The sequence below is a fragment of the Ptychodera flava genome, chromosome 16 (genome assembly GCF_041260155.1).
Source record: "Ptychodera flava strain L36383 chromosome 16, AS_Pfla_20210202, whole genome shotgun sequence".
Taxonomy (NCBI): domain Eukaryota; kingdom Metazoa; phylum Hemichordata; class Enteropneusta; family Ptychoderidae; genus Ptychodera; species Ptychodera flava.
Window position 1 is genome coordinate 38,168,014 of NC_091943.1, and position 62,289 is coordinate 38,230,302.

Below are 62,289 nucleotides of genomic sequence, written 5' to 3' on the forward strand. Positions count from 1 at the left end.
TGTTTTTGACTTTGGTGATAGGGGGGGTCACCATGTTTTTGAAATGCCCAATAGGGGGGTCAGTGTGTTTTTGGATTTTGACACAGGCTCATCATTGCCTAAAATGCTAGTGTCAGCCACAAATTTCATCATTCAGTTGTATTTTTCGGCGCGCCCTTCGGGCGCGTGTAACTTTAATAATCAGTCGTATGTTTCAGCACGCCCAACTTTAACATATCAAGCATACATATATCAGAGATATCTGTATTCAATATTTTTCAGCGTTCCCTTCAAGCTCATTACTTTAATATATCAGACATTTTTCAGCACGCCCTTCAGGTGCATGACTTTAATATACAAGGCATATACATCAGAGATATCAGGATGTTTCATATTTTTCGGCGCGACCTTCGGGCGCCATACTTTAATAAATCAAAGATATATGTCAGAGATATCTTGATGTTTGCTATGTGAAAGTGTACCATTATGAAATCTGCAGTTCATATGTAAAGGATGACAAATTCCTGATACTTTTATGTTCTCTCAATGAGAATTCAGTATGAGAAAGCAACATGCACTAATATTTCACAATATATATTTGATACAGTGACTTATTTTAGAGATAGAAAAATGACAAGATATCTTTCCTTCTCATTGATGCAATATTTTCCTTTGTTTCTTGGGTTTTCTGTAGAAAGATGCTTTTTTAATAACAAAATAACAGTTAAAAAAGGCAGTTTTTGTCATTATTAGCTGTGCTTTTATGGTTTCAATGTTACAAGAAAAGGTCTTCTCAAACACTGTAAACATCAGATTTGGCTAAAAAAGCTCTCTATGGCTCAAACTTTAAGATTGACACTTTGAAATTCCTGTCTTAAAACTGATATGTCAACAATTTCATTAAAACATAGAATGACTATTTAAAATATATGTAAAATGTAAAATATAATATATATATACGTATATATATATATATATATATATATATATATATATATATATATATATATATATATAATTTATGTCCACCTTTTGTTTTACCTATGTTGCGCGGGGGGGGGGGGGGGGGGGAGGGGTCACCCTGTTTTCGAAATTTGGAATAGGGGGGGTCACCCTGTTTTCAAAATTTTGAATAGGGGGGTCAGCCACTTTTTGACGTCGGCAAAAAATAATCCACCGGCCCCCCCCAGGCCGAAGAAACTGACCAGTCCCTTAAGTTTAGAATATCCGTAGCTTTCTTCATTTTGAATATTTCAAGTGATTATCAGTTTTCAGAATTCTGGAACTGAACTCAGGAATGTTTCCTATAACGTCTTTAATTTCCTCTTGCGTATATCCATTTGTACTTCTAATTTTTTGCAATTTTCCATTGTCCAAGCCAGTCATTTTTTGTCATCATCCCATAATCTTTATGCCTTAAAATCTGACTCTTTGACCACTTTTCATTGAAGAGGACACTTCTACAAGTGGTTGTTTTTTTAAAGGAAAGTGAATTTATTCACAGATACTTTACTTTGACAGTAGATAGTCTACCAGGAGTTATTCATGGGATGGGGAGGGGGGTTTACAAATGGCGACCTCTAGCAACATGTTTCCTTCTAACTCAGTAAAAGCAAACATTTTGCACCAACACGTAAAGGTACATCACCAATATGGAATAAAGTTAAGCAAAACATGAACAGTCCGATATATATTTCAAATAAATGATGATATCATTTGTATTTTTGTGAGTTCAGTGAACACCGTGTGACAAAAAGAACATTGTATGGAAGCAAAATATGAACTAGAATACAGGTGTTTATAAAAGTTTGTTTCTACTAAACAGAAAATTGATCCTCCTTATTATGCTCAGGTTTAAGATGAACACAGGTGATTTATCAATGTTGTACCTGTCCAAATTACTTCAACTATGTAGTATGATATTTGGACAAATTGTAAAGTCATACATAAATATGCCATGACCTAAATATGACATGTCACACTTCTTAAACTTCCAGCAGGACTTAAAGTAGAAACCAATGTGCTGTAGAAGCCAGATCAAGTCAGTTCAAACCTTCAACATAGTCAAAACTAAATATGACATATGAACCTTAGAAGTCAGATCAAATTCAAGGTATTCAGTTTTGACACCTGGTCTACTTTAAAGCCTGCTGCACATGAGAGAAACTGGCTGAGCAAAATTTCATTTGAGGCTGTTTGCTCAGCTAGTTTATTCTTATGTGCAGATGATTTTTTGTGAGTTTTTTCCTCGAGCCGTTCAGCAAAATATTCAACATGTTTCAAATTGATATTTTTTGCCTCCTGAGGCGAATCCCTCACCGTGTGCGCTGGAGAAAGTGACCTTCACACGTCTTTTTGATTAAAGCACACATGTGGAGATCACATGGGAGTGCGAAATGACAGCCCATAGTCTGGCCTGTAGCATTGAAAACACAGTCAATTGAGGTTCAATACACAGCGAAGGCCGCATTAGAAAGATAGGCCAATATATCTTATCTGCCATGTATGACCAGAGTGACCGTGATTCATGCTACTGAGAAGTTTCTGCTTCTATAGATACCCATTCAAAAATACCGCCATAGGCAGCAGCTTCAAAGACAATATAATTCTCTTTTCAAAGATTCTTGTTCAAAAATGCCACTGTATCAATCAATCAATCTTTATTTTACTCGACACATACTAACAGAGAGTATGGTATGGTACATCAAGATGTGTTACAAATGTAAGTGAACAATACAGAGAAAGAAAAACAACCATTCAACTCTGTAATACGAAAACATGCAATAATTACATTCATTGGAGCTGCTTGAGCTCAGTATAAACATTTGCTCTTTAAGAAAACAGTAAAAGTCTGAACAACAAATGAACAAAAGTTACCAGGACATTTTCCAGCCCGGAGCTGCTGGAGGGTTCAGCATACATTTGTATTCTTTAGAAATACAGCTAGATCAAGAACATTTTGTTCCATTAACTTTTTAACAACTTCTTCTTTTTCTAAGAGACTATAACATTTACAAAAATCTGTACCACTACTTTGTCCCAATAAAATTCTTTCTGAAGTATGATTTTTACATGAAAGTAATACATGAAACTCATCGTCAATTTCGTTATAATCACATCTCTGACAGATTCTTTCACTCAAAGGTAGGCAGCAGCTCCTGAGACCACTGAATGCTGGTCTACCACCAAAGAGTGCATCATAGGAAATTTTTGCAGCCTTCATAGAAGCAAATTAGTTTGCCTTCCCTTCTGCAGAGACAATCTTTTCCAGAACTTGGCCGGCAACAGTTTTTTTCCCCCCGAAAATCCTCCAGCTCCCCCCCCCAAATCAAATGGGCCACCCCTTATGCATTGTAGACAGCTTGCAAGTGAACAGAATACCACAGTACACCATAGGGGATTCGAACTCCGATGATGACGATTAAATATTTAAAAATGAAGATAAATAAACATATATTTGGACCCAGTAAATTTGTTGTTATTGTTGTTGTTATTGTTGTTGTCGTTGTTGATACTATTTGCAGAAAAGAACAAAGTATGCGCTGCAAATTTCAACACAGCCTAACTATACATGTGCGTCGCAAATTCAACACCGCCTAACTATACATGTGCGTTGCAAATTCAATACAGCCTAACTATACACGTGCCTTGCTGCCTAACTATACAATAATAATAATAATAATAATAATAATAATAACTTTATTGACGTTATTCCCTCAAAGGTGAACATAGTCAAGAACTAATACTACAAAAATAAGAAAAGGATACTTATCAAAAAAATTATATATATATATATATATATATATATATATATATATATATATATATATATATATATATATAAATATAAGATATAACTTAATGCAGAATATGATATGTTGGGTAATCTTAAAAAATATCTGTTTCTTGGATAAATGTTGTGAGGTATATCATGCTATCTGTATTGCTCATTATGTAGCAAAATTTGGCTTGCAAATCCCAGTTGTTGAAGTTTTCATTGTTGACTGCTATCGAGTCTAACAATTTTTGTCGTGATTGTGTATGACATGGACAACACATGATATAATGAAATTCGTCCTCAACTGAGTTAGTATCACACCTATTACAAATTCTGTCCTCAGCCTAACTATACATGTGCGTTGCAAATTCAATACAGCCTGACATTACCCAATTTTACCGATTTCGATGCATGCTAGGTGCATTTTTGGCGATCGAAAAAAAGTGTGTGGCAATGAAGTGACACCCCTTGGGTAATGTTAGGCTGTATAGCCTTGTTCACGGTTACAGGTTTGTTACTAAATATAGCTGTACGCGCGCGACATCGGACACGCAGCTTGAAATGCGGACAAATTTTATCAATGTTGCATGCGTGGCTGTTTTTGCAGCTTGTACTCTGAGTCGTGAATATGTTTTTTAGTATTCACTGTTACACTAGCAGTCGCCCACTGAGATGTATTTTCGTCGTTCTTGCATGCGTAATTTTCAAAAGCGTAATCTAAAAATGCGGACAAATATTTATTTTTGCATATTAATGAGAGAACAGTGACGTAAACTGTGAACGGCCCTATTGAATTTGCAACGCACATGTATAGTTAGGCTGCAACGCACATGTATAGTTAGGCTGTATTGAATTTGCGACGCACATGTATAGTTAGGCTGTGTTGAAATTTGCAGCGCATACTTTGTCCTTTTCTGCAAATAGTATCAACAACGACAACAACAATAACAACAACAACAACAACAACAAATTTACTGAGTCCAAATATATTTTTACTTATCTTCATTTTTAAATATTTAATCATCATCATCATCGTCATCATCGGAGATCGAATCCCCTATGAGTACACATGCATGCATACTCACGTTTCTGCTCATTCATGCCACATATCCAATGCAGCAGCTTAATATATGTAAGTCTTCTGTCGAGGATGAATTTCACTATTTAATGAAGTGTCAAAAATATAATAGTGATAGAGAAGTTCTCTTTTCTGCAATGAAGTTGTATTATCCTATATTTGATAGTTTAAATGAAAGAGATAAGTTTTTGTACATTTTAACTTCAGATGATACGCTGTCTCTCATGAAATATATTACAAACACTATGTTTCCCCCAGCAGCTGCAGGTAAAGACATAGACAACAATGTTTTATGCAATGTTTAGTTTTGTTCTTGCTATACTGCACTTTCCGAAGTGTGTTGTTATGCAATAAAGTGATTAAAGTGATTAAAGTGATTAAATATATGCCAATCCATGAAAGCTTGGCCGTCCAAGGCGGCAGCTCAAGAGACTACTGAAAATGCATAGTCTACTGTCTCAGGGTAAGTCCATGGAACAATTGTTTTCTTGCAGCTTTGATGCAATTTTTTCCCTATAAATGGCGAGCAACATTTTTTTATCGAGAATCCTCCAGCCCCATCCCCCAGAAATCAAATGGTCCAACCCGTACTTAGCTTACCTTCTTTAGCTCTGCATTGGTACGGCTGTATGTTTATGCCGGCTGCGCCTGGTGGGAAGCGTAGCCGGCAACTGCAACGCCTTGCTGCAAAATTGTAGCTCTACGGTGAGGCGGTCGGTGACTTTTTGGTTTTGCGACCCGAGGTCGCAGGTTGCAAAGACCAAAAATCACCGACCGCCTCACCGTAGAGCTACAAATTTAATAGTACAATTTTGTTAGTAACTGCAGCAGGCCAGTGCCAGGTGAAAACAGATACAAATTCAACGGTCCAAATGGTGGATCGTTGCCAGGGGAAGGGGTGGCTTTTGCTCAGATGTTGAAACGTTCTCAAGTTACATAAGCAAGATACTTTGCGGCTGGAAAATCTTGAAAATTACATCTTTTGGGGCGTCTACCAGGCCCTAGGCCAGTCAAAATCAGATTCAGCTGAACTGAACTGGCTGTAAGCGGAAGGTGACGTCATAGACAGAGCTTTAGAGCTGTGAGTGGACAGACAACTCTTTCCATTGGCTCTTATGATTTTATCGTGGTATGCTGTTTCCCGGCAAACAGGTTTTTTAGAGTGTTTAATCACTAAATTTACTTGGGAGGAAAATTAAAATTAGATAGTTTTCAGATATTTTGATACCTCAAGGTTAAACAGGTAGTGCGAATGTGTCGCATAATATGCTGATAAAAATTAATAGGTATATCCTCATTAACCAATAGAAATCATTGTTGCATCTGATGTTGTAAATACTCAACGGGAATTTCCCCGTCAACGCACGCGTACTTGCCCAGTTGCAGTTTACCATTATTTTTCTAGCTCAAGGGACGTGAAATACGACCACAATTACGAAAATTCGGCGAGATGGTCGCTCTATAGGTACAGCAATAGTATATTTGCTGTGCCGAAAATGCAGAAAGATGTTATGACCTACCAATTTCTCCAGATTTGCTAATTTCTGGTGAGTATTCATTCAGTTTTAATATTGTCGGTGATCAACCACGCCACGGTTACTCCACAAACAAGCCCAGGGCGATCTTTACGATCATACCGCCAATTGCCATACCAAACCGTTCTTTTTTGTTGATCCACGACAAACATTGTTTTGTAACGCCCAATATTGCGTTGGCGTTGCCATGATTACATTCGTTTTCATAGGGGAAAATAAGGGAGATTTGCAACAGATCCGTGATTGACTGATCCGTGTGAAGTACGTACCATTATCAGGCCATTTCCTTGTTCCCATAAACCCGTGCGATAGGCACTCATAGACTGAAAATAGAAACAATTACACTATAATAGACAGAACATGTGAACGCTGATTTAGCAAAAAGTAAAAGATTAAATACATTTATTACCCCAGTGTTATAAATATACATGGCAGAGAAATTAGCGTATTGATATCATTCAACGTACAACCTAGATTGTTTTTACATGTAAACAACAGTGTGACATTCTGCACATACAGGGCTGATTCATGATATCTTTCGAGCTCTAGAATTAATGTCACTGTGCACAAATAAATATCTGATCAAAAATTTTGAATATCAGAAATTACTCTTGTGTGAAAGTTGTATTTCATACCACTAATGTTCTGAATGAAACTAGAAAAATTATATGCCAAAGGATATGACCTCAAGCTGCAGTAATAAAGATGAACACAAAGACAAAATTTGTCAGATTTTCTGACAGCAGGAGCAAATGTCACATTGGCCATGCAATGTTTAGTGGCAAACCTACATTGGCGATCAGCTCTACTAAAGCCTAGAAAAAGAAAGAAATTAGTATAGCCTCTCTCAACAATGAGAGGCTACTGTAGTAGACTTAATATTTACAAATAGTGCGTGTGTTTTCATCATAAAAAGTGAAAAAAGTAAATTTAATATTAAAGGCCTCTGTATGTCTACAGAGATTGCTGGATTTTTGATTGTAAAAATTTCTGAAAAGTGAATTTTGATAAAACTTAATAAATAGAACACAGGTATATCTAGAACTTATAAATATTAGGCTTATCACTCTTCAGTGTACTTTCACAAGGAAAACAGATAAAAAAATGCACCTTCATTTTGAATGAGTATATGCAAGTTGCAATACTCTAAATAAATGTGTTCTTGGTCCATTTTCAGGCATATATCAATCTTCAAAGAAGAATAATTATCGTATTGGCTCGTGCTGGGCTTTATTAAATAATCATGCCAATTCAGGCACCCCAGTGGACAGAATTCCTGTTATGTCCTATCTGTTACAACGATTTCGATGAAAGTGCTCGCCGGCCAATCAGTTTAGGCTGTGGTCATACAGTATGTCGCACATGTTTATCACAACTTCATCGCAAGCAGTGTCCCTTTGACCAGAGTACCATCAGCACAGACATTGATTCCTTGCCAGCAAACTATGCATTACTGCAACTGGTTGGTGCTGAAATTCCAAAAGCTGAATCAATCACAAATGGTGTTATCTCACAATACATGAGACATTATGAAGAAAGTAAGAAGTGTGTGGAGGAGTTGGCTCTTCTTCTAAAGCCACTTAGTAAAGGTAAGTTTACTTTGAAGATAATAGCAACAAACAACTTCTACTTCACATGATTCAATTGTTTGTTTCTTGCATTTATAACACTTTGTACATGATTGATATCTTTGAGTTTCTGCGGACAAAGTGCAGGAGAGACTAATAGATTGGGTTTCATATCCATAGGTCCATTACTCAGCCATGCAAATAAGTTTGGAAAAGATGAAAATGGTAAAAATCCTAGAACTTAGAAACTATCTGTTAGATTCCTATAAGTGTTGATTCACAGTTACCCGAGGTAGGGTTATGCAAGTTTTACAATTTTCATAGGAATATCTTCAATTTTATACTTTTAGTTAATATTTATTTTCCATAAAAACTTATTTTCTCAGAAGTTTTCACCCTATAGATTTGAAAGTTTGTTTGCAGGTCCCTAAAAATGGTCTCATATATATATTTCAAATCATCATGAAATGAACATTTTAAGAACTTTTAGAATTTTTTTTATCATTTTTTTGTAAAATATGTTTTTAAAAGAACCACTTCCCTTGCCACTTTGAAATTTTTCATGAAGGTTCGAGGAAGGTTCCTAGGAATGGTAATACTAATAATTTTCAGATGACTCACTCTTTCCTGATTCTCTGAATTTTTTTATGCTGGAGACAAGGAGCTTGTGGATTTGTGAGATGATTCAGGTTGTCATTTGCACTAAAGAGGTATAGATCTGCTATTTCACTAATCCTTAACCTTCTACCTGCCAGCCAGTATCAATTTCCCATCTGCCAAGTCAGTTAAAAGTGGTATTTAGCTAAAACCATATGTAGTTTCACCCACGTGGCTTGGTATGTTATAGCAACTTTAGTCTGTAAAAATCATGTTTACAGTATCTCGTCTTTAGGGAACATGTTTTTCTTCACTAGTTTTAACCAACTTGACCTGATAGTGAAATATGAACTTGGCAGGAACAGGGTAAATATTTCATCTTTGTTTCCTTTGATTTTCACCATCAATATTGTATTTAGTAATTCCCATATGTGTGATATGATTGGTTTTATGACAGGGAACAGCAATGCAAAGGAATGTATCTTGAGTCGTCCTATGCAGAGGAAACTGGTAACTTTGGTCAATTGTCAGCTTGTAGAGGAAGAGGGAAGAGCTCGTGCATCAAGAGCTGCCCGGTCTCTTGGAGAACGTACTGTAGCTGAATTGATTTTACAACACCAAAATCCGCAGCAACTATCTGCCAATTTATGGGCAGCTGTTAGAGCTAGGGGATGTCAGTTTCTTGGGCCTGGTAAGTCGGTCGTCATACAGTGTTGGAAAGTCAATCATATTGTTTTTGTACAGATATCCTTAATGTACAGTGATTTTTATGCTGTGACCCGTACAATTATCTAGTTAATTTTCTAGTAAATTAATCTTCAAAATTCTGCTGCAAAGAGTCAAAGATTGTACAATGTTAGCCAGGAGACTATGCAACAAAATGTGTATTAAAAAAGTGGTATAACAAAGTTTCTGGAAAGTATTTTTTAAAGGTGAGAAGGTAGCTCAGTCATTGTAGCCCTGGTGGACTGGGTCTTGCAGCTTGGGCCTCTGTCATGTGGTTTGCGTGATGCCCTATCAAGGCTACAAATTACATTCCCATCCTATACCTTGTCCACATAAAATAGCACTGCAGATCTGCAGTGCACACACAAGGCACACACAGGGCCACATTATCAGCCAATCTCGCCTTACCGTGTGCAAATTTCACTGTAATCCTGCTCGCAGACCATGTTAGAATCGTTTTAACCCCATATCAATGGTTAACTTTCTTCTTGCTGCTGAAAAATGACAGTTTAATGACTCAGGCACAAAGTCAACCACAATCTTTACTCGATAAATAAAGATGAAGTTGAGTCTGAATTGACTTTGTGCCCGAATCATTACAATAAACTGTCTTTGTTAAGCTGCATATGGTAAGGCAAGATTCACTGATAATATGGCCCCATACGTGCCCAGTGCATGCACTGCAGATCTGCAGTGCCGTTTTACCTGGGCAAGGTATAGGGTGGGATTGTAGCTTTGGTACGACATTGCGCAAGCTGCAGGAGAGAGGCCAAAGCCGCACGACCCAGCCCACCAAGGCTTCAGTTATTGCAGCTAGTGAGAAGGGTAATTGTGCAAAGACATTGACAATGCACAAGTGACATATTTGTACCCAATTTTTCCATTGATATTACAGCAATGCAAGAGGAATGTTTAAAGCTTGTATTGCTGGCACTTGAGGATGGCTCTGCTCTCTCAAGGAAAGTGTTGGTGCTATTTGTAGTGCAGAAACTGGAGGCCCAGTTTCCACAGGCATCTAAAACAAGTGTTGGACATGTTGTACAACTGCTTTACAGGGCCTCATGTTTTAAAGTCACCAAACGTGAAGAAGACTCTTCCTTAATGCAACTGAAAGAGGAGGTAAATTAGACTGTTACACTCAAATCATTATCATGGTTAGGAACATGTGATGCACTTTGGAATTTTGGATGGGTGCTTACCTGTATCTAACCCTGTACGTTCAAAAAAGACCTCCTTTGGCTGGATATTGTTATGTAAATGCCAATACACTATCAGGTTCCTTTTCATTACTCTCTTTCCTCTATAACCTTAACGGTAAAATACAGAAAATAAAGGTCATTAAATCAAATGATCAATGTGTGTAATACTATATGTGACACTTTCTACTGCAAATGCCAATGCATTTTGTAGCTGATGGTAAAAGCGAGGTAAACTTAGGCACTCAGCTCACACTACATACAGCCCTGGGTATTGGTGATGGAAATTCTTGCCTGTGTCTTTATTGACAGAATAGGTGAATTGCCAAAAACAGCTGTAAAGCATATACTATGTGACCTTTGCAAAAAATTGACAAAATTGGAATGAACATAAACTTGATTTTAAACTTTTACAGAAAGTTTGGGTTGGGGACTTGCATTTAAGTATATGGTGGTTATCCATACTTGTAACTTTGTGTTGTTTTGAAATAAAAAACTTTAAAGTAGAAGTTTTCTTAACTCCTTACTGAAGACATCAGAAGTTCATCCTGTGTAACCGACATTTTATTTTCATGTTTGAAGTTTTGTAGTTACGAAGCGTTGAGAAGAGAGCATGATTCACAGATAGTGCAGATTGCCATGGAAGCTGGATTGAGGATTTCACCAGAACAATGGTCTTCATTATTGTATGGTGATGCAGCACATAAATCTCATATGCAGTCCATTATTGACAAGGTAGGATCAATTTATTTTTACACTCTAGGCAGTGGCTGGCTTTCCTATTGGGATATCCATATCAATTTGGCTGGCACTGGGTTAGCCCAACCTACATGGAGTTGCCTGGTTCAATGGAGTTGCCTGATTCTAGAAATTCTATAGAATTCATCAAAGACCGGGAAAGCTATATTATGGTTGGTTAGGTGGTTCCAGTTTGTTTGTAAAACTTGAGTCCCATTTTAACTATTTACCGGGCTAAGGTCATCACTTGAGCCTGTGTTATCAAAAGTAACTGGGATACAGTACGATTATTGCACCATGGTCAAAACTTGCCATCACACTGATTCTGAAGAGCAGCCACTAATGGCCACTGGCTATAGTAATCAGAGATTTATGGTGTGCTTTGGTATTTAGTAGCTCAGTGGTCATTTCCTGCTCAAAAGGATACACCATGGATGTTGAGTTCAATGTTCTAGAACACATCAGTAAGAGCCATTTTTGCCCATGTAAACTCTTTTACTGTTCACTGATAACAATGTTGTTCTATCCCAATGATGGTTTTTGTACAAGCTCTTCATTACCAGGTTCATTGAGCTAGTCAAATGTGAATTGATTAAAAGACTGACTTGAGGGTTCCAGTGCCACGGACGGTGAATTTTGAAATTGAAAGAGTTTTCAACATGCTACAAATATTTAATTCTTAAGTTTTCAGCTTTAGTTTATCACTCATTGTTTAACGTACAAATCTTGTATTTCAGAATATAAACTCAAATTGCTGGATTCAGACCATATTATAGTTGTTCTTAAACAAAATTAAGACGTGTACAAATGATAAGCCATACCTTTGATTTGAAGTAGACTCATGATAATAGAAAAAGCATTCTTACTATCAGTGATATATATACTGTATGTGTAAGTTTTGGTGACAGGTGGACAACACAAAGAAACAAAGACAATAATGTTTCAACATTAATGTGTCGTACTTTAGGTAGTCATTGTAGTGGTCACATGCTGAATATAGCATAGTATTTTTACTGGTGACCAGCTTTTATCTGTATCTTAATCACTCTTAGTACAGGGAATTCATGTCGATGCGATGTCAATATGATAAGAAATCAATTTCACCTACACCCTGTCAGAAAAATATATGAGATTTATAGAATTCAGTTTTAGCTTTCTGTGTCATCTTAAAGAAGTGATAATATTTCCTTATTGTTATGCTTATTTATAGAGGAGATTAAGGTGAATCAGTTATCGTCAGTCAGTTTTCACAAAGCTAAATTTTGTACTTTTTTGTCCATTCTCAACATAAAATAGTGTGTTCATCCAAGAAAGAGTAACTGTGGTTCCATTGAAGATTTTTTAGTTTTAATAAATATATTGTCTATTGCTTTATATCTGGACCAACATCACTCTTATGGATATTTATTGTACAAACTGTGTACATATGTGTTCAGTTACAGACACCAGCTTCATTTGCAGCCAGTGTGCAGGAGTTGTCCATTGCTTTACAAAGATCTGGTGATCCTGCTAACCTAGCTAAACTGACATCTCATTTTGAACTATTAGCAGAAATTGATCCTGCACCAGGTAATAACTGTAAACAACATCAATATAAGCTGTGTTACTTTCTATTGGTCTACAGTGAATTGTAGTGTGAAAATGACATGTTTGATCATGAATTTCAATTCAACCATGGCTGCTCAATATTCAATTCTGTTTTCATCCTTTTTTGTGCTTTAACTTCAGAAAGAATAATTCTTTAATGCCATAAACACAAATGTTGATATAATAGCAATAACTGCCTTTGTAGGCAGATATACACTCATTTTGGCACAGTTTACTCCATACAGTACTTGCCTAGCAGGTCTGCTATATGTCATGCCTTATACCTGAATCCCAAGTATACCTGCCTGCTATGGGTTATTGCATTATTCAATGTACGTATTAACCAATTACTTTAAAGAACAGCACTTGTCACAAAGACAAATTTCTGTATGGCCTAATATGTTAACAGAAATATGCAGTAATTTTCATCCAGCTTATAATATAGTTAGACTTAGTTACAATTTGCTCAAATAAGTGCTTTTGAGTGTCAAGGTAAGCATCAACATTGATTCACTATGAATCTAATTTTGTCTGCAGATTCACATACACCGTCGTGGGAAGAAACAGAGAAAGCAATGCAAGCTGCTAGAATTGTACTTATGGGACTTGTTGATTTTGTACAACATCATAGTCACCAGAGAAAAATACTAGATCAGGTATGAAGCTGTCTTGAGATATCTATGCCAGCTATCATTACATGCCAAACGGCATGATTGACATGCCCCATAAGACACTTGTCATAGGACATGTGAGATCAGTAGACATCCAATCAGGTTACTCCATACTTGTAGCAAAACCGTATATCCCACTTGATTTTCCTAGCTGCATATTTTTACACATTACAGTAAGACAATGGTGTTGACTGTTTGATTTATTGCATTCATGATGTAATCAATGAATAAGGAACTGCAATGACAGGAAGTCTGTGTGTTTGAATCATTTGTAGTGAGAACTACATGTATATCTTATTTCAAAGGCATTGCAAGGATAATGAATGTTCAGAGGTTTTCAAGAGTGGTAATACAACCTGCAACAATGCCAATAAAAAATTATGTACTTTTTGCCATTTTGCCTACTTTGCAATTGATGATGTAAATTTCCAGAAACAAAGTCAGTGCATGCCTAGATGGTTTTATCTATGAGTTTTCCATCATAGTCAACCGTACGTCTAGCAAGTTGTATCATTTGATTTTGTGTGACAATTTTACAGTGTATGCAGATAGTATTACTTGTACATGTAGATAATCAAGGTAGTATACATAAAATATAAAAGATCTACACAAATGGTAAGATTAAACGAGACATACCATTAGGACTGTTCAAAGCATAGCCTCTGCTCTACACATGTAGATTTACTGCTGGCATTACATACAGGTATATAACATTAACACATCATACTGTTATTGTGCTATCCAAGTTCATGATGTCTAAGTTTTTAGAAATTATCAGCCTAATTATTTATTTTCCATTATGATGTTTCTCTTTGAATTTCAGTCTCAGAACAACAAATATAAGACAAGCATGTGCCGTGATATTACCCAGCGTGGTGGTTGCCCTAGAGGTGCAAATTGTACATTTGCCCATTCTCAAGATGAACTTGAAAAGTAAGTTACCAATTTATTGGTTTCATACTGTTTTCATTTTATTTGTAAATTTAATCTTTCAAGCAACATTGGGTTTCATTGGCAGATTGATAAAGTGTGATTTGTAAATAACTGCAGCAAAGTTTCACACACGTCAGATAAAAGGATTGTCTTAAAATTTTCTGAACATTTATAAATATTGCAACAAGACCTTTTGCCAATATTGTTGGTGACCTGAGATGACCTTTGACCTCAAACCAGGACGATTTGAATAGCTGTGGCAAAACTAATTTGTTTTTTGAAAACTTCAACATGATAAAGTTAGTCTCACATAACAAACAGCTGAATCATTTAACTATCTTCTCTCGCTCATTCTGGCATCCATTGCAACCACCAGGCCCCCGTCAATGCCAATTGCAGCTTGAATTCATATTATTTTTCTCTTTGAAGATTTCGGGCAAAAAGCAGAAGAGCACACTTGAAGAGTAAACCAAGTGACAAGAGAGGAGAACAGGAGGGTGGTAAATCACAGTTTGGTGACAGTGATAGCAGTCATCATGGCAGTAAACTTGTAGCCAGAGGATCTGATATACCAACAGCAGAAGCTGAGAGAGGTGGAAACACTGAGTTCTCTTCAAAAGTTGAGAGTAGTCATATCGGAATGCAAAAGTAAGTGGAAAATAGCCACTAACCTGTTGAAGAGATTGGATTACAGTGGGTTTCAATTCAGTGCCTCAACTCAGAGTATGGCACAGACACATTGCACATATAAAACAAATGATTAGCTTGATTGCAATCATTAGGCGATGCACTTCGTTGCAGTTACTAGCCTTTCTTTTAGCAAGGCCTGGCATGACTTTTAAGAAGTTACTATGTAAAAAATGTGGTCACCAAAATAAGTGCAACAGTAAAACGTAGTTACTTAACTGAGGTCAAACACTGCCCTCCCCTCAAAAATTTGAACTTATATGACAGTGAGATGCAACCACCTATCAATAACCACAGTGTGTCCTGCCACTTTGTCTTCTGTAAGAAACATACTTTGTTAATATTAAAAAGTGTGAAATATTCATGTAATTTAGATCCAAATATTTGACCTAATTTAATTCGTAAAAAATAATATCCTATGACAGCTGATGATATGTAATGCTGGAGTTTTTTCTGGAATAAAAATAAATATCAATCCTTAGTGTTCTTCCAACTTCTGTGCAAGTTGTTTTAGACTTTACGGTTTTCAATTGCAGATACTAGCATCGGTTTGTTTATCTACAATACATATTATGAAGCATTCTTTGAATTTTCCTCACAAAATGAAATAAGAATTGTATTTTAGTAGCTTTTGCATTCTGCAGAAAGGTAGACAAACAAAACCTACACATAAACTCATTGTTTCAGCCATACTGTTGCTACAATGGTGTGAACTTCAAGATCAAAGCTATTGACTGCCAGGTCTGTTTTATTTAAAGAGACTCTTCATACAATTGTTATTGGAATGAGGATTTCCATCTTTAAAAGTGGCATGGTTATGAGACCTCACAGGGGTGAGCAATCCAGTGGTCCGAGATCCAGGACCATCGAATTCTTACCGCGGACCATTAGTTTTTCACTTTGTCTGGTCCGACGGACGGACCAGTAGATATCCAAAAATAACAGAAACAAAAGATAACAAAGCATGCAATCAGATACCCGCAAGCTTGTACACAATGTTGCCAGTCCTCCACTACCCTCATTCTTTGGTCATATTTTGTATCAGGTGACTTCTACTGCCACTTATAGGGTCCTTAGGGGTACCCGGTATTACTCAATTGACTAGTAATTGCTGATCATGCTGTTTGTATAGACAGTGCAGTAATTGAATAGAGCTCACAAAGCAGTGGCCGATCGTTCGCTGCATTGAGCCAACTTTGTTCTGCATAAAGAGTGGGTTCTTTGAATGACTTTGGCTAATCATTTGAGAGATGAGTTTGTCAGAAAGTCCAGCCACGATGTGGAAAGTACAGGTGCTGATAAAACTCAATTACCTGTACGTGAGACAGTGAAGACAGTCAGTGTGCAAAAGTGTGGAGGTACCTCTGTGGCAAAGCAAGTGGCGATATATTGTAAGTACTGCCAATGGCCCACCTACAAAACGTAAAAAATCTGGTGATGCATTTTGCTCTAGGAATCTAACTAAAATCAGAAATATGACAGAATTTGAAGACAAAGGAAATTTCTAGAACACTAGAAAGTCACATGGCCATAAATAGAATACAATGCTGAAACAGAGAAGATGTTTTGCCAGCCCTGTTGTGATCACCCCAACATCAATATGTTCAATTTTTATTAAAATTAAAACACTGCAAGCGAATGTTGATTATGCTCAGATTTTATTTATTACAATTTACAAAAGAAATGGGGAAAAGCAGGACCACCTGACCAAGTTGCAGGACCACTGAATTGATTTTGCTACTGGTCCTGGGACCACTGGATTTAAAATGGATTTGCTCACCACTGCCTCAATCTAGCAACGATCAGTCTGTTCCATACCCCCTGTTTGTATTCTTGTAGAGAAGTATTTTTAAAGAGGTTTGAGTTTTAAATTAGATTTCTCAGGCTCACACATGATTGCTGTACTTTGCTTGATACTGATACTGCATTGCTATTGATTTTTAGGGAGGGTGTTACTAGAGAAGCAAGTCCAATATTACGGAGACAGACACTTGTAGCAGGTCAAAGTGCAATGTCTGAAGGAGTGTCAGGTTCATCAGTTTCTGATATGCAAGCTCAATACATGGAAGGTAAGACCTCATTGTACTTTACACAGACAACATAGATCATTTTAATGGAAACTAAGTTTTTAAAGTTAAATTTAGTTGTCATATATGTGATATAGAACTGCTTCTTTGTGATTTTTTCCTGTCATCATATGGCAAAATTTCACAGTTTTTAGCTTCCAGGTGCCACATATAAATATGACAAAAGAAGCTAACTGAAGTTGTTGTTTGGCATCGGTTATCTGCCTGTATGTATGTATGTATGTATGCTTGTATGTATGTATGTATGTATGTATGTATGTATGTATGTATGCTTGTATGTATGTATGTATGTATGTATGTGTGTGTGTGTGTGTGTGTGTAACTATATCAATTTGTCATCTACTGAGTTTTCTCAGATAGAATTTTATTCAAACCATAGTCAATAGAATGACTGTTATACAGATGAAAAATATAAATGTAAAAAACCGTCAAATATTACCAAGTTCTTTACTACTTGCTCTAGGGCTTTGAAATTTGGCAGGTATATTTGTATTTTGAACAAAGTTGAGTATATGCAATTCAAGTTGATAAGATGAAGATGATCTAACTGAGAATATAAATCTTAAAAATTTTTCAGAAATTTTAAACTTAAAAGTGGCACTTTGATGACCTTAACAATTGGTAGACATGTTCTAAGTGGTATTTAGATAGATGTTTGTTCAAATCAAAGTTGGTGGAATGACTGATGTGCAAATGAAGAAAATAGTGTGGAAAATGATCAAAAATTGCAAACTTATAAACTACTAGATGTAGGAATTTGAATTTTGGCAGAAATATTCCTGTTTTGATGCAAATTTAAGATTGTTCAAATCAAATTGATTAGATGAGTGATATCCAAGCGAGCAAAATAAATCATAAAGACTGTTGGAAATGGTCAAAATTCTACTCACAGATAGTACTTATTCTTTGACTTCAGTATTAGCAAATTATTTTTTCCCAAAATGTGTTGGAACAAAGTTTGTGGAATGACTGATGATATTGAAATGAACACTACGGATGGCCAAACATTGTAACCACATAAACTAATTATAAACTAAGTGCACAGCTTTCTAAATGAAGTATGAAGTTAAAATTTCTTTAATTTTTCCTCAATATTTGTGGTATTTTCACATGTTTTAACTGGAAGCAAACTGCCATTAATGATGGTATTTTTAGACATACCCAGTGGGCCCATAAGCTCTATCAAACTCAACATGTAAATTAGGTATTACTCAAAGCCACTGTATGTAAAACCTAGACCATTACCTTTCCGCTTGTATATCACATAAACATTTTTCAGCTAAATTTCAATGAACTAAGTCTTTGTGTAATACATGCAAATTTTTGCTGATAGTGCTAATTGAACTCTGTCTTATTTGATCAATGGTTAACAGTTGTTGAACACTTAAAATGCCTGCTAAATCTTTTCCATATGTTAAGAAGACTGCTACAGTCACATTACCAAGCTGCAATGTGAAACTTGAACTGTCCAATCTCTTAAAAACATTTTGCATGCATACATACAAGCATTGCAATATGAACTTTGTTGAGAAAAATACTGAAATCCCAAACTAATGATTTAGAGGTTTTACGCATACACTCAGGCATCTTTTCATGCAAGTAGGGAAAATATTGTATTGTTGAAAGTAATACTGAAAGTTCAGATTTTAGCATCTGTAGTTTTATTATAACTTAATGGCAATAAATTTATCAAATTTCTGTCATACAAAGAAGCAGGGAAAACTTCCTATGATGACTCAGTTTCAAATCAGCATCACAGAGATGTCAGCTCTTATACATTGTGAATTTTGTTTTCATTGACGACAGGTTACTATCGTGAAGCAGATATTCATGAATATCCCCAGTCTTTGCCACAACATCACAAAATGCAAGGTGAAGTTTATTTGCCTCAACATGAATCATTAGCAACGGCATTGTCATATGATCCATACTACAAACAGCCATACAGTCCGTATCCAAGGTACTTGCCACAAGATATTGGAGGAGTGCCCCCAATGAGATATATGAATGATGGATATTCAAGGACATATATGCAGAGTGGACCGCCAAGATATATGGATGATGACTACCGAGCTGGAATGGTACCAAGAGGTCAACGCTATAACATTGATGATAAAGGTCATCCAGAAAGCCTCAGGTACAGAAGTGGAGATCATTATTACTTTGAACCAGCAGACAACTCATCTGTGAGCTACCAGCCAAGTGTAGTTCAAAGACAGGTAAAGTGTGTTTTAGCTTCCTTGTTCTTGAAGTAGAAATGCTTTCTGCTAACTAATCAGGGCAAGCTCATCAACATCTACATTAGTTATCTACTCTCTGATTTCAGTATTAAACCTGTATATCAAGGGTGAGCAATCCTCGGTCCTAGGTCTGGTATCATTATTTCCTTGGCCAGACCACAGTCTTTTGTATTGTCTTGGCTTACTGACCACTAGACTAGATCTGCTGCTCAAGGCGTGTCACAACAATGTATATTGTTTTCTATTTAGGAACAGTCTATGGATTCTCTCCAAGAGAGAAGAAGACAACTGATTGCTCAGTTAGGAAGTCTACCAACATCTTCTTATTCCCAAAGATGTGAGTTATCTACACAAGTGTCAAATCCATCATTCTCTACAGTTTCATCCACAAGTCCATCCTCTTTTGGAAAGTCTTATTCACTGCTTAACACATCGGTAGCTGCTACATCTCGGAAGACACCAACACAGTTGTCTGTTTCTAAAGTGACTTTAGATAATACTGTTGATGAGTACAGTGGAGTGCCAGTGAAGCAATCCAAAGACAGACATGCAGAGAGAAGACAAGAAGAAGTTGAGAAGAAGAGCAAAGATACCATCAAAGATGTGTATGATCCATGGACAACTGGAAGTACAGTTGCAATATCGACTCCAGTAAGTCCTGTCAATAATACACCTCCTACATCAAGCATAATGACTCTGAGTAAAACAATGGTAAGACACATGTCTTTAGAAGATTCACACAGAGATTTACCGGGATTTGGTGACGGGGACAGAGCAACAGATCTACCTCCACGACAAGGCCATGATCATCAAGGACATGAAAATGCAGCACGTGGGCGTAAAATACGACGGCAGATGGAACTTGCAGCTTCTCAAAAAGTCTCAGCTGCAGATGACGACTTCATTCCATTTGATCCTCCAAGGATATCAAAATATGGACCAATAAGTCGAATGGCCAGATCCATCATCCATGATTCTGTCCCAGTTCAAGCCAAACCAACACCACACACTGAAACAACTCCTGTTATGTCATACTCTGATGCCCAGATGGCAACAGCTTTGCAGCAGGCATCTCCCGGTAAACAGCGTACCTATGAAGAGAAAGTACAGCCTCATAGCAGACCCAGTAATATTTATTCAGTAAAGGGTAAAGATGGTCAAGGAACAACTGATAACCAGGGCCAATTGCACTCTGAAGTTCTTGATAGGTAAGATAAGTTTGAAAAAACACAGATGTGAAATAGTCACTGAGAAGTGTGTTCTATGTGATGGGTGGAGTACAGTGTCTTTGTCCACATGTATGTTTGTCCTGTCTGTTTGTGTCTATGCATATCGGTATGTGTGTTTGTGTTTTTATGTTTATCTGTCTGTCTGTCTGTCTGTCTGTTGAATGATTGACACACTTTCAATTTCCTACTGGTTTGTGTTGGTATATCACTTGAAATAGACATTGCCATTCAACTTTGCTGAGATCAAAACACACCTCCCAGTAGAAGTCTTGGTTCTGTTAAAAATGCTGACTAGTGTAAGACTTAATATGTTTGATGTAGATACATGTCATATCTACATCAATTGATTGTCATCAATAAAAGAGCCCAGTGTCATTGACATTACTTGTTTAATGATGGTTTGTTCAACAGAATGCAAGGACCCATTGCAGTAACAGGGAGTGCTCCCCAGTCAACAGCTGAGAGAGAGCAGTTGAAAATTGAACTTCAACATGTAGACCAGCAGATAATGCAACAACGTCATGCTATTGATGTCAGGGTAAGGTCTTGTTCTTGGCTGGTTGAAATGACTTGTTTGAAGTGACTAATCATGGTACACCTATATTTTCTTCAAAAAATGACCATTTTACTCACTTTACTTTGAAGCCAATCAAAGCATTTCATGAATAGAAATTGTTTTACACTGCAACATCTTTCCAGATGCTGGTCTGATTTTCAACACATATCATTCACTTTACTTCGTAGTCTCCAATATGATAACTATCATTTTGCCTTTATTTTTATGTTTACCTCTTGGAAAATATGTTTCTGGTACTCTCTCTATTGAAGTGCGCTGTGTACAATACCTGATACATGAAGTCATTTATATTTAGGAAGGTGTTTATAACTCTTACTAATTGTTGGTTTTAAACAATTATGTAGCTCATCTTATTTTCTTTCAACAGATAGCACGAGATACACTAATGATACATCGTGAAGAAAAAGCAATATCAGCCCATAAAGATCCAGGCCATTTGACACCATCAATAGATGATGAACTGCTAGCGAGAAGATTACAAGAAGTGGAGTTAGGAATTCAGGCACAAACGCTTGTCTCACCAGTATGTCAACCTGCTTTTTGTGTAATCACTGCTTCAAAGAATATGCAAATTTTTGTCAAGATATATGTTTTTAAAAGATTGCTTTTCAACATCTCATGATTTTATTTCTCAAGAAAAATATGTTTCCATATTGATGATTGTTTAGAAAATGATTCCACCCAAAAATTGTCCTAGTTTAAATGTTCTTGTGCACGTAGGGAATACATTGTTGTCATTAGCATTGTGTGAGTCAGCTGCTTTGTCTGCTATATGGTAGATGCCAACAGTTGACGCTTGCATAGTTTTCTATCTATATGTATGGCACCAAATATCCAAAGTTAAACAATGCTCAGTGCTACTTTAGGTGAGCGGGTAGAGAGCCCCAAAGGACAGGAGCAGCTGAGGAGAATTAGTGGTGACTGCAGGAAGTCAGATTCCATCTGGGTGTGTGTAGAAGCATTTAACAAAGAGTATGTGATGGAGAACTGAGTGTAACTAAGTTCCAGAGATATTGTGGAGATGTTCCATTGAGGGTCTTGCAAGTGACGAGCAAAAGTTTGAATGCAATATGATGAGGTACAGGAAACCAATGAAGTTGCTTAAGAACAGGTGTAATGTGGTTTGATTTCTGAGTTTGAGAGACAATTCTTGTTGGTGTGTTGGGGGCACATTGTAAAAGTTGTAACTGGGCATCAGACAAGCCATACAATAGAGCATTGCAATAGTCCAGTTTTGAAGATATCTCTTACAGCATGGATGAGATGGGCACAGAAATCCTGAAACAAGTGGCATGGCAGGTGGTAATGATCTCTTGTTTGAATGTATGATTGTTTGTCAAAAAATAACATGTGTTCCTTGTGGCTGAAGCAGCCATGATAACTCTTGAACAGACGTTGATGTTATGATTGATGATATCAAAGGCTGCAGTTAGCCTGAGCAGATCAAGGAGAACAATGTGTTCAGAGTTGAGTGTTGTCAGAACATCATTGTTAACAAGGAGAAGTGCTATTTCAGTACTATGCTGTCGTCTGTTGACAGATTAAAGAGGCTCTAATAAGTTGTTTTTGTTCCAGGAGTCTGTCAGCTCAGTTGCAAATACCAACTAGGTATTTCTTGAATGTGTATTGACAGTTGCCATCACCTGGGATTGTGCATAGCTGCAGACGTAAATTTTCTCACAAGTGTCATATTATTTCTTTAATTCAAAATATCAAACAAATAGTACCTTACACCCCTTGATTACCGTGTGTTCTGGAAATTCTGGTGAGATCATGCAAGTGCTCACAATGTCTATAGCACGAAATTTGGTGTCTCTGGAAGTTTATGTGTTGTTTTGGCCACTTACGGCAAAAGTACAACTTTGATGGCTGTTGACCCAAACCTATGATAGACTAGCATGTGATGATTTGTGCGGTTATTTTTTGTGCTGTTCTTTAAATAGATCATTTTTAGGCAAACTGTGTTATATATAACTGACTGATTTCTGGTGGATTGAAGTTTTTAATATTTTGAAGACAATGGTTTGGTTAACAACAATGAAAGATGTTAACCTGGGGGTGGGGGGGGTACTTGCTCTGAGAAGTGGTAGGGGTGTGTGGCCACACGTAAACAAACCGGGGCCCATTTTAGGCCTACAATCTTGCTATTTTAGGACCACATTTTAGATCTTATAACCTTTGACCCAGGTCAAATATCATAGTGTCAAAATTTGCAAAAACATAATCGGGTAAAAAGCAAGCATTTGCATGACCGATTTACCGGCAAAGCCTAACACTATACTGCATTTACAGCTATGTTGTTGCTGGCCAAGCCATGATTTTTGAAAAAGGTCTGGAAATACTAAAAAATTTGGGTGAAAGAAACTATCTTTCACCCTCACCAAAGTTTTGTCCAGCTTCTGAAATTATCAGTTATGTGCAGTTACAGTCTGACTTGCGATTTTTAAAATTTGAAACTACAAGAAGCCTCACCATTCGTCCATGAGGCACTGCTAGTTTTCCCATGGTCGACCTGTTATGATAGTTGAGGTAGAGCCACTTTGTTTCGATATTTTCTATTGGGCAAAATTCTTCCATTTATGGAGTTCTGACCAATTAGTGACAGTGTTTTAAAACAAAGTCTATATTTACTTTGGCTAAAGCCTGGGGGTCTCTTTAATGGTTCCCCTGCCACACAAAAAGACATCGATGCTTATTGAGTGCAGCTCAAAACCATGTGCTAAGAAGACGGGAACTGACAGTTGGAATTTGTTCTTGTGTGGCACTCAAAAATCGACCCCATTTTAGACCCTGGTTTACTGTGAATTGATACCCCCATGGTAGACTAAGTTGATGAAATACCCACCTTATTGGGTGGCACATATACATATTGGCAAGTAATGGAAGTGACCCCCCTTTCATTGGAAATTTAATAGTCAATCTATTAATAGAACCAACAAACCTGGTAACTGTGCCGAGTCTTTCATTCAAACAGCAATGAGAACTACTAGTAGTCATCAAAGTTTGTACTAACAACCATATTTGTGTTGTAAAGCATATTATGTAGTTGCATATATTGTTGCTGCCTTTACCAACAGCAAGAATATGATTTGTTTCACGTGTACTTTACACAGAGAGATGCAGACACTTTGAGTGACAGAGCCATTGCTAGTCGTTTGCAAGAAGATGAGATGGAACTTGAGAGAACTGGAGGCCGAACTCACACACCACCAGTCAGTGAACCAATGGTAAGCCGTTATAAATACTGGATTTGTTGTTTTCCTCCTCTGGAAGATCATTACTTGGCCACAATATTGTGTTCAGGACACAAAATTATGTTAATCATGGAAGAGACAGAAAGCTTACTGCAAGTATAGTTATACTTTTTTGTCATACTTGGATTAGCTCTATGTGGGTAAGGTTGATAGGTTTATCCTATCTTTAATACACAAATCCCTTGTTCGATTCTTTGAAATTTCATTTGCAGGGTCTTGAAATACATGTACATATCTGTTGCTTGAGGCTCCTCTGTAGATTTAGATTTTTTGTTGGACATTTCCCCTTTTGGCTAATTACACTGCCATCCTTGTTAAATAACTTAGAGGCGGTTTGATGCGCACTATTGCCACGTAGGTGTGACTAGCATTGGCAGATTGTTCATCATGATTTAAAGAAACTATGAACAGCAAAAGACTTCCATATAGCTGGCATTTCATTCATTTTGACCTATAACAGCTGACAAGATGTGAGCACAGTGTTCTTAATGCTATTTTTCAGACATATCTGAGTTGATTTACTTACCTTGGTCCTGTTGCAGCTGTTTACAGGCCATATTGTCTGCAGTTTGCTACTGTGCAATGCATTGTTCATGTATCTGCAACCCAGTAATCGGCTATGGGGATCAACAGTTGATCCAGTGAGAATTTTATCATCCATGGTGATTTGTTCAAATTCCGGCAAACCTTGCATCGTTGTTTTATGGGAAAGTTTTGTCTAATTTGGTACAAGAACTGTGTTTGTAAAGCATGTGTCTCATTGTCTCGAACTTTGGTTTGTTTATACTTGATAATGATTTCATTTAGCGTTTTCCAAATTCTGCATGAATTAACCCATCGCAGACACAATAGTGTTCAGTTTTACCTAGTACTTCAACTGTAGTGGGATGTAAAATAACCAATTACAGGCTTCCACAGTGCAATGGTCCTAAAACTTTGACATTCTATTCTTGTCAAAACTTTATTGATACGGTTTGTATCTGAAGTTTACCCTAAAAAATACTGAGTAGCTTTGTCTGAGATTTCCATGGATGTGACTTCCTACAAATTACAATATGAACTCTGACTGGAATGAAATTGCATCATGAAAATTCTTTGCTAATTTACTCCGCATGAACTATCAAAGGTAACTGATCACCTGATTTGTTGTGTATGAACACTTTGAAAACAGTGACAATGTTTGTCTTTTTATTTAAGAGAAATTTCATGCTTAGCTATTTTGTGACTATTTATAACATTAGCTGTGTCCATTAGCCAATATGCAAATGTAAAACATCTGAAAAAAGTTTCCCTATTTTATCTTTTCCAAACAGCTGGAAATTTGGCGATGGTGGAACACATATCCGTCAGGTTTTAATTGGAAGTAGATGAGGCAGAATGAGATGTTATCATATGTAAATGTGATATTAATATTTGGTCTCCTCTCCCTATGAAAATGTTTCTCAATGATTTGAAAATCAAGAATAAATTTTGTGTAAAAAAAGTAAAGGTAACAGAATACCATAATCTTGCCATAAGATGTTTCAATTATGTTATGTGTTTTCAGTGAAAATTATGTTATCATACTTTGGAAGTAAGGAAATATTTTGTACCATGCACCATTCTTGTTACTGTAAAAACAGTGTTGTAGATTACATCTCTTGTTACTCTATTTGATGTACGTTACAAATTGGATCTTTTAAGGAAGAATTGCTGAAGTATAAACAGTGTTTATGTAATTCTTACCTAATGTGTATGTGTAGACAATGGCATATTTTGTGTGATTTTGGACAAACTCCTGGAAATGGTGTGTGGTCTATGCCTAATTTTAATCACCAAAACTTTAATTGAAACTATCATCAACATCTATGGCTTAGTCAAACTTTCAGTCTGAGAAATTTTGTTTTATTTCAAAGGGGACACATGACCAAATGTTTTTAATCACTGATATGTCAATCTGAACCCTTCCACTCCTATTCTAAAACATGCATTGTATGATTTCAAAGGGACAAGATTACATAATGTATGAAGCGAGCCAATTAACAATGTCTCATTGAATATATAGTTTGCAGTCAACTTTCATCATGGTCTGCTTGCAATGAATTTCTCTACAATTTAATCCATTTTTAATAATCAAATTTTCTCCATGTTTTTGGCCTCGCATCATGCATTAAGCTGAGCAAAACCATGTGAAATTTATGTACAGGGGTGGAACGGTAGAAAAGACCTCATATTTGATGAGATGTTATGATTGTTTATCGCAGAGGCAGATAGGGCAACTGTCATTCACTTCATGTTGTTCTTGAACACGCAGGCAGCCAATGACCATCAAAATGTTCTCTCTGTCAAAGAGATGGAACGCTCAACAGTGAGACATGGATATCAACAGGTGTACCCACAAGGTCAGCCACAGGAACTTGGTGATCCACATTATGCTGAACAAGTTGTCTACAATGAAACAGGGTTAGCAGGCATGCCTCTTGCCCACAATGAGGCCCAGCCAACAGCAAGTAACATTGGCTCATATAGGTACACAGAATATCACCCTTATCAAATGTTACATCCACCTTCTGGGATTCCAAATTCGTATCCAAACAATATGCGGCCAATAGCTCCTGCTGATCCAAGGGCATACTACTATGCTCCCAGAGCTGCTAATTATCCACCAGTTCAAGTTGTGGTAAGACCATCAAGTGCACTGCCGTCTAATGTGGTTGAAGACCCCAACATGGTTCATTCTCATGGTAGAGTTATGCATGGTGAAACATACACTGATGGTAGAGTGATGCATGGTGAAACGTACACCGATGGTATGATGTGAAACAACTTACAACTTTTGACCCATGTATCCATTCTATATATCCTGTATTCCTTGTTGAATTCAACAATAGCAACCCTGACGTAAACATCAACAGTAAAAAATGTTGATTTCAACATTGTATGATATTACCACAATGGCAGGAGCATTGTGGCAAAGAATATTAATTTTGTCATTGAAAATAAACACATACAGAGAAAGGTAATTTAGCATATCTCAGGTTTGAAAAATGTGTGTTGATTGTAGGTTTTAATCATGAAAGAGGATTTCTTGAATAGATATGATGTGTGTATTAGCCATGTTGCACTTTACCAAGATGTATATCATCTTCAGCCTTTCTTGAATTGTAAGCTAAAGAAGTCAAGTTATTGCTTCGCAACAGAGAATGACTTGATAATTCAGTGCTGTTTGTATTAACCCTTATCCTGCCAAGTTCATATGTCACCATCAAGTCAAGTTGGTTATAAAACCAGTGAGGCATATGATGTCATTATGATATGGAGCATTTTAACAAAAACATGAATATGCGTAGACCTCCCTGAAAACCGATACTTTAAACATGATTTTTCCTTCCTGAACCTGCTGTAACATACCATGTAACATGCCATGCCAAGCAGGTGAAAGGTGTTGAGTCAGTTATTTTTTTAATGACTTGGCAGATGGGTCAGTGATAGGCCTGGCAGGATATGGGTAAACTTCAGAAACTGTATAATTTATAAGCTTTTCAATAGGTGCTAGAGTGTATGTAGGGTAATATACCAATATTCCAAGAGAAGGCCATTTTCAAATGTACAATGTGAATAGGTATTGAGCTTAAAAATCAGAACATTTGCAATATTTTTTGGTTTTTAATTTCTGATACAGATCTGAATTTTCATTTAACACTTGCTTCTGTGGATTATACTGTGCACAAAGGATAGTCCATACTTCTGAGGATTATACTGTGCAGAAAGGATAGTCCATACTTCTACAAACATTTCAAGTATGTTTATGCTCATGGACAGGGACATTTATTGAGAATTACATTTTCCTTGCTGGAAATATTTCCTATTATTGCATTATTTCATCCAAGCTGTGACTGTAGAAGGGAACTACACCCATACTTAAATCATAGTGGCATTGCAGCCCATGCCACATCATAGTGGCATTGCAGCCCATGCCACATCATAGTGCCATTGCAGCCCATGTCATATCATAGTGGGCTGCATCACATCATAGTGGCATTGCAGCCCATGCCACATCATAGTGGCATTGCAGCCCATGTCACATCATAGTGGCATTGCAGCCCATGTCACATCATAGTGGCATTGCAGCCCATGTCACATCATAGTGGGCTGCATCACATCATAGTGGGATTGCAGCCCATGCCACATCATAGTAGGATTGCAGCCCATGTCACATCATAGTGGCATTGCAGCCCATGTCACATCATAGTGGCATTGCAGCCCATGTCACATCATAGTGGGCTGCATCACATCATAGTGGGATTGCAGCCCATGCCACATCATAGTAGGATTGCAGCCCATGTCACATCATAGCGGCATTGCAGCCCATGTCACATCATAGTGGGCTGCATCACATCATAGTGGGATTGCAGCCCATGTCACATCATAATGGCATTGCAGCCCATGTCACATCATAGTGGCATTGCTGCCCATGTCACATCATAGTGGCATTGCAGCCCATGTCACATCATAGTGGCATTGCTGCCCATGTCACATCATAGTGGCATTGCAGCCCATGTCACATCATAGTGGCATTGCTGCCCATGTCACATCATAATGGCATTGCAGCCCATGTCACATCATAGTGGCATTGCAGCCCATGTCACATCATAGGGGGCTGCATCACATCATAGTGGGATTGCAACCATGCCACATCATAGTAGGATTGCAGCCCATGTCACACCATAGTGGCATTGCAGCCCATGTCATATCATAGTGGGCTGCATCACATCATAGTGGGATTGCAGCCCATGTCACATCATAATGGCATTGCAGCCCATGTCACATCATAGTGGCATTGCTGCCCATGTCACATCATAGTGGGCTGCATCACATCATAGTGGGATTGCAGCCCATGTCACATCATAGTGGCATTGCAGCCCATGTCACATCATAGTGCATTGCTGCCCATGTCACATCATAGTGGGCTGCATCACATCATAGTGGGATTGCAGCCCATGTCACATCATAGTGGCATTGCAGCCCATGCTATATCATAGTAGCCTAGATTCCTTTTCCGTTCGCTTGCCTCCGTACCTCCGTCCCCACTACCGTCTAGCCTCTTGAGCAGTATTTCGAGCTATAGTTGTAAAAACTGCTCATTTGAATGTCAATGGTCACCAACTGAGACCATGATGTCACTAGCGTCCCTTTCAAAGTCAATCACTGAAAATGACCCTCTCATGATTGGCCTATGACTTGGTTGGGCAGAGCTAATTAATATGACGTCAAATATGTTAATTGTGTTGACACTGCAGCTCTGCCCAACCAAGTCATAGGCCAATCATGAGAGGGTCATTTTCAGTGATTGACTTTGAAAGGGACGCTAGTGACATCATGGTCTCAGTTGGTGACTATTGACATTCAAATGAGCAGTTTTTACAACTCTAGCTCGAAATACTGCTCACGAGGCTAGACGGTAGTGGGGACGGAGGTACGGAGGCAAGCGAACGGAAAAGGAATCTAGGCTAATATCATAGTGGCATTGCAGCCCATGCCGCAATCGTAATGTGGTTGGAATTTATAGCGATAATGATAATTTGAAGTCTGTGACTTTGTAAATTGAATACACTTACAAGCCTTCTTGTTGATATGTTATACTTTATCTCATTAATGCTTGAAAGTGGTTGTGAAAACTGATACTATATCTTTGTATCACATATGCCCATGCGCATTCTCATCCTTCTTATGTTAAACTAGTTATATATCAGTGCTAAATTTGCTGATAAACAAACATGAAAGAGTAACTCTTTGAATGCCAAGGTCAATTTTTGTCACCTTTATAAAATAAACTCTGGTAAATTTTTTCAGATTTTTGTCAAAATTTTGATAAAAAACTAGCAAATAAAATATGATGTCTATTTGGTCCAAAATTATCTAAAAAATTACAGAAAAATTTGCAAAAACTGGTAAAGCGTACTAAAATTTTGATGGGAAAAAATTGTGGCACTCAAAGGGTTAATGCTAAAAACAAAGGCTTTTGTACATGGAAAATGTGGCTAGAAAAATTTAAATGATTAAAAAGGTGGATATTCTGAAAAAAGAGTAAAATTTTGAAATTATGTTTTCAGAACAAGTCTGTTTGGATATTTGGCATATTCCATACCAAAGTTGTCACTTTTTGTTGTCTGTTGGACTTGTGTGTTATTGCTGAGTGTGTATGCAATGTATCCCTGTTGTTTATTTGGTAATAACAACGTATCTTATAGAGTTTGGCAGCAAACACCACATTGTCTCCAATACAGTTATACTAATAACATACTAAGAACTGACAACCCATTATGTTTAAAGCTTCTCAAACACTAATTCATATGTGTGTAACATTCATTATATTATTTCATGACTGTTTTCACAGTAAGTGCTTGAAGATATTCTAGAACATCTCAAAAGTGTTTATTTTAGCTATACCATTGACATTGCAGATCATTTTAAAGCGATGATTGTAAAATTCGTCGGCTTTTATCACCATGAAGCAGTTTTGTCATGTTTTCTGGTTTAGTTATGTTGCTCTATGATGGTACATCTTCTCAATGACCTTAGATTTGTCAAATCATTACAAATGTATAATTTGGTAATTTTGAAGGATATTACTCATGATTTAAGGTCAAACGAAGCTATGAAGTCTTGATCAGACTTGTGTAGATACTAGTATTTCCTACACAGATCTGGTCCGTTAGGGATGTTATTTTTTGAGATTTTTCAGACTGCAGGCTTTCATCAGATATGACATGATATGATATAAGATCTATTACAGAATATAATCATGCTTGATGAATAATCTGCTGTCTTGATATTTGGATTGTAGCTCTCTAGGTTTTTGTGTTGTTTCTGTTCACTGAGATTGTTGTGAAACAGTACCAGAGATGTGTTTTCAGGATATTATTTTGTTATGATATGGTGTGATGTGATGAAATCATCACTTGAACAGCTTTTCCAACTGTTTTGACATTTACTTTGTTAGAAGATGTCTGTGTGACATCATTCAGATTTGGTCTACTGGTGATGGAATTCACAATGTTGTGTTTTTGAGATATTTTTCTCCAGAAGAGCTGATATAATGATCAATATTACATATATTTTCTGTTAGAATGAATGAGCTTATTTGAAGAGAGACAATTTCAATATGAATATCAGTTCCTATACTTGCATGTTGTCAATATTTCAGTATTTTTAATGACTCTTTCAGTTTTAAAGTAATTTGTTATTTTCATTCTTGTTTAGTGGGAACAATTGAGCTGGATTTGCCGCTGTGTATCTTGCTATTATATCTAATAGCTAGGAAGGCATGTTGCAATTATTGACCACGAGTCTGTTGCTTGTCAGAGATGCAATATCCTTACAACTTTGCTACATGACACAACAGCTTGGTCTGGTTAGTCATTATTCTGCAGATATGACATTTCTGTAAGAGAATTTTTTCTTGGATCTGTTAAGAGATCTTCTGATATATAACAATATGTAACTGTTACAACATCCATCAAAGGGAATTACATCTGGTCTCCTTACCTGGTTTTCCAATGACATGAATATGTTGCAGTTTTCTGCCAGCTAGATGTTCTTATAACTACAACCGAATTGTAGGACCAATTTTATACAGTTTCTGTTTGATTGGAATCTGTTTGAAGCATAGCTTTGTTGTCCCATTTATACTCAGCTTATCGGCATATCTGCTTAAAATAAATCACTACCAATTCACATTATGTCAACTTGCAGCCTGCTTTCCACAGTGTTTAACATCTTGCTTATGATATATAACCATCTCTCGCATGAATACTATTCATATAAGAACTAGAAACATCTGCAGCGAAAACCTTCCCATGCCATCGAAGGTTATACATATAAAAGTTAAATACATGGATTTAATTACTTGGATACTAAGAATTGATAACTGTTACAGTATTGTGAAGGTATGTTTCCATCAACTATTATTGATCCATGTGATTGGGACTCTGCCTGGCTTGTCTTCTGTATTGTAGACAGTGTAGCTCAATGAAACCAGCTGATCTACGCAGTGTACAGGCTCTACATATTTATGTTAAACTATTCAAGGAATTGCAGGTATGCTGCAAGGGAGACAAAACCCACAGTGAAACCATGTAAGCTGTTGCTATCATCCAGGAATTATTGTTCATTGTTTGTTCAATCTCCTAATGATAGCAGAGTCCAGGGTAGATCTCTTTGAGATGAATGTTGTAATAACACAGTGATAATTGCTTTTGATAAAAGGTTATATATGTCATGATTGTACAACAACTTTTCTTCTGAAAGAAAGATCTGTTTTTCTTGATAAGAAGTTTGTGGAGAGAGCGAGTGCTGTATTATTGCTAATCTACTTGCTATGTAGATGTTTATTCCTGTAACCCCCAAGTCAACGCACAAAACAATACTGTTTTCCTGTGCTGAGATACATCATAACACAAAGTACTAAAATTGTTTATGTTCATGGAAGTTGTAAAAATGAATTCACCAATCTACAGAAAAGTCATTTGGTCAATCATTCATAGCGGAAGGAAAAACACCATAAACTCAAGCAGGACTCATTTGATTTCATTATTTTTCAGTTACATACAACAGTGTCCTAAGGATTCTCAGTTGTATCATCATGAGTCACATTTCAATATGCTGAAGTGGTTTTTTCATCAACTACTGTTAACACAATGAACGATTGACCTTGTGACCTTCCATGTCAACCTATTGTATGAGCAGAATTGTAGATTTTTGTGTGTTCATATGCAACATTAAGTCTGACTTGAACAGTATGGTGTATTGGTTGGATAAAATTACTCAAAAGGCATGGTAAACTAGAAAACCTTGCTCTTGGCTGTACACTAAACAACATTTATCCAAAGGGCAGTCCTCCCTTCTGTTTTATTTGCATCAAAGACTGAAGAGATAGTAAACCTTGTAAATTAATGAAAGTTACGTAGTAATAAAGTTACCATAAAGCAAAATTAATTACATGTGTAACGATAAATAAAGACATGAATGAAACTGTAGTTTCTGTTAAAATCCAAAGTAAAATGGCCATTGATAATGATAGGGAGGTGCAGTTAAAAGTAACTTGTCATAAAATCTCCATATGGATACTGTGTCTACCAAAGAGTTGTGTCTACTGTGAAGTCAGCTTTTCTATAATGGCCAATATTTGCCCTGTTTTTCATGATATTTTCTGTTATTACTAGGTAGGTTACACTGACTTTATTATGTTCTATATTCAGCCCTGCACAAAGTTTGTATAACAGTTTAAACATTGGGCTATGTTGCCGAATGTCATTTTACCGTTGCATTGTTTGAGTGATTTTATCCAATCCAATGGGGGGTTGACAGGTCCAAATTTTCATGTGTTATTATTATAACCAGAAAAGTGAGGTCAATATCTCTGATAGGTTTGTAATACCAAACTAAAACATTAAGTCATTTGGCATTTGTAGAAATTTCTCCAAATTTGTCAAATTTTGCATGGATTGATGAATATTTTGCAGGAATTAAAAGTTCATTACTAGTGTTGGTAATGTTGTAATGATCACAGTAGTTTTGAATAAAGCACTCTTGGTAGGTAATTTTGATATATAAAAAGTGTATATAGAAAATACGTAGCATTCAGGAATTTTCCCCTCAGTTTAGGTCTGTTAATTATGACATCATAGAATAAATCATAATCACAATTAGTAGTGGTATGTGAAGTGCATACAATACATATAGAACTGGTGTAATGCATAACAAATTGTATGTAGCCCCTGTCTAAGGGAAACAGTTTTCCAGCACATGAAACTATTTCACCCCTGTAACACACACAGTATAGGTGTGTGTCTTGCTGTTAGCAAAGATAGCACAGGCTGGTAACAGAGTTATGTGTCCAGACAAGTGATGGGGTTGGAGTTTAGTTTATTTGTAGTCGGAGGTGAGCTACGCAAAGGCACGCTAGTTCCAGGTTGCTGTTATTTTAATTCTCGTTGCACAAAACTTTTGAAATTACCCACAGGATTCATTATGATTGATTACAGGTACAGTAAACTTTTGTCACAACAGGAAAACAGACTTGATCTCACACTCTGTTTAATCAGTAGTTTTAAAAAGTTTTACAATGTGACTTTTTTATTATGTCCAAGCTGTCTTATTTGCACAACAATAAATATCCATATTGTTTGCTTAATACCTTGATCACTGTTTGTTTGGTAATAGATAACACTGAGTATGAAATTTTTGATTACTTTCAGTATGATATGTCAATAAAGTGCCACTTTACTGTGCATCTTGACAATGTCAATATCTTGTTATCTACAATATGTACTAGTCCAATAAAATTTTGTTTGCATAATCATTTAAGGTCTCTTTGTGTTAATTGAAATGTGCAGGTTACAAAGAAAGCTCGTCTTAGTAAACTGATCAAGAATGTTGAAGGATATCTGAAGAGGTGTACTTACAATCCAGTTGTCACATCCCATATTAATGGTGTTTTTTGGTCATTGAAGCAGTGTTGCAACCAGGACATGCCCTTGCGACAATGTCCCCAAAACGGAACCTGTTGTCCCACATTCTCATTCACAGCGGGTCACCTCGTTGCACACTCATGAGTTGATTGTGTTCAATGGACATAGTGTGCAAGTGATATCTGTTACTGACGATGATCTGTTTTGCATGTTTGTTTTGAGGCTTATATTACTTTCAAAGTCGTAACAAAAATGCAGCAGTTAATAAAACTTGCTTGTAGTCAGACTGAGCTCTGATTGGAGACAGATAAGGTATACTATACAATTGCCTGATATTCATGCATAGTGACTCGGTCCTGGTAGCTTGAATTTTGTTTGTGAAACTAATTTCTAATAATACATTTTATTGACAACTGACGCATGTTGTCCCCAAAATGTGAAAAATTGCCCCAAAATAAACGGTAGTGAGACACCGTGTCCCCTGGTTTAATTTCCTGGCTGTAACACACATTGAAGTTAGGAGAGATATCACAATAGTAGAAGAAGATAGTTGTAAACCTTCATGTCATAGCCATGCATTTAGACTACCACAATAGATACACATGGATGTAGTAAAAGATTGCGTTCATGTAATCCTTTCATGCTATGATAGGATGTATTAAGAGAAATTTAAAAACGTGACTGAACTTTTGAACCACAACTCCTGTTTCTGTACATAAAAACATGAAAACAAATAAGTTTTGAAACTAGACTGCAAAAATGCCACTCAACTTTTCTCACACTTTAATGTAAAATGTGATTGTTAAAAACATTTTGTTGCAGTCTTCTGTTTTCATACATTCTTTAGTCACTCATCTTGTTTTTGAAATTAAACCAATGAATCAAATACTTTCAAATTTTGTAGTTTCTTTTGGACCAGCTTATGAAGAATTGCCAAACTTATGAAGACAGTTGTGTAGTTTGGGTAATTTGGCGATTTTGCTCAAAAAAAATTTACTTCTCAGAAATTATGCCTTTCAGGAGATGGCTTGCAATTTTAGTGTTTTAGTTTGATAGGATAACCATTGAGATTCTTTTAAATAACCATGAATCTTTGTAGATTTTTGTGCCGTGTTTTACTCTATCATTTAGATATCAAAGCCATGTTTTGGAATTAGGTCACCTTATGATTGGGACATAGTAAATAATTCTTTGTGTTCTATCAAAATTCAGAAAAGTAGGTGGGCAAGCAGTAAAAAACCACAGTAAAATTAAACACTAGATCAATATGCCTGTATTTGAGTTTTCTCATACAATATGCCCATTCCTGTATTTGAACACTTCAAGAGGATAGTACATTAATATGGCACCTCTTGGTTGAATGATTGTAAAATGACTGCCTGAAGAGAATGTTTTAACCACAATATAAATAAAAGTCTTGGCTTGGTTTCTGGACAGAAGCATTAATGATGGAAAATTCTGCAAGAAAAGTTTTTTTTAGCATTGGTAGGAACATTTTCAAAATTATGAGATGCAGACTGTAGTGGGTCATTTCAGGGTTACTTAATTAAACTTCCAAGTTCCTGTTTCCTTTTCATCATGTATTTGCATCAAAGCATTGAGTTGAATGGTGAGTGAGAATGGTTTTATTGGTGATTTATCTGACATTCTGGTGTCATGGACATACCATTGTGCATACTGTAATTGTCTTATATGAATTGATCAACTTGCAAAAAACCACTGCAATATGGTCTTGATAAACTGGATCCACTTGATGGTTTTACATGAATGTAACAAGTGCAAGACAAAACAAGCAATACAGTGAGAAAAAAGGTAAGCTGATGTTTTTTATTAGCTCACATTTGGTTTTACCAATGTGAGTTTATCGTATAGGCTGAAGTCGATGGCGTCTGTATGTATGTGTGTATGTATGATGTACAGTATGTCCGTCAACATCAAAAACATGCAAACCGCTGCACGTTTCAGCTTGGTATTTGGTGTGTGGATGCATCCTGGGCTATAGATGGGATTTTGTTCAAATGAAGTCTGCATTGCCAAAATTATGCAAATGAGCTTACAAAATGTGAAAATGGTTAAGAATTAATAACTCAAGAACCGCTTTTTGATTGCTTTGAAAATTTGTGTGCAAGTACCTTAGGTTAACCTTATACAGTTTTATGAATATTGTGAAGATATCCTTAATTTTGTATTTTTGCTAAATTTTTTTGTGATTTTTCTCATTTTCAGTAAAAATTCTTCTTCTCTGAAACCGCCGGCCCAATCGCTCTCCAATTTGGGTTGTCTCTTTGCAAGGGTGTTACTCTTCTAATTTGTTGAAATTATGACAAAATTGGGAAAATTACTATTTTGCGCAATTTTGTCATTTTTGGTCAAAAAATCTTAGACAGTGTTTCCTTTTTAAAACCCCTGGACAGACAGCTTTCATATTTTGTACACAGACGTACAGAGATGACAGTAGTTAGATATGTGGAAATTGTCCTGAAATATAAAAAATTGTATTTTTAAGACAATATTGTCATTTTTGGTCAAGAAAACTTTATCTCAACATTACTTGTTTGATAGCTTTGTAATTTGGTATGAAGTCCCTTGTTTGATAGCTTTGTAATTTGGTATAAAGTCCCAAAAGATGTTATTAGATAAATTTTCTGCTCAAAGTGTTGGGAAACCCCAAAATTTGTATATTTTAGGTACTTTTCTCAGTTTGTGACCTTAAATGACCTATACTAACCCAGGATATGTTGTGAGACAATTTTGAAGGCTGTGAACATAATTTGTCATATTTGATACCAATTTGTAGGAAAATTTGATCCAGAAAACAAAGCTGAGGTGATTTTTTTCATTTTGGACCAATTTTTGCAACTTTCCTATGTAAGACATACAAAAACTGATGAGAAATTTGGATCCAGGATAATTCCAGATGTTGTAATCACCACCCACACTATCTGTAACTAACTTAAGTGTTGTTTACATTAGAATGATAACACTCATGGCATTAATTAAAAATCTCCAAGGTTGTAAATGTACTTCCTGTCATTTGGTCTTATGTAATACCAAGGGGTGGAACATTTGATATGCAGGAGGGGGTAGGGTTTAGAAGATCAATGATGTAGCATTACTTTTTTACCAGATCCCTTGTGCATTTTTTGCCCACTCCCACGTTTTCTTTTTATCAAGCCTTCTCTGTTTTTTGTTGTTGACATTTGCTTATGTATTTAGGATCTGCTTCTCCCATTGCTATAGAAGTTGATATGCATGTTCCTAAAGATGACCTCCAGTACCTAAGTTGGAGACCTTATTTGCTTTTGTCATTCTTGTTTTTCCTGGTTTAAATATTTCTCGAATGGACCAATTCAAACCGAATAGGAGCACATAGTGTCCTTGACGGTATTTTTATTTTTATTTTATTGACTGCCATGTTTAGTACGTTCTAATGCCTTCTTGTACACTTCTCTGTGTAACATTCAAAGATGTGACACCAAATTCAAAAGTCACTGTTGGTTTCATGAAGAAACAAGTTTAATTAACCATCAATATCATTCCAATCATTATGTCTTCTTTCAGGACTGATTTTTAGATCAAGAACTACAAAGGTAGAAGTCTCAATAAAAGTACAGATTGGTAGGTTTTACTGCCCAACACCAGGTAACCACATACACTCCTCGTGTCATCTCAGAAGCATTATCCTGGCTTTCAATGCCTGGAATCTGTCTTCATTCAAGGAATCTCGTATTTCTTGAAAGAACAGAAAATAATGATGAAAATTGTGCCTGCAACAGAACAGAAGAGAATGCAGAGGTGATGCAATTACAGTGGCTCAATGTCTGTACAATGAACCTTGGAATAAATGTTTCATTTGTCTTGAAGGTCCATACATATCGCTGACATGCCAACACCACATTTCCTTCAAAAGTGCTGCATGGGCAACACTTACCTACGATAGTATTTACACACAGTCCAACATGGCTGTAAGCTGGCCATTTTGTATGGATTTTCTAAATGTCAAGAAGTGAGCTTATCAGTCTAGTGAGTTTTATTTGACATAGGACACATTTCAACTGATGTGATATGAGATTATCTAGGGTTTGGATAAGTCACATCTACCATGGGGTTTGAAATTGTCACACTTACCAACCATTGGGGTTTGGCTTTGTCACAGCCATCTTTAGGTTTTGATATGTCACAGCTACTTAGGCTTTGAATTTGTCACACCCACAGTGGGTTTTTAATTTGTTGCACCTACCATCAAAGAGGGTTGGCATAATCACACCTATCACGGGGTCGGAATCTGCCTCAGCTACAGTGAGGTTTGGATATGACACATCTACAGTGGGTTTGAATTTGTCAGACCAACCAATTATGGGGGTTTGGCTTTGTTACACACATATCATAAGGTCTGAATCTATCACACATCATGGGGTATGAACATTTCACTCATGAGGTTTGAATCTGTCACACATCCAGAGTTTGAGTTTGTCACAGCATAGAGTTCAGATCCCTTTTACCAGATTTGTAGTCCTCATACCGTGTCAGGATTTTGATCAGTTAAAGCTACAATTACATACCACGGGGTGATTGACAATACATGTATTATCTTTGTAATTTGCCGAGTGGAGCCCCATTGCTGCTGTATTAACAGTTTTTCAAACTAACTTACTGTCTTTAGAGTACAATTATGAACTTATTTTTTCTGAAACTCAAAGCTGTTTTTCCATTGTAGCTTCTCCAGCATGGCTGTCAGCCAGTCTTTCAAAATATTATTGAGAGCAAAATTTCTCAAGATATGACACTGGATCATGACCACTGAGCTGCTCCATGAGAGCAGGAATAGAGTGACATTGTGATCCGGAGTACAGTTTTCAGATTTTGGCCATTTTTCTCATAATGAAAGGATAATTCCATATCATAATGCAAACTGTTTGCAACAGGTTTTTTAATTATTAAATTTTCAGATAAAACAAGTCATTGACAATGACATAGTCCCCACTTGTAATAGGAGAATTAGTCTTGATGGGGCAGGAAAATGTGGTCATTAAGAAGTATCACTGGAGTGTATATGTTCAAATCTATGGACACATAGGTCTATGTCATTGTTCCCAATTTGCAACAAGAGGCATGTCTAAGTTATGGTTCTAAATCGGAAAAAAAGATCAGACCTCTAGCTGTATTGGCAAGCCAAGAAAAACATATGGGCATAATAAATGAGGTAAAAGATGTGACATCTTAAGGTCTATTATTCTATCTAAATTAAAGCGTATAGAACTTGTAGTTACTGAGCTATGCATATATACGCTTAATCAAGGTCAAAGGTCATCAAGGTCACATGACATTTCGAAAAAAAAATTGTAATGCTAATTAATTCATATATGCCAAAATTCAGACCTGTAGCTCTATTGGCTTGCCCACAATTATATATGTGCATAATTAATAGAGGTAAAGCATGTGCTGTCATAAGGTCTCCCATCCTACTAAATATAAAGGACATAGCACTTGTGGTTACTTATTTATTGACATTTTAGGTAAAAGGTTATCAAGGTCACATGACATTTTGTCAAAAAATTTCTATCCTATAGTCTATCCCTATATACCAATCATACATCTAGCTCTATTGGCTCACTCAACATTAGATATGCACATAATTAATGCGGTACAATATGTGGCATGATAAGGTGTCCCATCATACCAAATATGAAGGGTGCGGCACTTGTGGTTCCTGAGTTATGGACAGATATGTATATTTGAGGTCAAAGGTCACCGAGGTCGCATGACATTTTGTCAAAAATATTGTCTTGATAAGTTATCCCTATATACCAAAAATCAGACCTCTAGCTCTATTGGCTCGCTCAAAATTAGATATGTGCATAATTAATGAGGTATAATATGTGTCGTCATAAGGTGTCCCATCATACCATATATGAAGGGTGTAGCACTTGTGGTTACTGAGCTATGCACAAATATGTATATTTATGGTCAAAGGTCATAGAGGTCACGTGACATTTTGTCAAAAAAACTGTATTGCTAAGTTATCCATATATACCAAAAATCAGACCTCTAGCCCTACTGGCTCGCTCAAAATTAGATATGCACATAATTAATGAGGTACAATATGTGGTGTCATAGGGTGTCCCATCATACCATATACGAAAGGTTTAGGACTTGTGGTTACTGAGTTATGGACAAATATGTATATTTAAGGTCAAAGGTCACCGAGGTCACGTGACATTTTGTCAAAAAATTGTATTGCTAAGTTATCCATATATACCAAAAGTCAGACCTCTAGCTCTATTGGCTCGCTCAAAATTAGATATGCACATAATTATGTGGTGTCATAGGGTGTCCATCATACCATATATGAAAGGTTTAGGACTTGTGGTTACTGAGTTACGGACAAATATGTATATTTGAGGTCAAAGGTCACCAAGGTCATGTGACATTTTGTCAAAGTGTCTGAGATATCTGCGTGAACGGATGGACTCATGGATGGACTCACGGACAGACATGACCCAATCTACAAGCCCCCTGGACTTTATCTGTGGGGACTAAAAACTGTGTCACTGCATCCTTTTTGCAATATGAATACGATGAGAAACTAAATTTTTATTTTTCTTGGCCTTATACATGGGAGTCTATGGACTGCCTTATACATGGGAGTCTATGGACTTCTTTAGGGACCGTCTCAGATTGTCGCAAAAGTTCAAAAAACGAAATTTCTTCGTTTAGATCAAACCCCCTCCCCCCTTCCCCTAAACGAAACTTCAAAAGTGCGAAAATGTTCATGTCTGCCTGAGAGTACAATGTTGCATTTTGCGCACGGACGCACGGACATGACCAAACCTATAAGTCCCCCCCCGGTGTCCGTGGGGACTAATTACCTTGCTTATTATAAAAGTAAATTTGTAGCTTCTTGTATTATGACACAGTGACTTATGGAACATGGCTTGTGGGACATATGGTCTGTTACTATTAGCAAGTGATGGGTAGACTTAACTGTGACTTTGTTGTTTTTATGATTTAAAAATAGCGTCAATGACACTGTAGCTCCCATCCTGGACTATTTAGTGTTTGTTCTCTGGTCAGATATTTGAACATGTGTGAAAGGGATAAAGTGCATGAAGTGAAAATACTTAAATGTAGTGTACTGGAGACAGTGAAATATGTTTAATGTAATTATTCAGAATATAAAATGGAAAACATAGGGCCAAAGTCCCTGAAGCTACAATAGACATGGATACAAAATTAAGTATTTCCTGACTGTATGAAATTATCTCACTTTAATAGGTCATCCTAGGGACTTGTAAACCAAATGTTAAAGCTGTCTGACTAGCGGTTTTGAAAAAACAAGCAACTCAACAGTTGACAGAGCTCTGCTGTGTAATATGTAGAGAATAACCTTTTGTGACACATGTATTGATGAAGAAGGTGGATATCTTTCATTAACATTGTAAGTGAGTTCTGTTGAATAAGTTGAGACTGTACATACGCAGAGAAAGCACACTGAAGAGACAAATGTTTGACTATTTTGAGCAATTTCTTTTAGATAACATACAGGGCACAATAAATGACGGTTCAGAATATGTCAAAGTTGGGATTCAGGAAAGTTGCGTTTACATGTTTTAATCCTCCAAGATGGTAAGCATTTCACTACGAACTGTCAAAAAAGGTTGAACTTTCTGATAATTCCACATAAAAATTATTTTGGCTTTGATGATTTCCTAATTAATTCAATTATTTAAAATCATATTATTTTTTTCTGGGTGAATTGATAGGGTTTATACAATACAAGATTTACATACAATGCAAGTCAAATTTTGACCAAAAATGACAAAAAAATTCCTTAAAAATACACATTTGCATATTTCATCACAATTTGAACAAATCTAAGTTGGGTTACCCCTAGGGACCTGTATACCAAATAACAAAGCTGTCTGACCAGCGGTTATGAAGAAGAAGATTTTTTATCAAAAACACCTTTTTTGGCATTAATTTGCCTATTTTCAACAATATCAAAAAATTAAAAAAAATAGTTTCTCAAAATCATATTTTTAATCTACACAACAAATATCGAATCAGTAAGTACTGCGGTTCTCAAGATATTTGAGTGGACGGACGCCTCACAAACGGACATACATACATACATACATACATACATACATACAGACTGACGACGGACGCTGGACGGATACCCATCCCAATAGCTTCTATAGACTATAGTCTATAGTAGCTAAAAATACAGAATGATATATATCGAATACTGTGATACAACCATTAACTCAACAAGTCATTTACAATGACATAGTCCCCACTTGTAATAGGAGTATTAGTCTTGATGGGGCAGGAAAATGTGGTCATTAAGAAGTATCACTGGAGTGTATATGTTGAGATCTATGGGCACATAGGTCTATGTTGTTGTTCCCAATTTGAAACACATGAGGCATGTCTAAGTTACGGTTCTAAATCGGGAAAAAAGATCAGACCTCTAGCAGTATTGGCCAGCCAAGAAATACATATGCGCATTATAAATGAGGTACAAGATGTGACATCTTAAGGTCTAATATCCTATCAAAATTGGAGGGTATAGAACTTGTGGTTACTGAAATATGCATATATATGTATAATCAAGGTCAAAGGTCATCGAGGTCACATGACATTTTGAAAAAAAAAATTATATTGCTAATAATCCCTATATGCAAAAAATCAGATCTCTAGCTCTATTCGCTTGCTCAGAATTAGATGCGTACATAATTAATGAGGTAAAGCGTGTGTTGTCATAAGGTCTCCCATCCTACTAAATACAAAGGACATAGCACTTGTGGTTAATTATTTATTGACATAAACATATATTTTAGGTAAAAGGTCATTGAGGTCACATGACATTTGGTCAAAAAATTTCTCTCCTATAGTTATCCCTATATACCAAAAATCAGACATCCAGCTCTATTGGCTCGCTCAGAATGAGATATGCGCATAATTATTGAGGTACAGTATGTGGCGTCATAAGGTGTCCAATCATACCAAACATGAAGGGTGTAGCACTTGTGGTTACCGAGTTATGGAAAATATGTATATTTGAGGTCAAAGGTCACCGAGGTCACGTGACATTTTGTCAAAAAAATTGTTTTGCTAAGTTATCCCTATATACCAAAAATCAGACCTCTAGCTCTATTGGCTCGCTCAAAATTAGATATGCACATAATTAATGAGGTACAATATGTGGCGTCATAAGGTGTCCCATCATACCATACATGAAGGCTGTAGCACTTGTGGTTACTGAGTTAGGGACAAATATGTATATTTGAGGTCAAAGGTCACGAGGTCACGTGACATTTTGTCAAAAAAATTGTATTGCTAAGTTATCCCTATATACCAAAAATCAGACCTCTAGCTCTATTGGATCGCTCAAAATTAGATATGCGCATAATTAATGAGGTACAATATGTGGCGTCATAAGGTGTCCCATCATACCATACATGAAGGCTGTAGCACTTGTTGTTACTGAGTTATGGAAAAATATGTATATTTGAGGTCAAAGGTCACCGAGGTCACGTTACATTTTGTCAAAAAAATTGTATTGCTAAGTTATCCCTATATACCAAAAATCAGACCTCTAGCTCTATTGGCTCGCTCAAAATTAGATATGTGCATAATTAATGAGGTACAATATGTGGCGTCATAAGGTGTCCCATCATACCATACATGAAGGCTGTAGCACTTGTTGTTACTGAGTTATGGACAAATATGTATATTTGAGGTCAAAGGTCACCGAGGTCACGTGACATTTTGTCAAAAAAATTGTATTGCTAAGTTATCCCTGTATACCAAAATCAGACATCCAGCTCTATTGGCTCGCTCAAAATTAGATATGTGCATAATTAATGAGGTACAATATGTGGCGTCATAAGGTGTCCCATCATACCATACATGAAGGCTGTAGCACTTGTGTTACTGAGTTATGGACAAATATGTATATTTGAGGTCAAAGGTCACCGAGGTCACGTGACATTTTGTCAAAAAAATTGTATTGCTAAGTTATCCCTATATACCAAAAATCAGACCTCTAGCTCTATTGGCTCGCTCAAAATTAGATATGCGCATAATTAATGAGGTACAATATGTGGCGTCATAAGGTGTCCCATCATACCATACATGAAGGCTGTAGCACTTGTGGTTACTGAGTTATGGACAAATATGTATATTCGAGGTCAAAGGTCACCGAGGTCACGTGACATTTTGTCAAAAAAATTGTTTTGCTAAGTTATCCCTATATACCAAAAATCAGACCTCTAGCTCTATTGGCTCGCTCAAAATTAGATATGTGCATAATTAATGAGGTACAATATGTGGCGTCATAAGGTGTCCCATCATACCATACATGAAGGCTGTAGCACTTGTGGTTACTGATTTATCGACAAATATGTATATTTGAGGTCAAAGGTCACCAAGGTCACGTGACATTTTGTCAAAAAAATTGTTTTGCTAAGTTATCCCTATATACCAAAAATCAGACCTCTAGCTCTATTGGCTCGCTCAAAATTAGATATGTGCATAATTAATGAGGTACAATATGTGGCGTCACAAGCTGTCCCATCATACCATATATGAAGGGTGGTAGCACTTGTGGTTACTGAGTTATGGACAAATATGTATATTTGAGATCAAAGGTCATCAAGGTCACATGACATTTTGTCAAAATATCCGAGATATCTGCGTGAACGGATGGACTCACGGATGGACGAACAGACGGACATGACCCAATCTATAAGCTCACTGGACTTCATCTGTGGGGACTAAAAATTGTGTCACTGCATCCTTTTTGCAATATGAATACGATGAGAAACTAAATTTTTATTTTTCGTGGCCTTATACATGGGAGTCTATGGAGATCTGCCTTATACATGGGAGTCTATGGACGTGTAAACTAAACATATGCAAATTTCACCACGATTTGCCCAAATTTGGGAAAGGTCACTCCTATGCACTTCCATACCAAGTTTCAAATCAATCGGACTTGTGGTTTCAGAGCAGGAGATTTTTTGACCAAAAATGGGAGAAAATTACAAAAAATTCATGAAAAATAGCAAGTCCAAGATACTGACCCAAGATGTGCACAATCATTTCATGTCAGCCCAAAGTACTTACATGCTAATTTTTCATGTAATCTGCTCAGTGGTTATTGAGTTTTTTCAATTTTGACTGTTTTTACATTTTTTCACTTAATTGCATATTTTTGGCAATGACAACTTCATTTGAACAAAATCTCATCTACAGCCCATCATCCATGTACACACCAAATATCAAGATGAAATGTACAGCGGTTTTGGAGTTTTTGATGTTGACGGACAGACATACAGACATACAGACATACAGACATACAGACACACAGACATACAGACATACAGACATACAGACATACATACATACAGACATTTCCCTAGCCTATAAGAATAGCTTCCATTGCCATATATACATATGGCTATGGGAGCTAAAAATGGTTTCACAGTTAGGTTGTATACTTACAACATTAGTAGAACTCTTGCAAGTAATTCTTTAGTCATTAAGAGATGATGTATGTAAGCTTTAGTGTGGTTCTTACAGCAGTAACACTGACATCCAGACACCAATGAAGTCATATCTTCTTTGTATCTGTATTTATGATACAATTGAAAAAAGTCATCATATGATCCATACATTGTGATATGTTTGCATTCAATAAATGAATTGGTAGACCAGCAAATGAAAGGATCTGTGATATTTTTTCCTTTAAAGTATTTCACTTTTTACACTATTTTGTGATTGTGTAAATTAGATGTGTGCTTTCTGGTGTGCCAGCAAACAATGTTCACGTAATATTGACAATTTATCTGCTAAATTTTCATTTGGATGTGGACAATTTTGTTACAATTCGAACAAATTTGCAATTGAGGTTATTGTAGTCACCTATACAACTAAAATCAAATTGATGAGACAATCTTGCCAGGGTGGTACAATGCTGTAATTTTGTATGACATATTAATGAACGTATGCAAGTACACATATACGAATGTAGCACATATGCACGTCATACACACACACATGTGCATATGTATTCATGCAAGCATGTATGAATATATATCTGTATGCATGCGTGCATATATATGTATTGCTTACATTAAAATTTATGAGGTAACATAGAATTTTCCTTAAATCAAAAATTCAATGTTACGTAGACATGTATGTATGTGCATGCATATGTGTACATGTTTGCATGAATACACATGTATGTGCATGCATATTTATGTAGACATCAAAATTGAGGGGGTAACATGGAATTTTTGATTTATGAAAGACATTGCCCAATACTGTCATAAAAGACTGGTTTAATACTTGAATGATTATAGAATGCTACATGTGCTAAGTCCTTATAACTGTAAGTGCATGCTACTCAAAGTGGCTACACCAGACAGCACATACAGGGAACAACCATGCTGCATGGCAGTCAATCTCCGTACAGAGATTGCAGTGTGGCATGGATAATTATAACCTAGCTAGGGAGTCTCAGCAGTAGCCACACTAATCTCTGCTACAGCCAACATTTTACACCCACTTTTTGAGTATTGCATGTTTTTTCAAAAATATATTTTCTGTCTTTTTTTATATATAATACTTCGAACCAAAAAAAGTTACATCAGTGAGGAATGCACCAGTTTCAATATCAATCCTTGATTCTGTGAACACTCGCAAAACAGACCATGCTCTGGGTTACATGGCATTGCATGGCAGTGTGACATATATATATATATATATATATATATATATATATATATATATATTATATATATATATATATATATATATATATATATATATATATATATATATATATATATATTATATATATACACCCGGTATAATATATATATCGGGTGTGTGTGTGTGTGTGTGTGTGTGTGTGTGTGTGTGTGTGTGTGTATATATTTATATATATATATATATATATATATATATATATATATATATATATTAGTATATATGTATATATATATATATATATATATATATATATATATATATATATATATATATATATATTATATATATATATATATATATATATATATTATATATATATATATATATATATATATACGTGTGTGTGTATCTCACAGGGTAAAAAGACTGGATTTTATACACAAAACTATTGCACCACTTCCACAAGACCCTTCTCCTCCCCACTTCTAATTGTTTTCATGGAGAGACATACAGTACAAGGTGAGAGAGGTTAGGCATAGCCCAATGGTTTACATTATATTATTCTATTTGGTAAATCAATAGGAGAAATGTTACCTTTGGTCATTGAGGTCTATTTCATAATCAGTTTTACACAAAGAGTTTACTCCATTTTGACGGTTATTAGTCACTGTAGGAGATTGTTGACTGAACTCTTCATGACATGTTGTCTGCTGTGAATTGTCTAAATCTTCTGGGTCACTGTGATTGAAATTGAACGTCAGGGCACATCCTCTTTCTGTTACCACATATGGAAATCTGCAATTGGTAATTAAGGTTAGAAAACCAAGAGAACAGCAAAAACTCTATTCCCTTTTCTTGAGTTTTTTTAACTGAAGTATTTTATGCAATGTCATTGTTTATTTTCTACAAAGAAAACAAATGTGAACAATATTATTTACTACAAACTAATTCAATAACCTGATCCTACAGTGTATCTACATGAAAATTCAAAGCAGCCTTGTTGTCAGTTTTGATAAAGGATACGCAGAATCGAAGATATCGATTCCAGCTTCAATGTCCTGCATAACTTGATCTGGTCTTCCAGAACCATGAATAATTCTTGGTTTATCTTCTGGTAGTTCTGCCTATCATTAAATAAAATTAAAACCAGTTAACTTGACCAAATAATACCTTTGGTTGAGTGTTGGGTTGACCTGTAGATTTTCAGATTTTGTCTTGTAGAAGGTCAATTTAGAATGCAAGGTGAGATATGATTTATTACTGAACAAATATGATACATTATTGGCTGAGATCTGGTGACACTAGCCTGACATCCCAAGGTATGAAGTACAGTTCCCATGTTTGGTGCAAACTTACAAAACTATTAAGGGGTTTTTAAAATTATTTAGAACAATATTCCTGTCACTGCCAAGGAGAAATTAGCCAACCTTGTGTACATAAACTTTGACTTTTTGTGGCGAATGCTGATGTATTATGATTCACTGGCCTTATAGATATATTTGAACCCTGGCCCCTGCATAATCCTTGGCATCATGTGGAGATTTACTGTCAAACAGATAGTAGCAGTGGTATAAATTTCAGAGAAGTCTCTTTCACTACGAATAAGAAGAAATGGGATAGTGTCTGTCATGCTTACACAATATCACACCTTTGAAGTGAGTTGATTTGAAGTTGAAAAATGGTTGAAAAACATGAGGTTCTGAGATTACACTTGGGAAACAACTCATTTAATAGATTTCTTGTAATGTTTACATACATAGACATAATATCTAATGTAAGCCATCGACATTGTACAAACATTTAAATTTCAATACAAAAAGGGAATTTCTCTATAGATTTTAGGGCTAAAGGAGCCTGCAACTTATCACAACTCACCAAAGTGACTAACAGCAAATCCTTATCAACTTCTGATGTCACGGAATCTCCATGGAAACCATCTAATACAAAACCAGACACTGGTCGTTTGGCAGTCTCTCTTACAGATCTTAATCTTTCATCACTTATATCCCCTCCCTCTATTACTCCAAATACTTGGGTATCTTTGAGTTCCTGAAATATACAATTCGATTATGATAAGAAATTCATATAGTGTTTGGTATCCATCAAAATGTTCACTGGCACATTACACAGTGTCACATGGGTAAGCTCTCTCAAAAAAGTAGGTCTTGAGTCTGGATTTGAAAACTTCAGTACTTGATGCAGAACGAATATAATCAGGCAGGCCATTCCACGATGTGGCAGCAGCATGTAAAAATGAACAATCGCCATAAGACTTGAGTCATGTCCGTGAAATTTTGAGAGATAATCCATCTCCTGAATGGAGAGATCTGGAAGGGTTACTGCGATAAGTGTAATCAGGTATACAGGCGCAGAATCATTCAGACCCTTGTAGGTAAGGAGTAAAATCTTGAATTGAATTCTATATTATTATATATATATGACTGGTAGCCAGCAGAATTTTATCAGAATAGGAGATATGTGTTCTTGTTTCTTCACAAGTGCAATTAAATGTGCAGCAGAGTTTTGTACTCTCTGTAATAATGTGATGTTGGATGTCAGTAATCAAAATAAAAGAATGCAATTTCAGATTTTCAGATTAACATTTGAGAACTTGTGCTTGTAATGTGCCAGTGCTCTGAATGGTTATTATCCATATTGGTATTGTTAGCATAAAGTACGCGTAATTGCCTGGAAATACTATCGTGTGTACAATGTTAAAAGTGTTTTCTGACAAAAAATTGAGACTTTGATTAATAAAGGATGTATCATAATTAATAAGCTGATCAACATGATGATTTTACTATACACAAAGATTTCAATCATGTTTGAAAGTCACCCTGAAGTTCTTGTAGCTTGATATCAAGTATTGTAAGTCTCTCTCTAAAAATTTGTAGATTTCAATGCTGATATTGCATGTTAAACTGGATATTAAAGCAACAAAAGAATAAATGTGAATATCTTTATAAGTTTTGTGCATCATTGATCAACAAAATTACATATTCCTAATGACCCTAGCATTCAGTAAACATGTACACTGCTATGTCAAAAAAGGACTTCTCTTTATGAGATGTTCATCGTTTAACCGTGATAATTCTTTTAGGTTTTCATTACTGTATATGACAGATAAATCAAATACAACTTTAATTTATACTCTGCAGTTTTGCCATTGGTAGATCAGACATTGTACATCCATGATAACTCAACATACCTGTGAATTTTGTTTAGCATTCAGAACTGCATCCAAGAAATTCAGGGTTCTGTCAACGGATTTCACTGTTCTTTTCCTGGATGATCTTATGGCAGTTTGATCACCATCGTACAAAGACTCAAACCAGTCTGGCTGAATACACTTAACCATAGTAATCAGATTATCAGGAGATAACTGGTACAAACAAAGAAAATAAACTGTTCATTAACATAGCAACATACAGCTGTGAATGAAGGTTTACAATCTTTGCCTTCTTACTGTCTATGTCACAATACACACACATCTCGTGGTACCAATCGAACAAAATGATAAATAATATTGATTACTGTTATATCCAATATTCTAGATGCTCAATGACTATCTTTATCATGGACTGAAACCATTCAGTGTTGGTTTAATTTTAAGATGTTGATTTCATCAGGCTGATCGATATCTCAGCCACTGCTAGACTGATTCAGTGTTACATGCATCCTCTCTAAAAGTTATACCCTGGTCCCTCATACCAAAAATAACAACACAGAACTTGTCCTTTGCCAAGGGAAATATACATGTACTAGCATTACACCTTTAACTCATTCTTGATAAATAAATGCAGGATAACAAAACCTTTTTGCTCTGTGTTTGTCAGTTTGCAACACAGGAGTTACATGAGCCTGACCTCAAGATGAGAATTATCATTCCATCCGTTGCACTATTTACCATTTCACATCACAAAATATCTCAATGAGTTTTCAGTACAGTGGCAAAAGGTAACTTACAAAGTGAATACAAACAGCTACTTTATGACAGCAATGACTAAAGCGATTCCAGAGTCTTAATCAAACTGACAATGTTACAGAGTGAGTTGATGAACAGTCTAACTTACCCTCATTCTGCCGCCAGGACACCAAATTGATGCACACTGTCTTTCATTATACCCTGATGGAGTTGAAGTGCCTGGATCCTGAACAGACAGAAATAACATGGATTCTGGAAGATTTGAAAATTTGCTGATACCATCCTTGAAGTCTTCTAATATTTCCTGGTTCTCAGCTCTGAAAATCAAATTAAATAATTATTATTGTATTGACTTGAGTCTCTCTCAGTGCTGTGTTAACAAGGTTTATCATTCTTGAAAAATACAAAATTCTACATTTAGAAATGTCACTCCAATATTATCACAAATGTTTTAGAGTTGTCAGATGTTAAAAGTATGTATACAGGGATGTGTAAATCTATTAAAGTTAATGATATTTCATTTGAAATGATCTCTGCAAATAACAACATTTAGTGAGTGACTTTATGAAGCAGGGAACATTGCTTACATTGCATTGGATTGATTTCAGCGCAAAAAAAATGAAAAGTGGTTGTACCAAACTGAAAAAGAGAAAGCAAGGTTACATCCTGTGGTAACGCTTGAAAACTCGGTGACTTCCAATCCCACTTCCCCACTCCTCTTTCCCTACCCATCCCTACCCACCCATTTCAGTTTCTATACCATTTCCAGTTTCTATACCAACTAATAGAATGCAATGTGCAGGCTGCAATGATGATATTATACCTTAACAAGTGACACAGCCCATGTCATGGTGAAATAGACATTGAACATGTGAAACCATGATCACAGCCATGCCTAAATACATAAACTGATATGTAATGAAAGCGTAATACAGTGACAGCCATAAACTGTACAAAACATTCTGCAATCACAATGTCACAATCATCAGTAATTTTTCCAGATTATTCAAATCCCAAATATTTCTTGTTTTGCTAAGGGCTAGAAGTTTGCACAATTCTTGATGATTTTTTCAGTACTTTTATTTTAATATCAACTATTTTCTTGTTCTACTTCCCAAGGCATGTTGAGATACACTGCATTCAGCTTGTCAACTCAGCCTCTACATGTATAATCTAAATACATTGTGATTGTTGACAAGTAAATGCTAGTCTAGACTTGCATTCAAATGTAAACAATAACAGCTTCATTTACACATATACATGCTGTGTTGACAAGCTAAAGAGTGTGGGTGTTTCAATGAGCTTTGAGGTTAGAATAAGAACTTACAATCAACATACAAAACAAATAATAGAGAAAAAATCATCAAAAGTTACAGCTACTGGCACTCTACTGAAAGTCTCTCTTCTAAACATATTAACATGTGAATCTCGCAGTATCAAAAATATCCATGAAATCGCAACAAACTGGCCGCTCAGTGGCCATATTGAACATATAGTGAAATAAATTGACGTACATATATATGCCCTGTACTATATCATTGTACCAGCACTGAACAAAAAAGGTTCAGGGATAGTTGAGTAACGGTTCAAAAACATGAAACATTTGTAACAAAATGGCCGCCCGGCAGCCACATTGGATCATATCGGAAAATAAATTGAAGTGCATATATATGCCATAGTACTTTATCTGTGTACCGAAATTGAACAAAATCGGTTCAGGGATAGTTGAGTTATGGTTCGAAAACATGAAAAATTCGCAACAAAATGGCCGTCCAGTGGCCATATCAGATCATATCATAAATGACGTGCATATGTATTGCACAGTACTTTATCCTTGCACACAGTTTGAAGAAAATTGGCTCAGGGGTGACAGAGAAACAGCTGCTGACGGATGGATGGATGGGCGGACGGACAGACAGACGGACGGATGGGACCCAATCCATAAGTCCCCATCAGACTGCATCCGCGGGGACTAAAAAGTGCTTTACCAAAACAGTAACCAGTGGCAGTTAATTGTAACCTAATGTCAGATGTAAGGTGAGCTTAAAATTTGAAAAAACCAATAGATTTAAAACCCTTAATACTATGCGTCTTTATATGTGTGTGTATATGTATATATGTATGTATGTGTGTATTTATGTACAGTGCATAATTTTCAAGACGGCAAAGCAGCTGCAAAGGCGATACTGTGAATTTGCAATCTCATACACTGAGTCACAAGGCAGGTGTAATGTAGTACACATTCCGGGAGAAACTCCCCTGTATAGCATTCACCCCACTCACGCATTTCAAATTAAAACAGAACACAAATCATTAGTGTTTACCCCACTCAAACATTCACAAATCACAGACTTGAACCAAGTCTAGTACACATTGTGTGTATTACTACAACAGCAATAATTTGGCATAGATTTCATACATCATTCAGGATTCCAGTGCTGTTGTGTATTAATGCAAGTATACTACGATGAAAGAAATATTACATTTTTATCAGAAATGATCATATATAAATATATTAATGACATAAATAATTCAATCTCTGATCAAGACTGATAAGACCTTTTATATGACGGTGTAAAAAAAGGGGGAGCTCTTTTTGTGTATGGCCCCATTGGAAAATCCAAGCGCCTGTGAGGGTGACCCGTACTAATGGAACACCTTTGATTTCGGGGGGGGGGGGGGGGGGGGGGTGGTGGGGGGGGGGGGGGGGGAGGGGGGGGGGGGGGGAGGGGGGGTTGTATGACTGAGAAAAAAAAATTGTCATAACAGACAGAAGTGAAAAAAAAATTGTCACAATGCACCAGAAATTAGCAAAATTTGGAAACCCTATTCTCATGTATTCTTTGCCGGCGCGCCGCCATAGGCGGCGCAAATGTTTTTCCCACAAGCAATGCTTATGTTTTTTCCCAGCACTTATGATATAAGCATGCACTACATAGGTCTACTTTACACCTCAGTACACTCAATGTTTTCCTTCCCTTTTCTGACCCAAGAAATCATACCCCCCCCCCCATTTCAGGATTTCTGTTGCAATATCTTAATGGCATAGGCACTATCTAAAGGGGACTTTTTGACTTCTGTAAATTGTGAAAATTTTAAAACACAAGACAGGAGTCAATAAACTGGTGTTAAAACCAATATATCATTCTCTCAATATAAAGAGAAAGATGTACAAGTTGACAATGAAAAATTGAGGAACTACAAATATAATGAAATACAAGGGAGGGGGTCACTAAAAAAATTGAAAACTTCAGGGGGGCGTTACTCAAAATGTGGAGAGGAAGAAGGGGGCGGGGTTACTCAATTTTTTTTTTGGCGAAATAAATTGAAACACATCTCAGATTACACCATTGCACACATCCATTTCTCAAAATTTTCAATGCGAGAGGAGGGCACCCCCTCTCATGCTCTCCTCCCCCACTTGGGTCTTCTAACAGTTTTACTGGTAAAAGACAAATTTAAAATACCTATCGGATTGCACTACACTGTATCGTGGCACACATCAATTTCTCAAAATTTTCACAGGATCTAGGACAAAACTGAACTGTTGTGAATTCATCCTTTATTATCACAGAAACATGTTTTAATTTACCTCAGTTCAATGACCATTTTGACAGTTAAACATACCATATTCAGGCTTTTCATTAGAAGCTGGCAGCTGGAGAAATGACACAAGAGGGTCACAGATTTCCCGTTCCTGTATATTTATTTATCTTCCCAGTCTCTGGCAAACAGAACTGTTTTTCACAAATTGTATTGTCATTGTTTGGTTGTTGAATATTGTGACACAAACACTGATCATGCAAAAAATGTAAACATAGGGCCAAAGTCCCTGAAGCTACTATAGACATGGATACAAAATTAAGTATTTCCTGACTGTATGAAATGATCTCACTAAGGTCATCCTAGGGACATGTAAACCAAATATTAAAGCGGTCTGACCAGCGGTTTGAAAAAAACAAGCGACTCAACAGTTGACAGAGCTCTGCTGTGTTATGTAGAGAATAACCTTTTGTGACACATGTATTGATGAAGAAGGTGGATATCTTTGATAGCTCATTTCAGGATGGCCTGACCAAAAAGGGAAAAAAATTCCGTAAAAATACAGATTTGCATATTTCATGAGACTATATTAGTCTATAATAGCAAATAAACGAGAGTTAATTACATTCTAATTAAAGTAAACAAGACTTGCTTAAATCAAGATTTACGTCATAAAGTCAGGTTATAAAGAATCTTGAGCAAATTATCTTTTAATATCAGTATTTTCATCCTATTAACCAAGCATATTTTAACTTTTAAATTAACATTGTAAGTAAGTTCTGTTGAATAAGTTGAGACAGTACGTACTCAGAGAGAAAGCACACTGAAGAGACAAATGTTTGTAACTTAAGAAGTTCAAGGTCATCAAAAGCATTATAAGGAATCATGTTACACTTTCATTGCACTGTTTACACAGATTGCATAATTGCTATAAATAGCACGAGGAATCTTACAGCTCAGCTTTACCATAAAAACCCTATCACTTTGACCACTCTTTTAATTGACCACTCTATTTTTTTCCTCAAAAAGTAATCTTATTTTATCCTTACCAAGTCAACCATAAATGGAAATTAGAACTTTCTCTATCTCTATTTATTTGACCACCCTATCATGACAAACTATTATGAGCAATTTCTTTTAGATAACATAAATGGTGGTTCAGAATATATCACAGTTGGGATTCAGGAAAGTTGCCTTTACATGTTTTAATCCTCCAAGATGTTAAGCATTTCACTATGAACTGTCAAAAAAGTTGAACTTTCTGATAATTCCACACTAAAATTATTTTGGCTTTGATGATTTCCTAATTAATTCAATTATTTAAAATCATATTAATTATTTTTTTCTGGGTGAATTGATAGGGTTTATACAGTACAAGAATTACATACAATGTTAGTCAAATTTTGACCAAAAATGACAAAAAAATTCCTTAAAAATACACATTTGCATATTTCATCACAATTTGAACAAATCTAAGTTAGGTTATCCCTAGGAACCTGTATACCAAATAACAAAGCTGTCTGACCAGCGGTTATGAAGAAGAAGATTTTTTACCAAAAACACCTTTTTTGGCATTAATTTGCCTATTTTCAACAATATCAAAAAATTAAAAAAAACAGTTTCTCAAAATCATATTTTTCATCTACACAACAAATATCAAATCAGTAAGTACTGCGGTTCTCAAGATATTTGAGTGGACGGACGCCTCACAAACGGACATACATACATACATACATACATACATACATACATACATACATACATACATACAGACTGACGACGGACGCCGGACGGATACCCATCCCAATAGCTTCTATAGACTATAGTCTATAGTAGCTAAAAAATATTGCAGTGTTCAATGTCATTTTCAAACAGTTTTACCGAGTGCAAAATAACCAGAAACTCCTCTCAGATTGCACCATTAAACACATCAATTTCCCAAAATTTCCAATACAAGAGGGGGAAACCCCCTCTCGTGCTCTCCCCCTTGGGGTGTTCTAACACTTTCACTTAGTAAAAAAATTAAAAAACACCTCTCAGATTGCACCAGACTGCACCATTGCACACATCAATATCTTAAAAATTTCCGTGCAAGATAGGGGAATGCCCCTGTGACACTTTCCCCCTAAGCCTCTCGCGTGTTCTCCCTCTGTACTTTCAAATTCTGCCCGGTCAGATATCCTAGTGAAAACCCTGTCATAATACCCATCCAAATTAAACAATATACTATATGGTTAGATACTGCGTGAGCTTTTTATATCTTTATTTTATTGTGACTTTCAATTTCATTTTGATGGTTTCACCTTTTTTGAACCATCATGAGATAACTGACGGTAGTCTAGCAGAGCACATCAGGATTGCTGTATTTTGTAAATCTTACAAATACATGCATTTGTATTTAACTTTTCTAAGTGGGGGATCAGTCAAAATTTCAGAGTTAGAGAGGGGAGTTACTCAAATTCATCATGGATGACGGGGGGGGGGGGGGGAGGGGGGTGTCACTTGAAAATTTCTGAGTTTCAGGCCATAAATAATGACGGCTCCCTTATATACAACGCATTACAAACTTGATGACAAATAAAAAAAAATTGCACTGCTACTCCATTTGGAAAAAAAAAATTGATGGAAGTATGACAGTAGAAAAAAAAATTGCTGTCACTGTGACAGGAAAAAAAAATTTGCTCCCATACCCATTTCCTCCATACCCCTCCTAAAAAATCAAATGGTTCTCCCCTAAGGCTGAAGAAACCGATGTGACGTGACTTACAGCGTTGGGAGGGTGAGCTGAATGCCGAAAGGGACCTCTGGTAGTGTTCCCATCATGTCCTTAGTCAAATGCGGCGCTGCAGCTCCTCTTGTGTACGTAAGACAACATGGAATGCTCATCTTGTAGTTGCCTTGTAGACCAACATCAACAAGCTCGCCTAATCGACAGCCACCGCTCACTGTTTTCCTTAAAATCAACTTCATTCTCACGATCGACGACTCAGTACGACAATGTGGAGGAGGCTGAAGTGGACCGGTCTAGTTCACATGTTCCAACCACTGGCCGGCTGCTGTGTGATCGGACAGCGCGCAGCTGGGGAGCTAAGAAAGCAGTAGTCTGGTTCCCTGACCCATTTCCCCGGTAGAGGGCGTGGGGAAATGGGGGTATACAAAACGAAGACCGAAGATCGAAGACCGAACACCGAAGATCGAAGACCGAAGACCGAAGACCCCTGAATTTGGATTAAAGGCACGATGCACTCTAACCGGCAAGGACGGATCGAACGAGAAGGGTCCGCTGACCTCCCTCCGAGCTCAGACATTATCTCCGTCCTGTGGCGGAGCAGGTCAAAAATTTGCATAGTTCATTGCGCATGCAAGGTAGACATTAGCAATATGACGATCTATGTAAGTAAAGTAAGCCTTTATTGAAATCGTATCCCAGTTGGGATCTTGATCATAAAGTACAATAAAGGTTTTGCAAAAACAACAATGAAAGAGTATATATAATATATATATAAATATAAATATCTATACATGAGGTCAACATATTAAAGGTTCATAAATAGTTTACTTTGTCTTTTTCATTTTGTCTTGTCTGAGTTTAAAACATGTATGTATGTATTTTCCCAATTCACATAGTGATGCTTTATCTGTCCTTGAAAAGATGCTTACAAGGTCTTGTGTGCCTCTGAATGCGTTTTTACAAATGTTTAGTTTACTGAAAAAAAAATCATGCCTAATGTCTGTGTATCCTTTGCAATGAAAAAGAAAATGTATCTCATCTTCTACTTGTTTGTTTTGGCAAATTGGGCATGCTCTGTCTATGACATCAAGGTTTCTATATCTACCTGTTTCTATGTGTAGTATGTGTGCACTAATGCGTAACTTGCACAGGGCTGACCTGTGATCTGGGTTTTTTATAATATGAAGGTAGCTTTCGAGAGAGAAATCTTTTTTCAACTCTCTGTATGTGCGAAGTTTATTTTTATGGTGCCCTTGTCTGGTATCATCATGAATCAATTCAAATGCACATTTTTCAAATAGCTGTTTAACTTTTACATTAAAATTAGTTTTAAACTGTTTGTCATTTTCTATCTTTACATTCATGGCATCTCCAATATTTACGAGCAGCAACGATTGTTTAATTCCTGACACCCAATTATCTGTATGTGCATTGTCCAGTTGACAACCCAGATCATAAGCCTCACGAGTCAGTGTTGATCTGCTTTCTTACTTATTTTTAACCAATATTTGACCATTTGTGTTATGCTTGAAACAATTAGAGGATATCTACCCAGTTCCATTAAACATGCTATGTTGGATGCTTTGTTATTCACTTTAAGTATGTGCTTGCAAAATTTAATGTGCAACTTTTCAATTGTGTTTGTTAAGTTTGTGAGTATGGTTTTTGCATTTGTGCATATGTCCGCAGTCCATACTTCTGTACAGTATAGCAGAATAGGTTTTATCATGGCATCAAACATTTGTAATGGACCTTAATTGGAATATTTGACTCTGCAAAGAGTAACTGTCTCAATTTAAAACATGCCTTCATAGCTCTGTTTTTCAAATCAATTTGTGCTCTGTTTAGTTTTCCTGTAATATTTAACTTTATGCCAAGGTAAGTATATGTTGACACATTTTCCAACTCATTACCATGTATAGTAAATTTAAATTTGTTGAAAATTTTCCCCGATTTGTTGAAAACCATGATTTTTGATTTGAGAATGTTTATGCCTAAATGCCATTTTTCACAATAATGCCCTATTGAATTTATAGCATTCTGTAGCCCCGTAGGTGTCTCAGATAGTAGAAGTAAGTCATCGGCATAAAGTAGACATGATAAAGTACTCCGTAATAAAGTTGGTGGGTCATTGGTGACACAATTAAGCGAATCTTTTATGTCATTAATGTATAGGTTAAAAAGCAGTGGGCTTAAGCCGTCACCTTGCCTTATTCCTCTCTCCATGGGAAACTGTTCAGTGAGTCCCTCTTTCACCCTAATGCAACCCTTCGAATTTAAATAAATTGACTTAATGATGTTATAAAATTTCCCTGTGATACCATACTTTATTAGTTTGTGTAGAAGCCCCACATGCCAAATTGAATCAAAGTAAGACGCAGTCTTGGCAATATGACAAGCCAATTAAAACTGTGTGGGGACTCTTGTACTAACACAAATAAATGTTATTCACTGTCCAATCTGCCCGGCCTACGATTTCCGGCCAAACAGGCTACAAAAAGTCAGAAGCCATCTCGTCGCCAGTCATTGGCAACACCCGATAGAGGACGCTACGGACTGAGATAGATTGAAATTTCGTGGACATAGTTTTAACGATAGTGCTGTTTGCTTCGAGCTGGGACATTTTAAAAGTTTCGTCATATGCACAGCGTGTTGGATATTGCATTTTGTTGGAAACTCAGCGTTTTTTTTCTTAAATGTTGACTATAGATGGAGACTCGAGCATATTGGACGATACTACGGACTAAGCTAAGACGTGGACGGAATTTTAATCTTACTGCAGTTTGCTCCGAGCTGATACATTTTGATAATTAAGACACATAGCGTGTCGGATATTCCGGCAAAGTAATGACATTTTTCGTAAGCATGGACTTTAGATATTATTAGTATTATTAATCTTTATTTAAACTCGATAACTCCATAGATGAAACACCTCTTTTCATTGAGGTCGAATAGACAAAAGAAAATCATATTACAGCACCAACTTGAAAACACGAAAAACACAGAAGTACAAATATTAAAAAACTACGAAGAAGCATCAGACAAGTAAATAGAATATAGAAAGTTGTTACAAGATTTCTTAAAGCTATGATTGATTTGGGGAGATTGTTATATTCATCCACACCCGCAACAGACAAAGTGTTTTGATAAAGAAGTGTACGTGCTTTAGGAACTTTAGGGAGCCTTCAGTAATTACAAGGGGAGGGGGTAGGCCGGGGGAATTGGGGGGAGGGTCACTTTTTAGAAAACAGTTCAAGGGGGAGGGTCACTTTTTATAAACCTAGCTTTGGGGGGAGGGTCACTTTTGACAGAAGCTGATATTATGGCCAAAACTTTGATTGTCCGTGTGATATTTCCTGAATAGGAAATCACCAACAAAATACGCACACACTTATAGACCGCCATGCATAGTGAATTGACATTTTGGTGAGATTCCAAAATCATATTCTTGCACAAGCATAGACTTGTAACCACTGTTGTCTAATCAAGAACAATAATCTAAATAATCAAGCATGCATAAATGCACAGATTTATCTAATTTTGTACTGAAAAAAAAATTATTCATAGTTTCATCGTAGACCCCAATGCATAGTGTATTGAATGACATTTTGGTGAAATTCCAAAATCAAATTTCTTACACAACCATAGACTTGTAACCACTCTAGTCTAATCAAGAAAATTAATATACATAATCAAGAGTACACAAATGCAAAGATTTACCTATTTTTGTATTGGAAAAAACTATTCATAATTTCATCATAAACACCATGGATAGTGAACCAACTTTTTAGATGAAATTCAGAAATCAATTTCTTGTACACAATCGTTCATTTTACTTCCCTATTCAAGCAAAGTACATTTAAATACATTATCAAACATATATAAATACAGATATAGCATGTTTTGTGGGGGTAAATTGTCAATAATTTGCCTGATAGACTCCATGTATTATGATTTTCATATTTTGGATGAAGCACTAAATCAGCTACATCTTGCCTTCTTATAGTTGCACAAAATATGGTGACCCTCCCTAAACTGTATGAAATACCATATCTCTTCAACAATTCTTGCGTGATAAATTGCGACTGTCCCTCCAAAACTACAGCCCTCCCCTCTGTAATTTGTCCCTAACATAACCATTGAACCAATTGTTATGTAAATTAGCAGATACTGTTTTAGTTATTCCGGGGACAATACCGCAGTGGTTGGGGGGGGGGGAGGGTCAAGTTTTAGAATGTCGGATAAGGGGGGTCACATTTTAGACAGGAGGATGGGGGGAGGGTCACAATTTACGGTACAGGTGTTCTCGAAATTCCCCCGCCCCACCCCCCTGTAATTACTGAAGGCTCCCTTAAGGAGGTTCTGATTGGAAGAACGAAATGATCTGGAAGGGATATAATTATTGAACATACTGGCTACACAATTAGGGGTTAGATTGTGAGCTGCTCTGTAAATT

The 62,289-nt window shown here is 36.4% G+C and overlaps 2 protein-coding genes across 3 annotated transcripts; one reads left to right on the top strand and one right to left on the bottom strand.

Moving 5' to 3' along the window:
- The first annotated feature begins 6,168 nt into the window (after nt 1-6,168).
- On the top strand, nt 6,169-34,802 carry LOC139114785 (roquin-1-like). Of its 2 annotated transcripts, none has more exons than XM_070676711.1 (16): nt 6,169-6,382; nt 7,548-7,959; nt 8,993-9,226; nt 10,157-10,380; nt 11,040-11,192; nt 12,632-12,764; nt 13,320-13,438; nt 14,277-14,386; nt 14,816-15,034; nt 17,018-17,142; nt 18,967-19,379; nt 19,650-20,608; nt 21,041-21,167; nt 21,574-21,729; nt 24,320-24,433; nt 26,754-34,802. In XM_070676711.1, the coding sequence occupies exons 2-16, from the start codon at nt 7,614-7,616 to the stop codon at nt 27,258-27,260; spliced, it is 3,939 nt and encodes a 1,312-aa protein (XP_070532812.1). In that variant the 5' UTR covers nt 6,169-6,382; nt 7,548-7,613; the 3' UTR covers nt 27,261-34,802. The 2 variants fall into 2 exon arrangements, with proteins under 2 accessions (XP_070532812.1, XP_070532813.1); XM_070676712.1 differs by lacking the exon at nt 26,754-34,802 and adding an exon at nt 25,774-25,942.
- Nucleotides 34,803-38,399: 3,597 nt separating this feature from the next.
- Nucleotides 38,400-58,422, bottom strand: LOC139114786 (queuine tRNA-ribosyltransferase accessory subunit 2-like). Its single transcript, XM_070676713.1, has 8 exons — nt 57,870-58,422; nt 51,708-51,876; nt 50,843-51,016; nt 49,510-49,683; nt 48,658-48,758; nt 48,229-48,429; nt 46,423-46,548; nt 38,400-38,678 (listed from the first exon to the last, which is right to left on the bottom strand). The coding sequence occupies exons 1-8, from the start codon at nt 58,070-58,072 to the stop codon at nt 38,576-38,578; spliced, it is 1,251 nt and encodes a 416-aa protein (XP_070532814.1). The 5' UTR covers nt 58,073-58,422; the 3' UTR covers nt 38,400-38,575.
- Between the last annotated feature and the right edge of the window lie 3,867 nt (nt 58,423-62,289).

Coding starts and splice junctions, on each gene's coding strand:
- LOC139114785 (XM_070676711.1), top strand. CDS start 7,614: ATGCCAATTCAGGCACCCCAGTGGACAGAATTCCTGTTATGTCCTATC. Junction 7,960..8,992: donor TCTAAAGCCACTTAGTAAAG/GTAAGTTTACTT, acceptor GTTTTATGACAG/GGAACAGCAATGCAAAGGAA. Junction 17,143..18,966: donor GCAAGCTCAATACATGGAAG/GTAAGACCTCAT, acceptor CATTGACGACAG/GTTACTATCGTGAAGCAGAT.
- LOC139114786 (XM_070676713.1), bottom strand. CDS start 58,072: ATGAAGTTGATTTTAAGGAAAACAGTGAGCGGTGGCTGTCGATTAGGC. Junction 49,684..50,842: donor ATGCTAAACAAAATTCACAG/GTATGTTGAGTT, acceptor TGTATATTTCAG/GAACTCAAAGATACCCAAGT. Junction 48,430..48,657: donor ATCGATATCTTCGATTCTGC/GTATCCTTTATC, acceptor TACCAATTGCAG/ATTTCCATATGTGGTAACAG.